At 39.3% G+C, this 72,089-nt stretch overlaps 1 pseudogene; it reads left to right on the plus strand.

Annotated features, from left to right (window-relative positions):
• Window positions 1-27,279: 27,279 nt before the first annotated feature.
• On the plus strand, window positions 27,280-27,354 carry LOC120096430 (U2 spliceosomal RNA; annotated as a pseudogene).
• Window positions 27,355-72,089: the final 44,735 nt, after the last annotated feature.

Genomic DNA, 72,089 nt, shown 5'->3' on the forward strand with positions numbered 1-72,089 from the left:
AGCAACCATGTATCACGGTGTTTAATCAAAGTTGCTAAGACATTATTGTAGCTCACAGAGTTCGCAAATGGGCAGGGCTGTTGATGCCTTTTCTCCTACATTGGCTTGCATAAACCTTCCAGAACTATGGAAGCAGCAATGCTTTCTTAGCTATAAAGAGACAATAACTCACCATTAAAATGTTTTCCAGAAGATTTTCACTAAAATACTTTCAATTATTAAGTAAACCAAGTTACCAGCAGCCTATGTTCCCGATAGCTAAGCGTAGAGTTTCTTGTGTCTCAGTGATCTAAGATCACTGCTAGCAAATGATCCCTCTTCTGACATATCATTAGGAGGTCAACAGAAGCTAACACTATGTTGCTTGCAATGTCTGAAGCATTCACCTTGTCTTTTCATACAGGCACAGTAGCATTATCTGACTTCATCAAAGGAAGGCTGGGGACAGTACTGAATGTAATTTTATTGTTTTACTGTCAGCTATCCGTCATTTTGTACTGTTTTAAATCTGTAAACTGACCTTTATCCTAAGTATGTGCTTTTATCCCAAAGGAAAGAAGATACAGGATTCATAGAATGTAAGCTACAATAACAGAGAGGACTTGTGACTAAAAATAATCCCAAATAACAGATAGCAAACTTTAAAATAATCAATTCACCCAGATGAATCCATAATAAAATACCACCATTATCATGTTCAATTGACTAAAATAAAACGAGTCTACATCACACGGTCAGGAAGCTATAGAGAGACTGGAACTTACATGATCTTCTAGTTAAAATGTAAAATAGTACAAACATTAAGAAAGCATAAATGAAAGTAAAAATCTGTCATATGACTCCACCATCTCATCTCTTCCTATATATTTACTCAAAAGAAATGAGAACACGGCTGTGTAAAGACATACATGGTTTCTTGAAATTTTCGAATGTGCTTCAGACTAGCAACTCCTGGTTGGCATCAAGTGGTGCATGTGCAGAGAAGCAGTGCATTTGCATGAAATTGACTGTCGTCTGGCCATAAAATGAATGGAGTTTTGACCCATGACATAACTTTGTTGACTCTTAAAGAGGCCAAAAATAGAAGAGGGGCTCTCTTGGGAGGAAGATCCCACTTGGATCGCACAGGAGAGAATAGAAGAGAAAATGGTTCTGAGAAAAAACAAAACCTACAGTATGTGAACATCCCGAAGCATCCCAGCGAAACCCCATCGTTTGTACAAGTATTATTCATTAATAATCATAATTAAGACTGCAGGTACATTTTCCTCAATTGACATTAGTTGAATAAATTCATAAAGAAGTTAGCAGTGTTATGGGTAAAAATGAATACAATACATTTTCATCTGCAGGGTGTGTGTGTATGTGTGTGTGTATGTGTGTGTGTGTGTGTGTGTGTGTGTGTGTGTGTGTGTGTGTGTGTAAAACCTTTTGGATATGGAAGACAAATTTCAAGACTCAATCAGGGTGTCGGGAAGGGGCAGGTGGTTGGGGAGGGGGAACACCCTCACTGAAGAAGGGAGAGGGGGATGGGATGGGAGTTTATGGATGATAAACAGGGAAAGGGAACAACACTTGAAATATAAATAAAAAATTCAATTAAAAAAAATAGAGTGCTTGCTTCATACCCATGAAGACCTGAATTCAAGTGCAGTATCCACATAAGAATCTAGGCACCATGCACATGTCTATAACCTCAGAGCTGTGGGGGTCAGACAGGAGGTTTGACAGAGCTTGTTGATCTCCAATGTAGTTCCAGTTTCACAGAAACATGTCTGGGAGGAATGAGACAGGTAATGGCAGATCAAGACATCCAATGGCTTCTGAATACAAGTGTACTTACACTGCATACCCCCCTCTCTAACACACATATATTTTTCTCCATAAATAAATAAACAAATAAACAAACTTTCTCATACATGCAAGACAATCTACACAATGACTTGAACAGAGACAAAAGTAATATGCCAGAATAGGTGCTCCTGTTATCAATCCTTACTTCCCACAGGATCTCTATACCACGGGTCCACACCCGCTTAGTTCTGGAGTAAATGTGTTGTGATTTGGCTATGAAGTATCACCCTGCGAGGCTCATATGTTTGGTAACTTGGACTCCATTGGTGGTGATAGCTCTTAGAAGGTTTTTGAGGAAATGCATTACTATAGGCTGGGTTCAAGGTTTTATAGTCCAGCCCCACTTCCTGTCCATCCTCTGCTTCCTGCTCCACAAAGGTGTGGGTTGGTAAGCATCCTACACTCAAGTCACCATGGAGGCACTCAACAACATTTCAGATAGGCCTGTATTGATGAAACATGGTCATGTGACTGAAACTGAGGGAGAGACGACATGCCTGAGAGTTTTCTTTAGGATGGCAACCTCCAGATGTGACCTCAGAGACAAGAAGATACTGAACACAAGGAGAGTCATATCAGAGCTCGAGTTTGGAAGAAGAAGGAAAGAGAGCAGAAATCCTTGGGTTGAAACAGACCTTGGTCTGCTGCATGAAATAGGAAGATTAGTTTAGGTAGTGAGGCTCTAGTGAGAGGTCCTGCTGAGTGAGTGTAGGAGAGAAAGGTGAGTCTTCAAGGCACCGGGGAGGCAAATCTTTCAAGATCTGGGTAGACTGGGGAGGCTTAAGTAGCGGAGGGAAAACTTACTCACCCTTCTCTGGGTGAGAATTGAATTGAGATACAAAGATTGGAGTAGAGAGAAAAAAGTGACTGTGGTGTAGACAAGAGATAACCGCGATTTGTCTAAGAAGGGACAGTAGGAAGAAAGTGGTATATTTTTACTGTAGGCCAAAAAAGTTTATAGAATCAGGGTTAGGGTATCATGAGGGGAAGAGCAATCAAGAATGTATCTGTGACATTTTACACTCCAAGAAAGAACATTTGCTTTAGTGTCCCAGGTGAACTATTGTCTAGTTTTAATTACACTGGTTCAGGACTAAAGTCTTCTCCACTTTGTGAGCTTTTCCCTGCGCATATTTCAAGTAGGCTCTAGAGGTCAATTCTCCTAGTCTGTCGACGAATCACATTATTGATATGTTTTTCCCCTATGAAAACATTCAAATACATAATCAATTTAATATCAACAGAGTTTTATGTTTTAGCTATTTATCTGGACAAACTGCTCTTGTAGCTAGATTCTGTTTCTTTAAATATATGTTTCAATTTCTGTGCATGAAGTTCCCTGGTGCCACATGGTCCCTCATGGCTGTGGCTGAAGCAACTCTCTTTTTCATCTTCTTCTAAATATACTTCAAGAAAGGACCTTCGCTGTTTTCAACATGATGATCTGTTTATACACTGTCCCTGAGTTCTTTCAGTCAACTGCTTCCTGTGCAAGGAGTGGAGGGGGCTGAAGAAGTTTCTCCTTTATTTACAGTAGTCAAACACCAAACAATCACCATGGGACTGTTATTTCACACCACACATATGATCAAATATAGAAGCATAATATAAAAATAACCACAAGATAATATTCATCAAACTTATAAACGGAGGGAGGAACATGATCTGGAATTGGGTGGGGACAGGACTGAAGGCCTGAGGGACAGCAGAAAGAATGGAAACAGGCAACCTCGGGAGGTAAGAGGTTGGGAGGACCCTCCAGAATATACCAGAGATCTGGGATGTGAAAGACTCACGGGGAATCTCAAAGGGAGGGACCCTAGTTGAAATGCCCTACAGTGGCAAAGGGGAACTTGTAGAGCTCACCTCCAGCAGAAAGACAGGGCATCAAGTGAGGGATGGGGTCGCTATACCACAGTCAAAACTCTGACCCATATTTGTTCCTGTCTGAAAAACTCAGGGATGGAAATGGAGAAGAGCTTGAGGAAAAGAGGTCCAGTGACAGGCCCAAAGTGGGATCTAGCTCAAGGGAAGGCCCCAAGGCCTGACACTATTACCGAGGCTATGGAGCGCTCACAAAAAGGGACCTATCATGACTGCTCTCTGAAAGACCCAACAAGCAGCTGAAAGGCTCAGATGCAGATATTTGCACCCAACCAATTAACAGAAGCTGCTAATCTGGTGGTTGAATTAGGGAAAAGTTGGAGGAAGCTGAGGAGGAGGTTGAATCTGTAAGAGGACCAGCAGCCTCGATTAACCTGGACCTCCGAGATCTCTCAGACACTGGATCACCAACCAGGCAGCATATACCAGCTGAGATGAGGCCCCCAACACATAAACAGCAGAGGACTGCCAGGTCTGGGTTCAGTCAGAGAAGATGCACCCAACTATCAAGAGACCGGAAACCCTAGGGAGTTTAGAAGTCTGGTGGGGTAGTGGGGCGGTGGGGTGGGGACATCCTCATGGGGGCTGGGGGAGTAGGGAGGAGGTATGGGATGTGAAACAGTCAGAGGGTGGACTGGGAGGGAAATAAAATCTGGAGTGTAAAAAAAGAAATTAATAATCAACAAAAAATATGATGTATGTTTATTTTCTGGGTAGAAAAGAATACCTTATATTTTAACTGCTGATTGGGAAAATACATGTTTATGATTATAGCAGCACAGCTACAGTAGTAATTCCAACTTTTTGTTATGCCTTTTACCCACATACTTTAGAGAGCTGTATGTAGTAAGCATGAAGCATATGGGACAAAGTGTACATGAAAGATGAATTATACAGCTGATGGATTACTTTATGGAGGACAAGTGCATCTGGTCTGTGTAACAGGGAGGGACCAGTGCTCACCAGCGGTCATGGTGTTCTTGGTGTTTACTCTACATTTGCGAATGGTCAAGGAGCTTGCTCTGGATACTCAGATTCTGAGGAAGAGAGGAATAGACGGAAATCCAGGCAGTGGATGATTTCCTGTGCTTTACGAAGCTAAGCTGTTAACGTGGACATTTCACAGGTGGGCATACATCTGAGGGAGGAGGAATGAAAACTTTCAGATAAACAGTTTGGCTACAGTGCAGTACCCTCACTGGCCCAGTCCTTAGGGAGTAGGGCTGAACAGCAGACTGGCTTGTGTGGTGTGTGGTTTTGATGCTTGCGTTAGTGGGGAAATAAAACTGGGGTGCCAAGAGCAGCCACAGACACTGCCAAGAAAGAATTTCTATTACTGGGATTTTGGGCTATTATTTTGAAAGAAACCAACAAAGGAAACAAAGAGTGCGTGGAAAGAGGCATCCGGCTGCTTTCAAGGGGTGCTCAGATCATGGAGAACTCCCAGGTCATTGTTTAATATGACGCCACCAAGGAATGCAAACAAGCAAGCTCATCTCAAGGAAGCCTGGTTCCACCCTCGGTGGTTACAATTCACCCTTTGAATTTAGCTCCTGTTGGCAAATTAGGTTTGGGTCCAGCTTTCTTGTCCCCTACCACGTTCACTGTTATTGTGTGGTTTTAGGAGCTGGAATCCCAAGGTGGTTCTTAGTTGAACATTTTATCTAATATTGGACCACTCTTTTTTTTTTTAATTAACTTGAGTATTTCTTATATACATTTCGAGTGTTATTCCCTTTCCTGGTTTCCAGGCAAACATCCCCCCCCTCCCCTTCCGTATGGGTGTTCCCCTCCCCACCCTCCCCCCATTGCCGCCCTCCCCCCAACAATCTAGTTCACTGGGGGTTCAGTCTTAGCAGGACCCATGGCATCCCCTTCCACTGGTGCTCTTACTAGGATATTCATTGCTACATATGAGGTCAGAGTCCAGGGTCAGTCCATGTATAGTCTTTAGGTAGTGGCTTAGTCCCTGGAAGCTCTGGTTGCTTGGCATTGTTGTACATATGGGGTCTCGAGCCCCTTCAAGCTCTTCCAGTTCTTTCTCTGATTCCTTCAACGGGGGTCCTATTCTCAGTTCAGTGGTTTGCTGCTGGCATTTGCCTCTGTGTTTGCTGTATTCTGGCTGTGTCTCTCAGGAGAGATCTACATCCGGCTCCTGTCGGCCTGCAGTTCTTTGCTTCATCCATCTTGTCTAATTGGATGGCTGTATATGTATGGGCCACATGTGGGGCAGTCTCTGAATGGATGTTCCTTCTGTGTCTGTTTTAATCTTTGCCTCTCTATTCCCTGCCAAGGGTATTCTTGTTCCCCTTTTAAAGAAGGAGTGAAGCATTCACATTTTGATCATCCGTCTTGAGTTTCATGTGTTCTAGGCATCTAAGGTAATTCAAGCATTTGGGCTAATAGCCACTCATCAATGAGTGCATACCATGTGTGTTTTTCTGTGATTGGGTTACCTCACTCAGGATGATATTTTCCAGTTCCAACCATTTGCCTACGAATTTCATAAAGTCATTGTTTTTGATAGCTGAGTAATATTCCATTGTGTAGATGTACCACATTTTCTGTATCCATTCCTCTATTGAAGGGCATCTGGGTTCTTTCCAGCTTCTGGCTATTATAAATAAGGCTGCGATGAACATAGTGGAGCACGTGTCTTTTTTATATGTTGGGGCATCTTTTGGGTATATACCCAAGAGAGGTATAGCTGGATCCTCATCCAGAAAATGTCCAATTTTCTGAGGAACCTCCAGACTGATTTCCAGAATGGTTGTACCAGTCTGCAATCCCACCAACAATGGAGGAGTGTTCCTCTTTCTCCACATCCTCGCCAGCATCTGCTGTCACCTGAGTTTTTGATCTTAGCCATTCTCACTGGTGTGAGGTGAAATCTCAGGGTTGTTTTGATTTGTATTTCCCTTATGACTAAAGATGTTGAACATTTCTTTAGGTGTTTCTCAGCCATTCGGCATTCCTCAGCTGTGAATTCTTTGTTTAGCTTTGAACGCCCTTTTTTTAATAGGGTGATTTGTCTCCCTGCGGTCTAACTTCTTGAGTTCTTTGTATATTTTGGATATAAGGCCTCTATCTGTTGTAGGATTGGTAAAGATCTTTTCCCAATCTGTTGGTTGCTGATTTGTCCTAACCACAGTGTCCTTTGCCTTACAGAAGCTTTGCAGTTTTATGAGATCCCATTGGTCGATTCTTGATCTTAGAGCATAAGCCATTGGTGTTTTGTTCAGGAAATTTTTTCCAGTGCGCATGTGTTCGAGATGCTGCCCTAGTTTTTCAGAAGAAAACTAGTTTGAGTGTATCTGGTTTGATGTGGAGGTCCTTGATCCACTTGGACTTAAGCTGTGTACAGGGTGATAAGCATGGATCGATATGCATTCTTCTACATGTTGACCTCCAGTTGAACCAGCACCATTTGCTGAAAATGCTATCCTTTTTCCATTTGATGGTTTTGGCTTCTTTGTCAAAAATCAAGTACCCATAGGTGTGTGGGTTCATTTCTGGGTCTTCAATTCTGTTCCATTGGTCTATCTGTCTGTCTCTGTACCAATACCATGCAGTTTATATCACTATTGCTCTGTAATACTGCTTGAGTTCAGGGATAGTGATTCCCCCTGAAGTCCTTTTATTGTTGAGGATAGTTTTAGCTATCCTGGGTTTTTTTGTTATTCCAGATGAATTTGCAAATTGTTCTGTCTAACTCTTTGAAGATTTGGATTGGTATTTTGATGGGGATTGCATTGAATCTGTAGATCGCTTTTGGTAAAATGGCCATTTTTACTATATTAATCCTGCCAATCCATGAGCATGGGAGATCTTTCCATCTTCTCAGGTCTTCTTCAATTTCTTTCTTCATAGTCTTGAAGTTCTTATTGTACAGATCTTTTACTTGCTTGGTTAAAGTCACACCGAGGTACTTTATATTATTTGGGTCTATTATGAAGGGTGTCGTTTACCTAATTTCTTTCTCGGCTTGTTTCTCTTTTGTGTAGAGGAAGGCTACTGATTTATTTGAGTTAATTTTATACCCAGCCACGTTGCTGAAGTTGTTTATCAGCTTTAGTAGTTCTCTGGTGGAACTTTTGGGGTCACTTAAATATACTATCATATCATCTGCAAATAGTGATATTTTGACTTCTCCTTTTCCGATCTGTATCCCCTTGACCTCCTTTTGTTCTATGATTGCTCTGGCTAGAACTTCAAGAACTATATTGAATAAGTAGGGAGAGAGTGGGCAGCCTTGTCTAGTCCCTGATTTTAGTGGGATTGCTTTAAGTTTCTCTCCATTTAGTTTAATGTTAGCAACTGGTTTGCTGTATATGGCTTTTACTATGTTTAGGTATGGGCCTTGAATTCCTATTCTTTCCAGGACTTTTATCATGAAGGGGTGTTGAATTTTGTCAAATGCTTTCTCAGCATCTAATGAAATGATCATGTGGTTTTGTTCTTTCAGTTTGTTTATATAATGGATCACGTTGATGGTTTTCCATATATTAAACCATCCCTGCATGCCTGGGATGAAGCCTACTTGATCATGGTGGATGATTGCTTTGATGTGCTCTTGGATTCGGTTTCCCAGAATTTTATTGAGTATTTTTGCGTCGATATTCATAAGGGAAATTGGTCTGAAGTTCTCTTTCTTTGTTGGGTCTTTGTGTGGTTTAGGTATAAGAGTAATTGTGGCTTCATAGAAGGAATTTGGTAGTGCTCCATCTGTTTCAATTTTGTGGAATAGTTTGGATAGTATTGGTATGAGGACTTCTATGAAGGTCTGATCTAATTCTGCACTAAACCCGTCTGGACCTGGGCTCTTTTTCGTTGGGAGACCTTTAATGACTGCTTCTATTTCCTTAGGAGTTATGGGGTTGTTTAACTGGTTTATCTGTTCCTGATTTAACTTTGATACCTGGTATCTGTCTAGGAAATTGTCCATTTCCTGCAGATTTTCAAGTTTTGTTGAATATAGGCTTTTATAGTAAGATCTGATGATTTTTTGAATTTCCTCTGAATCTGTAGTTATGTCTCCCTTTTCATTTCTGATTTTGTCAATTTGGACACACTCTCTGTGTCCTCTCGTTAGTCTGGCTAAGGGTTTATCTATCTTGTTGATTTTCTCAAAGAACCAACTTTTGGTTCTGTTGATTCTTTCTATGGTCCTTTTTGTTTCTACTTGGTTGATTTCAGCTCTGAGTTTGATTATTTCCTGCCTTCTACTCCTCCTGGGTGTATTTGCTTGTTTTTGTTCTAGAGCTTTTAGGTGTGCTGTCAAGCTGCTGACATATGCTCTTTCCTGTTTCTTTCTGCAGGCACTCAGTGCTATGAGTTTTCCTCTTAGCACAGCTTTCATTGTGTCCCATAAGTTTGGGTATGTTGTACCTTCATTTTCATTAAATTCTAAAAAGTTTTTAATTTCTTTCTTTATTTCTTCCTTGACCAGGTTACCATTGAGTAGAGCATTGTTCAATTTCCACGTATATGTGGGCATTCTTCCTTGATTGTTATTGAAGACCAGTTTTAGGCCATGGTGGTCCGATAGCACGCATGGGATTATTTCGATCTTTCTGTACCTGTTGAGGCCTGTTTTTTGACCAATTATATGGTCAATTTTGGAGAAAGTACCATGAAGAGCTGAGAAGAAGGTATATCCTTTTGCTTTAGGATAGAATGTTCTACAAATATCCGTTAAGTCCATTTGGCTCATGACTTCTCTTAGTCTGTCTACATCTCTGTTTAATTTCTGTTTCCATGATCTGTCCATTGATGAGAGTGTGGTGTTGAAATCTCCCACTATTATAGTGTGAGGTGCAATGTGTGTTTTGAGCTTTAGTAAGGTTTCTTTTACATATGTAGGTGCCCTTGTATTTGGGGCATAGATATTTAGGATTGAGAGTTCATCTTGGTGGATTTTTCCTTTGATGAATATGAAGTGTCCTTCCTTATCTTTTTTGATGACTTTTAGTTGGAAATTGATTTTATTTGATATTAGAATGGCTACTCCAGCTTGCTTCTTCTGACCATTTGCTTGGAAAATTGTTTTCCAGCCTTTCACTCTGAGGTAATGTCTGTCTTTGTCTCTGAGGTGTGTTTCCTGTAGGCAGCAGAATGCAGGGTCCTCGTTGCGTATCCAGTTTGTTAATCTATGTCTTTTTATTGGGGAGTTGAGGCCATTGATGTTGAGAGATATTAGGGCATAGTGATCATTGCTTCCTTTTATATTCATATTTGGATATGACGTTATGTTTGTGTGCTTTTCTTGTCTTTGTTTTGTTGCCAAGACGATTAGTTTCTTGCTTCTTCTAGGGTATAGCTTGCCTCCTTATGTTGGGCTTTACCATTTATTATCCTTTGTAGTGCTGGATTTGTAGAAAGATATTGTGTAAATTTGGTTTTGCCATGGAATATCTTGGTTTCTCCATCTATGTTAATTGAGAGTTTTGCTGGATACAGTAACCTGGGCTGGCATTTGTGTTCTCTTAGGGTCTGTATGACATCTGTCCAGGATCTTCTGGCTTTCATAGTTTCTGGCGAAAAGTCTGGCGTGATTCTGATAGGTCTGCCTTTATATGTTACTTGACCTTTTTCCCTTACTGCTTTTAATATTCTTTCTTTATTTTGTGCATTTGGTGTTTTGACTATTATGTGATGGGAAGTGTTTCTTTTCTCGTCCAATCTATTTGGAGTTCTGTAGGCTCCTTGTATGCCTATGGGTATCTCTTTTTTTATGTTAGGAAAGTTTTCTTCTATGATTTTGTTGAAGATATTTACTGGTCCTTTGAGCTGGGAGTCTTCACTCTCTTCTATACCTATTATCCTTAGGTTTGATCTTCTCATTGAGTCCTGGATTTCCTGTATGTTTTGGACCAGTAGCTTTTTCTGCTTTACATTATCTTTGACAGTTGAGTCAATGATTTCTATGGAATCTTCTGCTCCTGAGATTCTCTCTTCCATCTCTTGTATTCTGTTGGTGAAGCTTGTATCTACAGCTCCTTGTCTCTTCTTTTGGTTTTCTATATCCAGTGTTGTTTCCATGTGTTGTTTCTTGATTGCTTCTATTTCCATTTTTAATTCCTTCAACTGTTTGATTGTGTTTTTCTGGAATTCTTTAAGGGATTTTTGTGACTCCTCTCTGTAGGCTTCTACTTGTTTATTAATGTTTTCCTGTGTTTCTCTAAGGGATTTCTTCACGTCTTTCTTGAAGTCCTCCAGCATCATGATCAAATATGATTTTAAATCTAGGTCTTGCTTTTCTGGTGTGTTTGGATATTCAGTGTTTTGGTTTGGTGGAAGAATTGGACTCCGATGTTGCCATGTAGTCGTGGTTTCTGTTGCTTGGGTTCCTGCACTTTCCTCTCGCCATCAGATTATCTCTAGTGTTATTTTGTTCTGCTATTTCTGACAGTGGCTAGACTGTCCTATAAGCCTGTGTGTCAGGAGTGCTGTAGACCTGTTTTCCTGTTTTCTTTCACCCAGTTATGGGGACAGAGTGTTCTGCTTTCGGGCATGTAGTTTTTCCTATCTACAGGTCTCAGCTGTTCCTGTGGGCCTGTGTCTGGAGTTCACCAGGCAGGTCACTTGCAGCAGAAAAGTTGGTCTTACCTTGGTCCTGAGGCTCAAGTTTGCTTGTGGGGTGTTGCTTACGAGCTCTCCGCGGTGGCAGCAACCAGGAAGATCTGCACCACCCTTTCCGGGAGCTTCTGTGCACCAGGGTTCCAGATGGCGTTTGATGTTTTCCTCTTGCGTCAGAGATGTGTGCAGAGTGCAGTCTCTTTTGTTTTCCCAGGCATGTCTGCCTCTCTGAAGGTTTAGCTCTCCTTCCCACGGGATTTGGGTGCAGAGAACTGTTTATCTGGTAGATCCCTTCAGGTTCTGGTGGTGTCTCAGACGCAGCGGTCCTCCTGCTGCTCTTGGGCCTGGACCACTCTTTTATCAAACAATACACCCTTAAGTGTTCTCATCTTTGTTGGCCAGCGGCCAGATTGGTTCTTATCTTAATGAAATTGGAGTCATGCTGGTTGCTTTTTGTCAGCTGTGCCTGGAAAAAGCGGACAAGCATTATGTCTCATTGCCCACTACTCCACTCGCTTTGCTGATCTTGGCTATAGTTTGGGCGGATACATTCTACCCACTCAGAGAAGGCTGGTAAAATATCTCCTCTCCATTCGAATACTGTCATCTGTAATTCTCAAGTGACCAGTCATGGAATAGGCATGTAAAGGCTGGGTTATGTGAGTTTTTCAAACTAGTGGAGGATACCTCCTGCCTAAAGATGTGCTGGGTGATAGTTAACATCTGCTGCTCTTCCAAAGGTTCCGAGTTTGAGTCCCAGCACCTGTGTCAGACAAATCGCAATTATGTGTAACTCCAGCTCCGTGAAGCCAACACGATAATCGGGCTTCCACAGACACTTACACACATACGTACCACCCCCTGTATGCATAAATAAAAATGATAATAATAAAAGGAACATCTTTAAGATTGGCTATGGGGAGTCCTTTCTTTCCTTTATTGGGAGGAAGTGAGCAGTATAATGTTAAAATGTTCTTGGATTTTTCTTTTTAGAGATAAATAAGTGAAATATTCTGTAATTAAATGATGAAGAATAAATGGGACCATAAATAAATGTAAGAAATACAGAAAGGCAGAGAGCACTACAGGAAAGGGAGTTGATCTTCTTACAAATACCTGGGTCCTGGCAGAAGCAGAAGTGTTTCTGGATTAGGGACACAGTGAACTTTCATTGTGTCTAATGGGCAGGAGGCCAGTTAGTAGCCAATGACTCATACTAATACTTTCTGTTTCTTTTCTCATTTTCTGCAAAATATTGTTCCTCCAGCTAATATTGATTTGTGAACTGTTTGCTAAAATGTTGAAATTCTAGTATCTTATGTCTGAAGAGAAGACGAGACAGGTTAGTTCTGTTAGGTTTTCATTTGTTTGTTTTTGTTTTTTTAACTGGAATGAGGAATGTCAATTGAGACTGCCTATGGCCAAGCCTACAGTGGCATTTTCTTCGTTAGTGATTGGCCAGTAGGCCATGGATCATGGTCCTGGATGATATAAGAAAGCAGGATGAGCAAGACATGAAGGGCCATGCAGTAAGAGTTCATCTATGACTTCTATTTCAGTTCCTGCTTTGAGTTCCTGCCCTGACTTTCTGCGATGACGAGGTATGATGAGGAAGTAAGTATTAGATGATATAAATCCTTCCCTGTCCAAGTTGCTTTTGGTCATGGTGTTTTGTCACAGCAATAGAAACCCTAACAAAGACAATCAGAAAAGGAAATATTTACTGGGGTTTTATATACAATGTGCCATCTCATTACACGTCAAGTGTCCTAATACCGCACTGTACTCTATGTACATGACCTGCATTTCTAGTTTTAATCCTAGATGATTTTGTTCCCATGTGTGCTTGGAAGAACAAGAAAGAACTCTATATACAAACCAGTTTAATATCCAAGTCTGGTACCAATAGCAATGTCACATCTATGAAATCTCATTGCATTCAGAAACCTCGAACAATTTAGACATCTTGAGTCCTGGTCTCAACAAATGTATGGAGCAAGGAATTCCACAACCCCATAAAAGATCTTCCACAACTCTTATAAAATCCTCTGTATTTTTCAGTCATGGCTTCTTTCATTGTACTAGTGTTGTTTCTCTTTCCTTAGTCCTCACCTGAACCTTCAGTGTCACCAAAACTTCCCTTTTCCATAACTAAGCTTCACCTTCAAACACTCTGCTCTGACCCATGGCCCTCGCCTGCTGGGAAGGGCCTTTAGAAAATGTGGCATGATCTTCGCAATGACAGCTATTCTCATAAGAATCAGTATTACTGGAATTAAGATAAATAAAATTTGACTTGTGGGGAAAAATATCTCTCTTGTTCTAGGAATGGTGCCCTCCTTCCTGTTCCCCAACCCATCAGAAACCACTGGCACTCTGGTCTCCTCCCCTGGAAAACTAGGACGGAGAAATGGAATGGGAGAAGGCTATGTCTCCTTCCCAGGTTGAGTTCTCAGGAATCAGGTGCAGAAGTGGGTGGAGCTGGGATATACAAGTTCAAAGTTGAAATCTAAGGGCAAGGTTAGGGCAGACCTGGAAGAGATTCCAGAGAGAATTTTACTGCACAGTTAAAGAAGTCTGGAGACCAAAGACAAGTCAGAGATCATGTTAAAAACAAAAAGATACGGAGTTATGACAAAACTTCTCAAAATAAGGAAGCCAAAAGAAACACCTAGACTAAGAAGGCACGTTCAGAAAGAATTACCTAGAAAGGTTCTTTGAATCAATGGTTAATGCATGTGTGTGTACAACCTAGAGTCTTGGCTTACTTCTGTCTTCTAATTCTGGATGACAGCTGGCCCCTTCTCACATTGAAATGTCTAGAGTCCCATTTCTGTAAAGTCACCAAGAAGTAGTGATTACATTCATGAAAGAAGATGATGCCTCTTTAAGAAGATGCTTCTTTTTGAAAGCCTTAAGGACATTTGGGGTTTTCGTCCATCTTTAATTCATTTTAAATAAGCAATTATATATTTTAATATCTAAGTTGTTGTTGAGAAGTCCTCACCGCAGTAATTCTCCTGTGCTGAAGCAGTTGGGTAACCAACTCAGAACGTCCATCATCATTTTAAGTGGCAATACTCACCCTGCATCCTTAAGGGCAATGTAGCAGTCTCCTTTCTCATATTCTGTTATAGTGTATGTTCCTATGATGTCCCTATAGGAAAGAACTCAGAATTTTGTATCATTGGTTTGGCTACTGATCAAGACATAAAAAAAAACTATAGTGTCTGTTAAACTGACTACAACATTAACATTTTTTGTTTTTGAATTTGGAGGCACTACCGAGAATATTTTTATTGGAAATTTCATGTTGCAGGCTGAACTCTGTGGAAGCAGAAACTGAGGTAAACTTGTAATGTAGAAGCCTTACTAGGGACTGATAACTGTGAAAGGAGAGACCAGAAACAGAAAAAAGAACTATAATATCCTTGAAAAGGCCTCTGCCAACATAGCAGTGAAAGGTGAAATGACCACTGCTTTACAATGTGTCCCAGGGCTGTACTGAAAATACGTATTCCACGGCAAACTTATTCCTACTATGGCTGAGCTCAAGCTGTTGATGTCTGTAGGCAGGCAATTGAAATTACACGAGTTCATACTCAATAGACCACATGCTGTTAACTGACTGGAACACACCACCAGCCACATCATACTGACACGGTCAGACTTCATGTCCTTCCCATGCACGCACGCGAAATGTGAGATGTTCCGTGAGGCACACTGGGGTAGTTAGGACTGACTTGAGACTTGACAGAGTCTGGAATCACCTAGGAGACAAGCGTCCAGGCAGCATAGCTCTGTGGAGTTGGACAGATCAGGTCAGGTGCCGGGGATGCCTATAAGGGGCTGTATTCTTTAGGTTGATTGAGGTAGGAAGACCCAGACTAAACAGAGCCAACAGCACTCCCTAGGCTAGAGTCCTGTACTGAGTAAACAGGAGGAAGCTAGCCAAGAGGGAAGCTCCTCACTCTCAGGACTGCAGGCATAAATAAGATGACAAGATGTTTAAGGCTTTACTAGCATACCTCATCCTGCCTGAACCATGTAGAACTATACCACAGGGCTGTGAATAAATTAAGCAAAGTTTTTGGGTTGCTTTTGTCATGGTTTGTTGTTGTTGAAGTCTCTACAACACTCAAAGTAACCAAGATACAAGCCTTGGGTGGCATCATCCTCCGAGGTTGACACGGAACCTGGAGAAACTTCTGGTTTTATTTCTTTCAGTACGAGGCAGCTGCTTCCTCTTCAAGGGAACATCAGGAACATGCTTCTCTCCTGACTGCACCCTGCTCCCTGACTATTATACACATTTTTGCAGATGATCACATCTGTATAATTCAGCGAGGCTCTTTTTATATCTCCTAAAAGTCATGCTACTTGGAGGATCCAGACCTGTAATGTGCCCTGCACAGCTCAGAACCATTGGGGCACAAAACACGAAGTCAAGCACGCTACCAGATGTGCCAGTGAGCCTTGCTCTCTCTCCTGAAACTGCCTCCTATTCCTAGTGATGCACATTACTCAGTGTATCTTATTCGTCAATTTGTGGGCTACAAAATGTAGCTCTGAGATCGTAGTGCCAAATCAGACACTGACACTACACAACAGAATAAAGACCCAGTGTTCTAGTAAATCTTTTATTTATACAAACAGGTGTCTGGATGGTTGGCCAACCCCTGTCAGGACTATACCCTCTGAGCTAAAAAGCAGCTGTGTTTTAGTAGGCACTGTAGTATCTGCAAGGCCAGCTGCTCCTAGGCGCTGTGGAATGTGATAGGATCACATCCTATATTCATGTGATGACTCTTATACTATAGACAATGTGACATGGGTCCTAGATATGGCTAACCCCCAGGTAGGTGCTGGCTGAGGCTCTTTAAGCAGAAAGACAAATCCACACAGGAGATAAGAGTCTCTGTGAGAATAGACTGCTAACCCTTTGGAGATCTAAGTAATCTACCTGTTCCTGAGAGACCACACGGTATCCTAAAGAAATCATGCCATATTCAGGATTTGGTCTTAATCTCTGTGGTGGTTTGAGTATGAAACATTTCCCAAATGTTCATATGTTTGTGTAACTTGCTTTTAATGTGGTAGGACTCTTCTGAGATCATGAGATCCTTGGGTTAAGAAGGCTTAGACTTACAGCTATAACACTAGGACTGAAGGATTATTGCTTGGACACAGGCCACTCGATTCCAAATCTTCCCAATTTTCCCCACCATAACAGACTGTATGCCCTTAATCTGTAAGCCAAAAGAAATACTTCTACTAAAAGAAGTTGATTTCTGTAGCAGCAGGAAAAATAATAAATGAAAAATAGTAAACTGTCAGTTTGACCCTTCAGCTACAAGCGTAGACATGATGATAGCCTTTGTAGCTGGGAGTCAAGGTTTCTGAGTCTTTGTACTGTTCAACTCTGGAGCCACGGATACTTAGTACCTTTTTCTGTTGCCAATGCTCTTTGACAAATGGCAGTGTGACAGATTTTCATGATTAATATTTAATCCCATTTGCTTTCATGTGTTACCATCCATGATTTCTTTGTCTTCAGTATCCCATGGTGCTTCCCTTTAGGCCCTCAGCTTTTGTCCAGGTTTTTCTTCATTATGAGTTCTTCTGTATCCCAGTGTTGGAACACTTTCTATTATGCACCAGGGACACGGGCAGGTACTCTGCTAAATATTCACCTATCGAGGTGACTCCTGCCATTGTCACTTACTTCCTTTCCCAAACTGCTCTTTTCTTTCAAGCTTCCTTTCCCTTATTGACTCTACCCTTCCATAAACCAAGCGTGGGTTGTTTCTGTTTTTGTAGCTCCTCCAAAGAGCCATTGCTGTAAAGTTGGAAGGAGACAGCACGGGGATCAGGAATACTGCAAGGAGGCTCTGCGGGTTCCATACACCATTCTACCACTTGGTTCTGGTGGAGCCCAGCTCAGAGGCACTGTTTTTATTCTGTAGTACATATCACACAGACACACACATAGTTCTGTAATATATGTATATCATATATACTCTGTATCATCTATCTATCTATCTATCTATCTATCTATCTATCTATCTATCTATCTATCTATCTATCTATCAATCCACCCATTCATCCATCCATCCATCCATCCATCCATCCATCCATCCATCCATCTATCTATCTATCTATCTATCTATCTATCTATCTATCTATCTATCTCTCTCTCTATCTATCTATCTATCCATCTATCTATAATCATTATCCTATTATATATACATATATGCATATACACATATATGCATATATATCACAGCTATTCATATTACACCTGATATGTGTGATAATATTCAGGACTTATGCGAATTTATAGTTGTTTGATTATTGATATCCCAAGAGTCAGGCTTCATTCTCCTAGGGTAGATTAGCATGGTATTGCTTTTCAAAAAGGGTCCTAATTTTCTTCAGCACAATTCCATGTTCTGGTTTAGATTCCCAGAGGTTATAGTGAAATTTTTTTTTTCCTGAAAATGTTACATGGAACCCATTTTTACCTATGGTGTTCTACGATCACAGGTACATTGTTCAGGTGAAAAGACACCCCCACGGTCTGGACTTGTTACAGAGATTCCTGTATCCTGGGATTCACTCACACAGATGGTAATTCTTTGAATCATTGCCACCTTCCTAGGTGTGATATGTATAGATGCGAGCAGCTCAATGTATCTTCATTTTTCACTGTAGGCAGCACCAGACATGGTGATTTGCTTTTACACAGGAGAGCATGTCTTGATCTATATCTAGCTACTGGAGTATTACAGACTCTAAAGGATATTTAGCTTCTGAGCCTTCTTGACATCTCCTAAATTCTAGAGTGCACATGTTTCCCTAAAGTCACCCATGTGTTGGTCACTTCTTGTTCATCTGATCCAAGCAATATGACATTACCATTGTGGCGCAAAGAGAATTTTTGTGACCATCAAAACATTCCAGTTTTTGGGAAAAAATTTAAATGTGTAATGCTATATATTTCATATCAATGCAAATGATTTCAATTTCTACAGTGCTTGGGATTGAAAAGGCTCTATCAGGTTAAAGTCACACATGACGTATGTAAATATTTTGCTTTAGTGAAGATGCATCTGGTATAGTGTTTCTAGTTAAGGTGGCTTGAAGTAATGTATATGATTTTCCTTTAGGATCTAGTCAGTTTCTTCGGAGAGTATGTAGTTAATTGTTAGGCTGCATGCCTGCCTTGCTGCTGGGATTCTGGACTGCCACCAGCATGTCACTCAGGGAAGGCAGAACACAATCTGAGACAGGGGCCTCAGCCTGTGTTTTCCTGGTGAGAAGCAGCAGTGGTTCTCAATCTTCTGTGTACTACGATGCCACTGGGGACCATGAGGAGTTGAGAACGGTTGCCTCAAAGCCTGTGTTTTCCATAAGTGTCAGGCAGGAAGGGGGTGGCTGAGACTGGCAAGGAATCCCATCTGGCTCTGAGAGAGTACGTAAAGTATGGAGGGACTGGAAGAGAGGCCTTCTCTGGGAGAGTTAGGTGCATCTCTTTATGAAGAAGCCCCCTCGCCCTGCTATCTTTGATGAAGGAGACAGTCTTTGCTTGGGTAAACTATTTTACTGTTATGGCAGATGTAAGTATATATGCCTTACTCAGGGTGAACCAGGGATTAAATGCCTTTTGCAGGAAGGGATGCCAAGGAAGGGAAGCCCATTGGCTAAACACTCGAGGCCTGTCTAGATAACTCATTTGCATGGAGAACTCTAGGATTTTGTGCTCCAATTGTCATGGTCCCCTCAATGGGGTATTGTGATTATGTGTTCCAGGACAGGTAGACCCTGGGTGGGAGCTGGTCTTGATGCCTACCATTCTCAATTCTGAAAATTACTGGGTTTGTTTTTTTTTTAAACATTTTTTTTTCGGAGCTGGGGACCGAACCCAGGGCCTTGCGCTTGCTAGGCAAGCGGTCTACCACTGAGCTAAATCCTCAACCCCTTTACTGGGGTTTTTGAACCTGCTTTTACCTTACCAGGTCTTCTGTTGGGTAGCACAGTCTAACTGAGAAAAAAAATAGAGCAAAGTGACTTCAGATCCTCTACTTGTGCCCTTTAACTCCATTATTACTTCAAGGTTAACTATTGCTTTTGGAAAGTAAAATATTCTTTTTTGCCTCTAAAAGCTGACACTTACTAGTGACATGCTTAGTGTTTTAGTAGAACCAGCTGCAAGAATGCTGGTCCCATGTGTGCATGCAAAAATGATAAGCAGCTATTCAGTGAATCCAAAGACCTCGTAGAATGTTCCTCAGCCCAAATCCTGTTATTTAACCATCCCATGTCTCTACTTCTACTGGAAGTCCCGGTAATACTTGGGATCTCCATGTATTCATATTAACTTCATTTTGTGTTTAACAGTTTTTAAAATGTCTAATATTCCTTTCCTCCATTAAATATGCAATATGATCTTTTGGAAAAAGACTGATAAAATTTATCCTGTGTATATTTGCCAGGGAATAACCTAGTCTTCAATCTGGGGCCCTAAACTACTTGCTAAGTTGATTATATGTGAGTTGAATTCCAAACTTATTAAGATCTTTAAAGTCAGGAAACGTTCACACCAGCTTTTGAAATGGTGGGTCCACACCACATGATTATAAATAAACCTTCTCCTTGAAGTTGCTTCTACCAGGATTTTGGTCACAAAGACAACAAAAGTATGTAATAGAGAAATTTAGTACCAAGAGTGAGGTGTTTGCTCTGATAGTCTGACCATGTAGTTTGTAGGCATTGAAGCTATTTTTGAGGGTAATGTGGAAAAGATTGTAACTCTTGCTTCTAACATCCTTAGAGTGCTGTATTCCAAGCTTATTAGGTGACTCTTTTGGGAGTATATAGTACCAGGATACTTACAGAAATGTAGACGGAGGCTGTGTTCCTTAGGTTTCACATGGGAATGATATTCTACTAGAATTGGACTAGAGTCCATTCATAGTATATTCTAGAATAAATTTCTTGCTATAAGTAAATGACTGATAGCCATGGCTCACCCTATCTTCTTACTTTTATTGCAGGCTGATGGTCAACCAAAGTACCCTGTACGTCAATTGATCTGAACTCAGCAAAGACCCAGGATCTATGTTAGAATGGGTGTGTTGAGGGGAGTATGTCTTCATTAGACTTGCTAAGTCTTAGCAATGGCCTCTCACTGTCATCAATATTTTGGAAGACATTGTCATGGAATAAGGCTTTCAAAGGAAAGGAGAACACAAGGTTTAGATGGGGAAAGAGATACTAAGAGAGTTAGAGTTTTTAACACCTGATTATGTATCTGCCCCTAGTGTTTAGGAGCAGAAAGGACTTCTCCATGGAAATCCAACCTAAATGCACATTTGGAAGTCAAGCAGAAACTGACCAGGCCAACTATATTGGAAGGAAGGATAAGCTGAAATCTTTGCAGTTAATGATGGTTTGGGCCTATTTAGTTCATGTCAGTTCAGTTATGAGACGTTAGTAATTCTGAATCTTTAATTCCTCAGCTTGATGCTGAGGACACTGCAAATTTCAGACTTATAGAGTGGTAGGTGACCTTGTCATAAAATAGTGTCAGTGAAGTAGCAGGTGTGACAATCTCATGGTCATAAGGCTAGTTAGCCTTGTTGTCAGGTTTTGTGTGTATTGTCATTAGACTGGAGGCAGGGAATCCTTTGTTTTTAATATCCCATGACTTCATTGTGGAATAACAATGCTGTGAGCTATACTATGGAAAGCCCTAACTGAATGTCAGGTTCTATGCCGAGTGCTTCACAGCTAAATTCTCCTAATGACAGACTTGAAACTTAAGGAATTGCAAGCCAATATATCATCATTTATTTTTATGCCAGTATGAAATTATAAAGTTTGTTCTTACAAAGTGAAAGGAATCTTTTTAACTTTCCTTGACCTTCCAATATCTCCTAATTCCTTTGACCAGCACTCCAATTTTTTTCCCAATCATAGTTGTACAAAACTTGTTTTTCCCAGTCCCCCTTTGACCCTGCATTTTATAAGTTAAAGTGATTCTCTTTAATAAAGTACACAGATCTAAGATGTTCAAGTCAATGATTTTAAACATATTTACACTCAAATAGGAAGCATCTTTTAAATAAATGTCCAGAATCATCTTACCCACTCCAGAAAGCTTCCTCAATCTTGTTCCTCAACAATTAGTGTCACCCATCCCCCAAGAATTATATTCTACACAGTATAGTTTTTGGAGAATTCATATCCAAATGGAATCACACCATAACCAGTTTTTGAGTCTGACTTATGTTCTTGAACATTATGTACTTTTTAAATTTATCAACCAACAGAACATCACTAGCCTATTGAGCGGAAGCGTTCAGTTGTGTTAATGTGGTAGGATTTGAATGACCATTTGGTTAATGGCTGATTTTATTGTTCATGACTTTAGGTTACCGTGAGGAGGCTTATTTGAGGATCTGCGTGCAGGTTTTTGAATGCATAGACTTTCAGTTTCTTTAACAGTGGGTGTGTTAAATCTTTTAGGAAGCAAGTATTTCCTTTCAAGGAAACTGCCAGACAGTTCTCTAATGTGGTTGTCTGGAAGCCACCACATTCCAACTGGGGCTGCGCACGTCTTCCATGGCCCTCGCAGCCTCACCACCACCGAGGGCAGGCTGTTGTTGCATTGAGTTTTGCTATCCCACTGAGTATGAAAGCAATCTCATTTTCATATCTCATCAAATCTTCCCTGATGATTTCCCATTCTCTCTTAAATGAACTTTTAAATCAGATTCCCTTTTTGTTGCTGTTCCCAGTACATGCTAAAATAGTTCTTGTCAAGATTTGCAGTGATCATCATCTTGGAAAACCAACTGGGAAATTCTGTGCTTCCTCATTTCTTCATATGGCTTATCAGTCACTTCCTTTTGAAGGGCTTACTCCTCTTCCCACAGTGCCTGCTTTTCCTTATGGCTCTCTATTGAGTGGGTATCAACCCTAACTTCCGCAATGGGACTGCTCTAGCAAGTCATCCCTAGACCACTCCTGTTGAGTGATATCAGTGTGTCCCACTGCTTTAGCTATGAATGGATCTTCTCCAGCTCTGACCTCCCCATTAGAACCATGGGTGAGCAACAGTGGCTCACTTGACAAGCCTGCTTGGGTGTCTCATAGGCATAGTAACTTACGAGGTTCCTAAAATGGACACTACTGCACCACTTCTGATTTCCCTGTCTAAAACCATGGTTGTTATTATATTCAATTTGCTCAGGCCTAACACTCTGAAATCAGTGTTGGTTCTTTGGTTTCTTTTGTACTTTACATCAGATTCGTTGCGAATCCTATAGGTCAGATCATGAAACAGATCTAGATTTTATTAGTATCATCTCATCTAAGTCACTAGATGTCATCTAAATCCCTGTGTTCGTGTCCAGTTCAATTTCTGGTTTCTGTTTTTGTCCTCTTACAGTGTCTTCTAAAACAGCAACTGCTTGAAAGGAAGTTTGGATCCCATTACTTTCCTGCTCAAATATCTTTACTCACTTGTGAATCATTACCTACTGGGCACCAGATAAGAAGATACTAGTGTGAGAAAAAAACAAACCAACAATAAGTTTCTTGCCTTCTTGGAGCTTGTAGAAATGAGGACAAGAATTACATGATGATTTCATAATCAGTTAGGAAGTGTCCTAGGGAACAATGAGAATGTAGAATAAAAAAATCAAAGAATTTTGAAGGAAATGACATTTAATTTCAAATCTGAAGACCGGGTACCAGGGTGCTGGTGCTATGGGTATTTAGAATGCCATATCTTTAAAAAGTGGCAGAATAAAATTCAAAACTAGGTTATCATGACTCTTAACCTTGAACTTCTAGATATCATGTAATATTATCCTTGATGTTAAATATAGTGATTATTACGACTTATCAGGACCACAAGGTCCCTGTGTCTCGGAAACTGAACTTTAAAAAAATGGGATCAGAGGCTTTTAAATTTTTCTTCCTTTAATTTTTTTTAAGCCTAAGTGACCTTTAGTCTATTTGATAGAAAGCGTACACTTTGAGATATGTTGAAAGGAATTAATTAAGAACTTCAGAAAGTTGAGCTAATATTGTGTATATCATATGGATTAATCAGAATCAGCATCACTTGCCTCTAAAGGTAACTACGTACCGGACACTCGAGGTGAATTATCTTGATTCCATTTTACAAGTGCGTTATGCACTAGTACACATTATTCTCACCTAATTGACAAAGACATTGAAGGGATAAACTCTTACACTCAAGGTCATATGACCAGTGAGGGTTAAGAGTGGGTGTGGGACCAGACACTCTGGCCCTATGGTCACTTGTCCCAGCATTATCAAAGTTTCTAGTTTGACACTGCTAGGAGACAGCGTTGCTAAGCACTCCTTCAACAGGCAGTGTTTGCAAGACTGTGAGAAGAGTTGATTTACCTCACACTGTCACTGTCTGTCCATCCTTCATGCTGTTCCACATCCATGGCCTCCAGAAACCAGGGCATTTTGCTAACAGTTTCAACCCTTGCTAAGTAAATCCCGGAAAGGTTATGGATAAACTTGAGTGACAGAGATTGCAGACAAGGCACCCGGTTTGGCAGTTTCCTGTCAGGGTGTGTGAGTGGCAGGCAGGCCCACAATCTCTACCTCCCTTTTCACCCTGGTCTTCATTGCCTAGGTCACTGTAGCACCATTATTGGAACTGTGAGGTTCCTGCTTCAACCCTTGTGATTGCTAACAGAAGTTTTAATTCCAGAGTTCCTCCTTAATATCAAAAACAAACACATGTGCACACATGGACAAGACCATGTCATACACCTACGAAACAATAAACCGAAGCGGGCGAGCATCTGAGGAATTTCTCTTGCAAACAGCTAATTGAAACATTCCTTCAATTTGTGCTGCTCAGTTTTGACAGTGACTCTGCCCCTTGTCATAAAATCAATGGTCTTTTTCGTCCCTTCCCTTGTTCTGCCACCTCCGCTCTGACTATAGGCTCTTCTTTCCCCACTCCAAGTCTTCCTCAGATCATGGGGGTTAAGTGTTCTTTTCATACTGCCTGGCCAGACTGTCACAAGGCATCGAGTGGCTTTTGAAAATGAGCCATGTTAAATGGACTTGATGGGGGTTACAGTCACCATTATTGCTATCACCACTGTGATAAAATGGAGCAATAATGACGGGGGAAGGTACTTATCACTGTCTTTTTGAGATCACTTAAGATAGTTTGGGGCTGAAGCTTTTTGCCAAAGATAAATGGAACATGTACAAGATAAATGTTACTACCGCACAGTCCTTTGTGCGTGAACTTGCGTGGGCCTGGGTTGTTTACCTGGGCAGTAGCTAGAAAACAGGAAGATAAAGACAGGGCAGTGAATTTCTCGTGTGTTTAAAGTGGCCGCCCATCACAGTTACAGTTTAGGATCAGAGTGCCTTCATTAAGACAAGAAAGCCTAGAGGTAGACCGTGGAATCAAACGGATTTGTATGTTACTGAAAAATATACAAACAAAAATCAAAAAGAGGTGATGCACATGCAGGTGAGCATGGCAGGGGTCAGAATCCAAGCCACAGAATTTAACAATTTAGTCAGAGGTCTACATGGAAATTATGACTTTAACCCATTCCTGTACAGATGTCCTCAGGAAGGTCAACGTGTCCCGGTTAGCCCCAGACTTTTCTGGATTTAGTGCTAAAAGTACAGTCCTAGGGAAGCCTTCTCTCCTGGAAAATCAGCATGGCTGGTGACGGTACTGAATAAGGTGGATTGAATGAGAAAAATAAGTTTTGTCACGTGATTAAGCATATTCTTTGTATATCACCAAGTGAGTAGCTACATACTTTGGAAATAGATTTCCTTCTTCTGAAAAATTCCTATTTTTTGTTCAATAGAACAGGTATAAGAGAGAGACAAGGACAAGGACATGTCACCTTTCCTACGATCTTGTGTCGAGTCTGCAGACAGCAACTCCATTTCAAGGGAATGTGATCTAGAAGGAAAGGCCACCACCAAAGTAGAATTTAAAGACACTGGAGCTGAGAGGTAGCTCACTGGGTAAGAACACTTACTGTTTTTCCAGAGGATTTGAGTTCAGTTCTTAGAACATATTCCTAGATCAACTTCTTAAAATGCCAGCTCCAGGGGATCAGACATCCTCCTCTGGCTTCCACAGGTACCTATGTAAACATGCATTCAATTTTACATACACACAAAAACACACTCGTTTATAGTCACCACTCGAACTTTTAATAGTTTGTGTACTTGTTACTAACTTGTGAACAGTAAAATTCATATCCACACAATTGTTACAAAACAGAGTTTAGACTGACTGACTCTCTCTCTCTCTCTCTCTCTCTCTCTCTATATATATATATATATATATATATATATATATGTGTGTGTGTGTATGTGTGTGTTTGTGCACACACACATGTGCAAGTGTGTGTGTGTGTACATGGTGTGTGTGTGAGAGTGTGTGTGTGCATGTGTGCGTGTCTGTGTGTGTGCGTGTGTGTGAGTGTGTGTGAGTATGTGTGTGTATGCATGTGTGTGAGTGTGTGTGTGTGAGTGTGTGTGCGTGTCTGTGTGTGTGCGTGTGTGTGAGTGTATGCACGTGTGTGTGTGTGTGTGTGTGTGTGTGTGTGTGTGTGCGCATGAGGATAAATAGCCTGGCATTTCTGAGGAGCCTCATTCCTCGCTGGAGCAGTATGTTTCTTATAAATGATGAACCTTCATTGATAAGTTATCATCACCCCAAACACAGTTAATATTACGCTTTACTCTTGGTATTGTATGGACTGTGTGTCTGGCCAAATGTTTGATATGGATTTACCTTCATGACATCATGCAGATGGCCATTATTGAATCATTTTTGGTGACTAAACCATGGTTTACCCACTTCATGCAGGTGCTGGGCTTTCTCAGAATGAGAATCAGGTTGGAATCAGGTAAAAAGCAAGCTTTCAGATTATAGAATGTCTGTATTTCTACTCCACACTATTATTGTTTTTAATGAGGATTAGGGTTAGGGTTGATCTGTCTGTATCTTAATTGTATCACTTATAAAATTAAATACGTAGAAATTTCAAAATCCATCTCAATTCTAACATGTTGTATGTTGGAGTCAGTAATAGCCCTGAAGATTTACAGTGACAAAACTTTTGTCAAGTGGAGAGAATACTATAACAGCTCCCCCATGTACCCATTCCCAAGCTTACCATTTAATAGTTCACCGTAGCTTGGTATATAAAGAAAAGTTATGTGAATATAAAACCTATATTCATTGTGAAGTAGACAGGTATGACCTGTGGCTTGAGGTTCATGTACATTCCAGAATAGTTACAGTTATGACTACAACCAACACAAAATGGTAAACTTACTCAAAACATTAAGGTGTATGTATACACACACAGAACACACACATACACACACACACACACACACACACACACATACACACACACACACACACATTCTTTTTTGTAACTCAATTGTGCACCCCTTGAGCAGGAGTATTGTAAATCACAACATTCTGTCACAATGTCAAGAGGTTGGACAGGGAGTGCATAAAGCAAAGTGAGAATCTCTTAAATTGTTCTTCCTTATGATGACAATTGTACTATCTCCTTAAAGATAGATTTGGTCTCTGACAAGGCCGCAATAGTTTCAAAAGAGAAAGATTAATTTATAGTCGCCAATAACCTTCAGTTAAAACATGAAAAAAAAACCTAATGGCACGGAACTGAAGAGTTCTAAATCTACAGTGAGCCACCGAGCACCTGCCACCTCACCTCCTGGGGCTCATGCCACATGTGACAATGAAGAGTCACATGGAAGCCAGGTGACTTTATAAGTGATAGTGGTCTTCTTTCAATCTGAAAAGTAAATTAGTCTCAGCAATGATAGGAAATAGGGTTGAGAACAATCATAGTTTAGAAATTAAAAATAAAATTAATAATCGCTTCTCGGCCTTTTGGCTAAGATCAAGTGTAAAAATAAAATTAATGAGATATTTGGATAAAGTCATTCTTTGTAAATTTTTGACAATACTTTATATAAAAACTCAAGTGGTTAGCTTTTCCTTCCATATCACTTGTTTCACTTTTATTTACATGGATTCATACATTGAGTATCTGATAAGCTGATTACTATGTAGCTGGCCATACAGTCTGGGTACAGAATCTGCCACATCTCTGATAAAAGAACTTTTCCATGGCTTTCCTTGGGAAAGTGCAAATGGAATGGGGCATTCAATGGCTGCTCCAAGGCTCAGTGACTACGAGATTCACAGTTTATTCAGTTGTGAGAAAATTGGTCGATGGACTCAATGACATTGTGGGAGCAAAAAGACTAAGTTTGTCTTTCATTATGTATTCTTTCCGCCTCAGTCAATGTTAACCCTCATAAGGACCATTCTCGTAGAGCCTTGTCCAGCATGTTTCTCAAGGCAACCTTTACACTGAATTGGTGGAGAGACTGTCTCTTTTCTTATCATACATTCTGGGCATTTTTGGTCAAAGATCAATTGTCCATAGGTGCATGGTGTATTTCTGAGCTCTATGTTGTTTCCGGTTGTGCTTATTAACATTTTGTAATACCTTTTGGAGTCAGGAAGTATGATATCTGTAGTTTCATTAGTATGCACAGAAGCAGCAAATGGAATGAGGGCCCGTGAGAGTGAGGAAGGGGATGTGACGAGTTGTTTGGTAGATAAATAGGGAAGCAGACTTCAGAGGTCGGTGTACAACAGTGGTTAACAATTAGCTGTTGTGCATATGAAAGTTTGTTACAAGGGTTAGTTTCTTGCTAAGTGCTCCTGCTACACACAGAAATGGTACACAAGAGCATTTAGATTGTCATCACTATGTTTATTTTCTACTGTTTATCTTCTTCCTTCTCTCATCATTTCCTTTCTTCCTTCTTTCCCTCCTTTGCTTCCTCCCTCCATTCTTCCACTCCTCCATTCATCCCTTCGCCCATCCTTCCTTCCTCCTTCTTCCTATAGTTACTTTATTTCTAACTTTTCTTCCCTTTAACCTACCTTTGTTTCTTTATTGTCATAGAATATCTTCTACAAAATTTCCAATTTTATTAAATATGATGAGGAAGGTATGGAACAGAGATTATTTTTTTTGCATTGAGATTTAAACTTAAGGGTTTACACATAATAGTAAAGCACTTACCATTAAGCTTGACCCTGCCCTATCCCATTGTTTGTGTGTGTGTGTGTGTGTGTGTGTGTGTATAAGTGCATAAGTGCATATGTGTGAGCATATATATATATTTTATATGTACACGTGTGTACATACATGTATGTGCAAGCCAGAGATAGACCTCTGTATTTTTTGACTCTGAATTTGTAGATAAGGATATCATGGTGGTTACTAAGAGACAGGATTCTGTCTGTCTCCCCTTCACCAGGTTTGGGATAACCAGCATGTGTCACTTACTTCCTTCCTTCCTTCCTTCCTTCCTTCCTTCCTTCCTTCCTTCCTTCCTCCCTCCCTCCCTCCCTCCCTCCCTCCCTCCCTCCCTTCTTTCTTCCTTTCTTTCTTTCTTTCTTTCTTTCTTTCTTTCTTTCTTTCTCTTCCCTCCTCCCCCCCCCCCTCTCTCTGTTTTATCGTGAGTGTTGGGGATGGAGAATGGGCCTTCCTGGCTGAGGAACAAATACTTCTGCAACAGAGCATCTCTCAGCACTACCTTCAAAAATAACTTTGTTTTGAGACATGGTCTCACTACGTTGTTCAGATTGGTCTTAAAGTCCCTCTGTAGTCTTGGCTGGCCTTGCAGTCATTCTGTCTCGTACTCCCATGTGGTTGGAATTATGGGCTTGCGCTGCTAAGCTTGACAAGAAGGAATTTCTAAATGTTCTCCAAAGGCATTATGATACAATAGAAAAGGCAAGCACACCGACCCTTGCCATTTTTTTTTACACTTTCTGTTTTACACGTGAATTTTTCCTCTAGTGTATTTGGTTGGTATTCCCAACTATTCCATAAATAAAGGAGAATGGGGACCTGTGAGCCATGTCTTTCTATTAACTACTTATTTCTTGATTTGTGAGAAAATGAAGGTCAACTATGCTGATATTTTCTCCCCAATCCTCTAAGGCAGCAAGGACTCTTTTATTACCCCAAACTCTGTAGTCTGTTTCCTCTTTGCAGTTTTTGTTTCTACAAATGGAAAGTGTCCTGCAGCTGAGATATGAGGGTAATGCTAGAAGTTCTTAGTGCTGCTAATCTTTGCCCTGTGGCACAGCTATAATTACCCAACAAAAAAACTCAGTAGAGTTTACCAGGACAATGCCATGTAATGACACAGTATTTATAGGTGGCTGTGGATTATTGTGTAATTACACTGAAGAGATCCAAAAGTAATTACTAGCATCCTACCCGTGGGGTTTAGAGGAGAGGAATAATCATGTGTGCAGACCTCCTTCTTTCAAAGCAAATCCTTCTGGTTGTGGTTTCTCAGCAGGAAGGGAACCAAAGAGGTTTAAGAATTCTATGTGGTCAAGGGCTGTGCCTGGGAGCTCTGCTGTGAACCCCACTGCTCTGGCCTGCTTCCAACACAAGGAAAACCTTCTTTGCTGTTCTGCCTTATCCCTTCAGCTTCTATCACCAAGAAATGTCTGTTGAATGTGACCATGTGTTACGCTCTTCCCCATCTTCTCAGTGTTTCTTGTCCTCATTTCATGTCATTTTCTGTCCCTTAGCTTATCATCGACCTGGAATATCATGATAAATGAAGGATGACTAGGACTGGCCCCTCATTGCATGACTCCATTATCATGATAGGGAAGTGAGAAAGGCTCAAAATTCAAGATGGGACCGAATGTGCTGTCTTACTTAGAAAGCTAGGAAAACATGTGTGAAAGAAGTTGCTTAAGTAGAAAAAAATCGGAGTGACTTCCTAGAGAAAGATGAACACTGAAGAATGGGTAAAAATGTTTTGCCAAGGTTGGGGCAGTAGTAGAAAAAGATATGAAAAAACTAAAGAACTGTGTAAGCATATTTACTCAGACAAAAATTAGCAGAAAGAAGTTGAAAAAAAAAGATACAGAATTCATGCTTATCAGAATGTCTGTTACATGATGGGGCTGTGTCAGACTCTCAAGAGAAGAGTAAGGTCAGGTTGTGGAGGTCTTTAAATGCCCAATTAAGGTAGGTGAACATCATTGCTAATGGAATAATGAGCTACTTAATGGAGAACCATGAGTAGAGGTTATCTTTAAATGACAATATTGGGAAAACTTGGGTAGGGTTTGAGGGAACATATGTAGAAGCATTATTAAGGCAAACAGTCTATAAACAGATCATCTTAATATCAAGTGGAATAACAGATTGAAACATTTTTTGTGTGTGTCAGAGAGAAGAGAGAGACAGAAACAGACATACACACTCAAAGAGAAAGAGAGAGAGAGAGACAGAGACAGAGAGAGAGAGACAGAGAGATAGAGACAGAGAAATAGAGATAGACAAGACAGAAACCAAGAAAAGTGACTATGATTCCAGATATGTACATGTACAGGGTGTATGTAGAGGCTAGAAGACAACCTTGTAGGGGCTTGTTCTCACCTCCTGGCTGGTTTTGAGGCAGAGTCTCTCTTGTTACACATGTATGTGTGATCCTCATCTTCACCTGATATCTGGACATGGGAACCTCGGGAGTTGAGGTGTGTACTACTGCACCCAGCTTTTTTACAAAGGTCCTGGTAATCTGAACTCGGGTCATTAGGCTTCCATGTGAAATGCTTTGGCCCAAGCCTTCTTTCTGGTTCTAAACATTATATCATTTGACCATTATTTTTCCATTTTTTCTTTCCCCATAACTCCATGAAATCTCCTTTTTTCATTTTTTTTTTCGTGAATGTTGTTATTTTAGTGCCCACATGTTAGTGAAATTCCACAGTATTTTTCTTTTCAGGTCTCTCCTACTCTTCTGAGCACAATGCTATTGAGTTTCTTATGTGATATTGTAAATTGCAGCAGGGATTTTTAAAAAGGCTAATCAATATTTCATTAAGACATATCATCACCACAGTTCCTTTATCTACTGGTCAATGAACTCTCATATTGTCCCTAAAACTTAGCTATTGGGAGGTATCCTGCAGTGAATATAGGAACACAGTTTTCTCTTTGCATTTCAGATTTTCCCTTCTGTAGATAAATACTCAAATCTGAAATTCTACTCTGAAGTGTAGTATCTATAATTAACAGTACTGTGTTGGAAACCTCAAAATTTACAAGTAGGATAGAACATGTAGTTAGTGTTCTCACCATCCCCCAAACTATTAGTAATAATGAAATGAGTGAGATAAATAAAGCTGAGAAAGATGTAGGATGTGTCTAAGACCTTGATGGCAGTGATGACTTCGAGTGCGTTTACCTGTTGCTAGATTTTTAGAATTGTGTACATCACACACGTGCAGCTTTTTAATGTCAACCATACCTCAACAAAGTGGATGAAACTGGAAAGAAAGGGGATGGGGACCATTAGGTGAGCAGTTCTGGAATATGAAAGGAAGCACCGCACAGGTTGAGTGAACATATTAAAGTCAATATTAGACATGAGGGATGAGGAGGAAGATTTGAAGGGGGGAGGTGACTATATGTCACGAGGCTGGTGCCAATCTGACAGCATACTCTTTGTAACATTACTCCCATACACCTAGGAGGAGCTACAGCAGGAGCATGAGTTCAGTTCTGGTAGATGGTGCTTTGGAAAAGGTCTGTAATTCCTTCCAACAGAAAGCAAAAATTATTATTGTGTTTCAGTTTTCTATAGTTATTAACTTCGTGTGCTAATGTGTGGGAGCACGTATGTGCCATGGTGCACATGTAGAATGAACTATCTCCTCCCACCATGTGAGCTCTGGGGATCAAAGTCAGGTCAGCAAGCACCTTTCCCTGCTGAACCATCTCTTCAGTCTTCAGTCCAAAGAAGAATCATTTGGCATAAGTCAGCAATTTAGTTTCGGTAGCAGGAAAGCAATACCTTTCCTTTTCTTCTTCTGAAGCACAAAGGGATTTGAGGTGGGGGCAGATCTCAGAGCCAGAGCACGTAACCAGGAGGCATGTGCATGTGGGTGAAAACAAAAACAAAAACAAAAATAAAAAGAAAAGCAGAAAACAACACACCAGACAGTGTAAATGCATCAGCCAGAAAGGAAGCAGAGAGCAAGGTTTGCAGCTTGTGTGCTGGTCTTACTGACTCATGCCAGGAAAAATGGGTTTCCATCACCTCAAACAGGTTCCTCAACATCCACCATACAAACCATCGACAATCAAAAGCAACTCATCACAGGGCCTCCGAAGGATCTGACAGCTCATACAGTAACAGTGGATTCTTTATCCCAAATTAACTTACTGCAGTGTGTTGACTATAATTACTGTTATTCTGCTGACTGCTCTACATAATGGTAAGGCTGGGAACATGGAACCATGCACCATGAATTATCTTTCCAACCCTCACTTGGATCCCATCTCAGTATTATATAGTATATTTCAAAGGGAAAAAAAACAAGTTTATATTTATAAATCGGAGTACACATAAATGTGTACACTCCAATGATACATTTTAAATGATCAATGGAAGAGGGTTAGATGTGCAATATGTGCAGAAGTATAAACTAATAAGGTCTTTGGGAATGTGTTGGGATGGTTCTCTCTCTCTCTGTCTCTCTCTGTGTCTCTCTGTCTCTCTGTCTCTCTCTCGGTGTGTGTGTGTTGCAGGGGCTCACAATGCAATGGTATTTTCAGAGATTCTAAAATTGTGATGACACTGGACTATTAGATGGATTAATTTTCTGATGGATTCATAATATGACGTAGTGAAATGTTGAAAGGGTAGCTTGGTTGGAGAAAGTGGGTCACTGGATGTTTTAGTATCTCTTTTGTTGATGTGATAAAATATCCTGAGAAAAGCAACTTATAATACCCTGGCTCACAGCTCAACAGTACAGTCTGCCATAAGCAGGAAGTCAGGATGGGAAGAACTTGAAGCAAATGGCTACACATCTCGCTCACAATGAGGAGACAGCAAATGGTCGATGCACACTGATGCACTTCTCTTCACTCACACAGTGATAGATCCCACCCAGGGAATTCAGCCACCCACAGTGGCGAGTCCTCCCACATCAATCACTATAATCAGTATTAGTATCAGTATAATTAGTATTCTAATACTTCTGTCAAGTGGACATTGAACACTTATCTCCATACTGAAGAAGTCTGTTGGTTGGGAGGGGCATATCATGTCCTGGCATTTTCCTTTAAGCCTTGCTGCTTCCTGTTCACCCTGATGTGAACTGCTCTATCCTGCCATGGTTTCTCTGCCATGACAGACTGAGCCTCTGAAATTGTAAGTCAAAACAAATCCTCCCCCCTCCTTTTATGATTTCTTTCCCTCAGGTATGTGGTCATGGTGATATAAAAGTAACTAGCATAACAGGGATGTGTTGCTTGAAAACATGCTAGCCACATTTTTATTGAACAAACGGAGACACACTTTTGTATTAACAATGAAAACATACAGAAGCTTCTAAGCATGGTTTCCCAGATAGATATCACCTTCTCTTTAGACTGTTCAAGGAAGCAATTTGCTTATGACAACTATGTTCCATACAGTCCAGGAGAGCACTGTCCAACAGGGGCCATAGGAGAAAATTACAAGCTTCAAGATGTTTATATGAGAAAAGTTCATTTGGACATGCTCTTATGTATAACACAATATGACCCAAACAGCATTTCAGTCAGGGTGTGAGCTCCCAGGAACAGCTGTACCAAATTACCCCAAGCTTGGTGAATTTAGAAAACAGTTTATTTTCTCTGAGCACAAAAGGGTTCTGGAGGCCAGAGCTTGAAATCTGTTCCATTGGCCACGAACTGAAGGTTGGCAGGGTCATGTTTTCTGTGAAGTTTCTGTGGCAGAATCCATTCTCACCTCTTCCAACTTCGGGTGGCTGCTGGCAGTTCCTGCTTGATGGCTGCAGTGTTCCAGTTTCTGCCTCCAGGCCCAGATCATCCCTCTTTTTATTCCGGGTGTGTCCAGGTCTTTCTGTCTCTCACTTGTAAAAAAACATCTGACTGTATTTAGGTTCCAGGGAGTGGTTCTCAAACTTCCTAATGCTATGACCCTTTAATGCAGTTCCCCATGTTGTAGAGGTCACCAACCATAAAATTATTCCATTGCTACTTCATGACTATAATTTTGATACTGTTAAGAATAGACATGTAAATGTCTGATATTTGGCCCATCTGATATGCAAGCCATAGGAGTTTGACTCATAGGTTGAGAGCCCTTGGTCTAATGATTAATCCTGAATAATTCTCTTCATCTTACTACCATTAATTTAGGTACACAGGTAAATGAATTTCTACCTGGAAGTAAAGTTATATTTAATAGAAAAATTATTATATTTATCCAGAAATTTTTTATATCCAAATTTTAAAATGAAATTAAAGAAAATTAGGGACTAGCTTGATGACTCAATGGATAAGGGTGCTTGCTGGGCCAGCCGGAATACTTGAGTTCAAATGCCCAGTTCCCATATAAGAATGTGAGTGTGGATGTACCTATAATCCAAGCCCTGGGAAAGTGGGAACAGGATGACACACAGGCTTTCTGTACGCTAGCTTAGTTTCAGGCTCAGTAAGAGATAATGTCTCAAGGGAGTAATGTAGAAAGCGGTAGAGTAGAATGCCCAACATCATTGGCTGGACTCCATGCATGAGCCAGCATGCACATTTGCACACACACAATGCACAAACACACGAACACTTACAACACACATAATACACCGAGACACACACCTCACATTAAAGAAAATTGAAAGCTTCTTGTCTTGGTGTAGTTCCCGCTTCTCAGGTGCTTACTGCTCACGCATAGACTATCCACAGGTGAGCATTTTCAACACCAGAGAGCAAGTGTGAGCTCCGTTCTTCCTTCTCTCTCTTTAAGTCAGTGAAAAATCTCTATGCATAGTACCTGCAGATAATTGCTTACTGACATAGCATTGTTTCCTACAAATAACTTGTTTCCCAGATTTCCATTCACTTTACTGCCCACTGTTACTTTCTATATTTTACAAATGAGCAAGAGAGGAAACAAAAGTTGACAGAGATGCATAGGTTTTACACAGAAGAGATAAACTTGCCCAGGAAGTATTTCCTTGACGCGATACCATATTGTTTTCTAATAGCTTGTTCTACTGCAACCACAAGAAATCCCCTGATTCAGAAATTTATGCTCGGCATAACAATAACTTTGTCAAAGGTTGAATCCTGTCTGAAAGCATTGCTGAGTAAAATGAGGCCACGGGAAACAGTGGTGTGTAACCCTCCTGGTTAAGAATCATGCTTTCTGTAAATGAAAGAAAGCTGTATACCAAGAATCTACTGTTTTTGGTTTTGTGTCCTTGGTTTCTCTGACTTTTTTAAGAAAAATAGGGCTGGAAAAAGGTGTACTAGAACATGTACTGCATTATTTTGCCATTTTGGTTAAGAAACACATTTGTTTTCTTTTCTACTTTTGTAATATTTTGATACGTTATTTTATTTATCTCTTGAACAGTCAAATGAGATAAAGATAAGAAAAATAACGTTATAAAATATATAGGCACATGTTTTTCAGGACACAAACAGATGCATGTTTATTGAATGGAATTATTAAAAAGAAAATAAATAAGAGAAGTTGTTTAGATAGATACATTGATAAAATAATTAGGGAAGTAAGTATGCAAACTTACTAGGATAAAGACAGAAGCAAAAAATGTCCTGACCCATGAATCTAACAGAGGTTTTAGAAGTCGCACTCATTGTGTGTAGAAGAGCCTTGTCAATGTCACAATTCTGATGACTCAGATCTTTTTCAGTAGCTGATTTTGACATTTCGGCTTTGCAGAGGTCTGAGGACCCTCTTCTGTGTCAAATAGATATTCCATCTTCTCAGCTGAGCCTCCCCCATCACCTCCCTCCCTCCCCCCCTCGGTTCTTCATATGGTGCCTTTGCTGGTGATATTGACAGACTAAAGGATTGCTCATTCCCCATAGCCCCACAAGGTAAATTAAAAAAAGGAAAAGTCAAAGCTATTTCTGGACCCTCTCGCACTCAGGGACTCCCAACTCAATACATCCTAGTTGCTTGGAAATGATGCTTATTAATAAGTGAGGAAGGCACAGTTAGTTCATGAGGCTTCAGGGTCACCTATTTAGGGGATAATTTACTTCCCTAACACATTTATGCCTTGAATTCTTATAAGTGTTGAGCATAAGCTATTTGCAATTAGGCAATTACTTTTATGGATCTTTGGATGTAATCAATGACCAGAGAACTTGAGGACAATCCCCCAAATCTCATCTTTTAATAGGTAATATTTCTCAGCCATTAGGTCAAAACAATGAGGTTAAGATGATGCTTATTTATATGACTATTTCATATATACATACATTATCAGAATATCATTCCTTTTTAACAGAATATAAGATGAAAATATATGTATGGAAACATAAATGGGTGTATGCACACAAAACAGCAACATGCGTGTGTAATACCCACAATTTCCAAAACAGGTTTTAGAAAGGTGTGTCTAGTAATGTGACACCTTGATCATAAGGCTGAATCTCTTGATTTTAATGTTGAAATTATTAATACACTAGAGCATCAGTGAAAATCCTGCCTCACAGTCAAAAAGAAGGCACCTCTAAGGTGTAGACATGATGAGATATTTCTGACACCTGTGACACACATCTGGAAAAGACAGAGTCAAAACACTGCTATTGGCCTTTCTGAAACCATTTGAAAACAAACAGAATAATAAAGCAGAAGGACTCTCATCAACTAAGCCAGAAAGCAATCTTCGTGTCAAGGCTGTAGAGCAGATTCCCTAGAGCCTATTTTAATCAGCCATACCTGAAATCTGCAAACAGGGGCCTCCTCTACAGACTGCAAACTTTGTGTGAAATCTTCCAAAGAACTTCAGACACACAAAAATGGAGATGTGTGCAGTCCCCAAGCTTTAAACTGCTGCTAACAGAATTCTGTGCAATGGGTGTCATTATCACACAATAGGAAGTGCAGTGCTTAAGGCTCAGACAGTGGTAGGAATTGTCCAAAGCCAAGAGGTGAAGAGTAGCTGCCATCCCCCATGTAACTTCCCCCACATCCTCCTAGTCAAGGACAAGCACACACTTGCAGATAGAGAAATGAGCAAGGGACAGGATATTTATAAATATAGGCAGAAATCTCCATTCCTGCCCATGTAATGCTGCTGCATTCCAATATCTAGATTTTAAAGTCCTTAGTGTGGCACTTTCAAGAATGGGATTTGTGTCTATATTAAAAAGCCTTCTGGTTTTCTTCTATCCTATTTTATATTTTATCTTATTTCATTGAGAAAGAGTCCCTTTTCACAGTCTGCAAGGCCTTGGAAGTCATAATCTTCCTGACTCAGCCTCCGAAATGCCAAGATGATAAGCATGTGCTACCTTACTCAAACCAAGAGCTTTCTTGGCATCTTTTTGACAAATGACAATACAAGGTATCCGCTCCAGAAAAGAACTCTTACCATAACCTGCTTGTTCTGGGCCCTTATAAAGGTCAAGCATCACCTCTAGAACTGTGGGGAATTAATAATTCCTTTTGTTTTGTTACAGAAACACAAACTGGATTCATACACATAGAGAGAAAGAGATAGAAGATCTGCTTTTCAAATCTATTCAGATCTTTTGTTTTCCTCACGAACAGCTGGCCATATGAATGGATGGTCCTTGCTCAGAAAACAGTAAGAAAACGATCCTGATACCATGCCTGCTAGGCACCACTGGGGAAGTAAAAAGATAAATGAAAAACAAAAGTAAAATATAAAGCACACAGTGGGGATGTCACATTATGAAGCAGATGACAATTATGGGTCAATATGACCCTAGGATGTCAAGAAAATTAAAGAGAAAATGATCTTTTGAGGCCAAAAGAGCTCATCAATGCATACAAAACATGAAGTGGAAACAGTAACACAGAACATGATGGAAATTGAGCTGACACAGTTCAAGACACAGATACAGATGGAAAGTTTTTCTTGAATAAATATCACAGGAGCAATGGGGAAAAAAGAGAATAGATAGGACTGAAGCCTCAGGGGAGACACAGTGGGGGACATTGAGAAAAGTCAATGTGACAAATGCAAATGAGGAAGAGAAAACAACAAATATGTACATCCCCCCGAAATGTAAATATTTACACCATTTAAATTTCACTTAGGAAGATGGTGGGGTAAGTTGAAAGTTAAAATGCTTAAGGTATTAAAAAAATTGAACAAATGACATAGTGGATTTATATTAGGTTTTGGGATATAGTTACACCCATGAAGACATTGTCTGCTAAACCCATGCTCTGTGGTGAAGAAAAAGGATTGACTCTTCTCGTTTCCCTAGGAAAGCATCTGTTGAGAGCCAGCCTAAGGGGTGGGGAGAAGGCTTCAGATTGAGAGCATTTGTAAATGTATTTACACTACGAGCAGATGTATTAATGTACAGGTCCAAATAGTTGTCTTGGATAAGGACAGTTGAAGAATGCACTTAGCTTACATCAACAACTAACAGAACTTGGATTGAGGGTTGAAGGGAAGGAAACTGAGTGGGTCTATCAGTATCACCCTTCATTCCCACTGTTTAAAAATTCTAACTCAAGAAATATAAGTCTGCTGACCTTAATGAAACTCATAGACTAGAATGAAAGATAGGAAACGCCCAAGTTAAACAACACAAAACCATAACCATTCAAACCATAACAGATCCAAGTAGATTATAGCAAGAAGATGAAAGCATGGCTTTTTGACCTTAAAACACATAACAGAATCATGACTAAACACATCTGTCATGTAAATAAATGGTAATGGGACACATTTGAAAAGATTACTCCAAAGACATATAGCAAAAAGAAGTCTGACATGTTGTCACAGGACAGGAACATACCTAGGGTATTGATCTTGCACAAGTTACGTCAACCTAGGAACATATGGATGTTCAATGGAAGAAAAAGTAGTAAAACATGTGACACAATAAAACCATATGCTCATCTCTAACATGGCTAAAAGCAGTCTGGGAAATACACTGTTGAATTTTATGAAAAGTTAGTTTTGGAAAAATCTGATCTCTTGATTTTTCTCTCTGACCCTCATAAATGTATATATTTCATTAAGAATAAGTGTGTGATTTGGTAGGAAACACCAATCTGAGGCCTACATTAGGAAAGCTGAGACAAACATCTGAAATCTATGTATGTAAACCTTTCTTTTTTCAAAGGTAAACTCTTTTTGAAATAGAAATAGTCATGGCAAATAGAACATTTATTTCCTCAACAACATGATGTTTTATTACAATTTCAAAGGAAATGTCTTTAAGATGGTCATTTATGGGTAGGAAAAATACAAACGCATTCTAAGCCTTGTCTGAAAAACAACTTAAACTGGGTAGAATTGATGCATGAACATTGACTTAAGAGAACAAGACAAGAACATAAGTAGGTCTCCCACAAATGGCCAGCTAAGGTATAATGAGTGTGGTATTCCTAGTGATTAATGGTGGAATACAGTTTTTATAGATGGGGTTGGCATATGGAAATATTCATACTATATTATTAGGTGGAATAGGAAACCCTATATAATTTGTGTGTGTGTGTGTGTGTGTGTGTGTGTGTGTGTGTGTGTGTGTGTGTCGTGTGTATGTGATATATGAACATATACCAACTTGTGCCTCCTCAGGGGTATCTGGCTTTTGTATAATATATACTTTCTGTTTACTCTTCCAAGTGTATGGTAATGTTTTTAAACATTTTGCTTTTGTAATTGGATATAATATATGTTGTTTTGTATTTTTACATTTGTATTAACTTAGAAAGAATTAGGGTTCATCCTTGCATCTTTTTTCAAGCAACTTTTTCTTTGTTTCTTCCTCCTTTCATTCTCCTCCCCTGCCCTCCTTGTATCCTCCTACCCTGTTGCTTCCTTCCCACTTCTATGTATTGATTAGCAATTAGAGAAGATACTAGAACAGAAAATTGTAAAGTAGGTATCACTTCATTGTCTTTTATTTATTTATCTGTCACTTACTTGTTATGCACATGCTAAATGACAGATAACATTTTAGACTCTGACTCAATACCCCTCACCCATAGTACTTATACTGAGAGTGATTGAGAGACTATCAGAACTGTTCAGTGGATAGCTTCTTTACTGAGGGCTTGCAACTTTGTAAGATTTAATCAGGAAATCCAAATAATGAGAAGCAAAACTGAGACAAGTTCAGAAGACAGAAGTACACACAACTCCTACTTAGTTGTTTTCCAAAGTACATTTCCCTTTCCTTCTCAGGAAGGCACACATCGTCTCCACCTATGAGTCAGGACACAGGTCCTCACCAGACATCAAACCTGCTTATAACTTAATATCAACCCTCCCAACGTCCTGATCTATAAGCCATACATTTATTTTCAATAACATTCCTCTGTGTCTATAGAATTTTGTTATAACATCCCAAGCAAACTTAGATGCACATTGTTCTATCTAAGAACTGTCATTCTTGATCCTTTCAGAAAGCATACATTTCCATTTCCTGCCTTTTTCTTGTGCTATGATTCCACATTCCCTGTAACCGATTTTTAATGGAAATTGTTCAAGTTTCACCAATGTGTACAGTTCTGTTTGCATGTTTCCTTCTAAGGCTTACATATTGCTTATGTACAGTTCTAATTATTTTCAGAATTTATACCATGATTTGTGTGTCATTGTGCTTTATTTTGCCCCTTAGTATTATGCATTTGTGGTTGTGTTTACATGAGTGATTTAAAAAAGAAATATTCATTTTTCAACTACGTCTACACTTCATCTTAGCCAAAAATAAGTGGTGATGGCCACAAGTCCTTAGGAAAGTTTCATAGTGTTCCATTGTTTTAATCCACTGTGTCTTACTCATCATCAACACTGTGCCTGAATCCACCAAATATTCAACGATAACATTCTTGTGAATGACTCTTTTGTGATGAATATACAGATTTTTAAAATTTTTTTCTGCAAGATACAAAAGCAAGGTTGTTGGGATTTCAGAAACTGGTGAGAATTGCGTCTCATGTCTCAAAGGCAGATTCTTCTCAGTCAGACTTGTTCAAAGGAACAAAGCAAAGAAAGAAATAAAACTCTTGTTCCCAGAGAATCTCAGGAATCTCAAAGGCTGAATTCTGGGCAGTTGTGGATAGACAAACTCACAGAGTTTATCATCTTCGTCTTACATGGGTTGGACATTCATAGAATTTCCTGAGCACAGAGCAGCCATCAGAAAACACAGAGAACAGGTGCACACCACGCTATTAAAACACAGCTTCCTGAGAGTTCCCTGTATGGTCACAAGGAATCGAGCTCTTTAGTGCTCGCATGAAAGGAGAGACTAACTTTAGACCTAAGCTGTAACAGTAGCTCGCATGTTTTCTGTACATCACAGAAGGCTAACTTTGTAGTACTAATGCAATCATCTGTGTTTCACCATTGCTTGTTATAAAGTCTTGAATTCAAAAGCTCCCTACTTTTATCTTGCTGTGGAAACATGAACAAATGACTAACTTATTAAACATTTATGTTCTACTTTGTTCTATGAAAACTTCGAGTCATCTAAGAGCAATGAAAATTTTATTAGCAGGGGCAATTAGATGATAGATTGTCCTTGGATTGATGGAACTGCTTTATCCAGAGGTTCCTTGAAGTTACTAGTGTCCCCAACACTGTATCCTGTGTGTGTACCCTGCAATGGCCAGGTACACATAGACAAGCTCTCTCTGCCTTGTCTTAAACGGAGGCACTTCAGACCCCTCTGAGGTATAAATTAAGAATCTACTTCTCCCTAAGCTACATCTTGATGTAGGTGCTTCATTTCTAACGTTTTGTTAATCTCTTAAAACCCCCAAACTACTAAGAATCATGAAAGTCAAAAAGGCATTTAACATTAGCAGACTCTCAGAAAGACACAGAATCGTGAGGGATACAACAGAGGTTTGGATGATTTTGGAAACCCAGACTACAACAAAAGCTAGAAATCTGTGGAGGCAGCATTATGGAAATCAAAAGGAGTACTGTGTGGCAAGCAGAAAAATAAACATCAGAGTAGGACACCATGTGTCTATGTCCCTGTTCCCCATCACAGGATGGGTGCTGGGGGAGTTACTTCCCCTTTGGGAAACTTTCTTATTTCTAAAGTAGTGTTGGTCATTCCTTCTGTATAGAATTTTTGAAATTAATGTTAATTTAGAAAAGCATTTAGGGTTGAGTCAGGTCCACCTTAGCTCATCTCCGAAGAGTTATTTTTGAAAATTTTAAATTATTGTTTTATGTGTCTGGGTGTTTTGGCTTCAGGCACATCTGAACATTACAGTGCCTAAGGAAGCTAGAAGACAGTGTTGAATGCCCTGGAAATGGATTTACAGAGGGTTGTCAGATGCCATGAAGGTGCTAGAAACTGATCCTGAGTCCTCTGGAAGAGCAAGCTGGTGTCCTTAACCATTGAGCTATCTCTCCAGCCTTCTTGCTAAGGTTCAATAGAATAACATGTAGAGAATGTATTGACCTCTGAAAATTTAAGTGACCTGATGACACCTGTGCTCTGTATCTGGCACGCAGTAATATAGGATGGATTTTTGTAGGCTTTCCTGGTGTTATAATTATACCACATTTTCTTTTAATGATGAGATTAGGGTGCCTGAGGATAGTGAAACTTAGCAGCTAGTCAAAAAAAAATCCTTGTCTTGTGTTGGAAGGAATGGCTTCATTTTGAAATTAGTAATATAATTCAGAAATGTAGACGTGGTTGAGTAAATGAAAATCATGCATGAAAAGATAAGTAAAATTATCATGATTCAATGTATCTGCAAAAGCATACACAATGAGAGCTAGGAAATGATAAATTCTAGAAACACATGGTGGTCAATATCACCAAGACCAAGGAAGAGTCAAGTAGGATGAAGAATTAAAGGTGTATTAGATTCAACAGCTTAGTAGTTATAGGTAAACTTGATCGCCGTGAGAACAATGCAGAAATGACAATATCAGTGTAATAGGAAACAGAGGAATAATCAAAAAGATTGATAAAACAGTAGTGAAGAGGGTGGTTTTGGACTTCTCATCGTCACCACAAATAACCAAGACGAACAGCTGATGGGGAGAAAAGGATCATTTCTGCTTCTTGTCTGAGGTTTCAGTCCATGGTTGGCTGCACTGATGGTGTTGAACCTGGGATGAGACAGAGTATACAGTGATGAAATCCAGAGGCAGAGACTGCATGCCTCATGGGGGCCCAGAAGCATAGAGATGTTACAGGAAGGGCATAATACAAGACAAGACACACTCTTCAAAGACATCCCCACAGTGATACAGTTCCTTCAATGATGTTCACTTTCCACCCGCATCCCCTAGTGCTCCATTGATATCTTGGCTTACCCAATGGACTAAATCCTTGAATGGGTGAAACCTTTAGGATCTATCCCTGGAAAACCTCTTTTCAGATGCATCTAGACATTGCTTTACCAATCTCCCAGGTGGCTTTTAACCAAAGCACAATTGACAATCAATGTGAACTCCAATAGGCAGAGAGAACAAAGAATCCAACGGAAAGATATTTTATTCTGGACTGTGGGAACAAATGGAAGCAACACATGAAAACTTGACCTAAAGTGAAATTTTGTCACGTAGAATGTAATAACTGTATGGAGTTATATGAAGACTATAAAAACATCAAGAAAGGCCTAGCTAAGAGCAGAGGCGGGATTTAATGTAAAACTCCAGCCTGTGATGGAATTATAGAAACTCATTCATTTGCACTTATTAGCAGAAATACCAGGTTAAAGCCAGAGGCGCAGGATGGAAGGATTCATCACACTCTAAGAAAGTCAAGCTCCCTGACAGCCTTGGTCTAGTTCGGGATGCTCGTTTTATAGAGGGAAAGGTAGATAACTATAAACATCAAAATCTGTCCTGTAAGGGAATTTGGAAAACTTAATTTGAAAAATTTATTTGAGACTACTGAAATCTGATTTTAATACTGAAGGTCTATATTTGTTTGATGTGTCCTATTTTCCTCACCTATTGGGATCAAGAAAGCATTTTAAAGTATATTGATAATATGCATTTATTGAATAAAGGAATGCACCTGTGATCTTAATATATTGAACTCTTGTCTACTCCAACACGTCTAATTCTCTTGTCATTTTAAAATTTCTTTTCATTTATTTTCATCTTAGAGATGTTTTTTGCTGAATGTAAGTGTATGTACCATATGCATACCTGGTACTCTTGGAGGCTGAAAGAAGGCATTAATTCGAGCTTTTGAAACTCAGGTTACAGAAGATTGTAAGCTGCCATGTGGATGCTGGAAACTTAACCCCAGTGTTCTGTAATAGCAATGAGTTCCCTTAACTAACTACAGAGCAGCCCCTCCAGCCAAGTTATCTTGTTCTCTTGTGTGTTGTTGTTGTTGTATTGGGGTTTTTTGTTTTTGTTTTTGTTTTTTAGACAAACTAAGATCTATTGTGTGGAAGTACACAGAGAAAATGACTCATCTTAGGGTGCTTCTCAGCACCTTCTAGTTAAAGCATTTGTTCATATACTGGTAACATTGCTATGGAGTCCAACAATGAATGAAATGAAGTCCTCCACAGAGAAACTTTAACTCTAGAGAAGTTCTCATTTGTGGGAATATTCTGAAAACATGCAAATATATCACTGTGTAAATGTATACATTTGGATCATATCTGCACAGAAATCAGATTTCATGAATTATTAGACTCACTATTATGGTAAAGAGTTGATATGAAGATTCTGGGCACTAGAAAGAAGACATTGCTAGTATGCAGAACTTTTCCTAGGTAGCGAAATTCATTCGCTTCCTGATAATCTATATTTAAACATGGGACACTTAGAGAGTTTTGAGATCTGTTCTCATTGTATAGCTCAGACTTGCCTCAAACCTTTGGTCACCTTAACTCAGCCACCGTAGTGCTGAGATTGCAGTACAGCAGTACTACTCTAGGAGGTCCGCTCTGATGTACTTGAAGTAAGATGTGGGAAGGACTAATGGTCAGTTTCTAAGAACAACAGGAGATCAGCTCCTAAGTTCTGCCTCAGGAAAGGAAGAGGTCAGGACTAAGTACCATCTTGGACCAGTCATAGTTCAGTCTATGGCAGCAAGGTCATTTGGAGTTCAAAACTGGCTTCCAGACTCTAGGACTCAGGAGGAATTCACTTGGGCCTGGATGTAAATGGAGAAAACCACTTCCACTTCTGTTTCAAAGCTACAGGAGAACTCACAGTAGCATGAGAAGTGCTATCCCTCAATTCCATCAGTGGAAATCATGGGCTTTCATACCACATTTCTGCAAAGAATCAAGATTCATGCTCCCCACTACTCTGAGAACATGACCATTATTATACTTGCCGTGATGTCTTGTTTAATATGTTCATGAGACACATATGGGCCTGTTTCACAATTTTTCATAATTTGATAACTATTTCAATATAGTTACCTTTACATGTGCTTTACATTTCAAATAAGTAGCCCACAAAGAAGCATATGACGTGGGAAGTCATGGTTTAGGGACTATAGAAATGACCTGAAACAGCTGGAATTCAGATGTTCTAAACACTGGCCAGCTATAATGTTAGCTATTGATTTTTTAAAACTTCAAGGTAAGGGTTGCCCAAGCAGTACATGGCCCATGGCCCGTATAAAACCAACTCAATGCTCAGTGATGTCTTTGGACATTCTTTGCCTCAGGGCATTTAAAAATAATTCTTCTTCTTCTTCTTCTTCTTCTTCTTCTTCTTCTTCTTCTTCTTCTTCTTCTTCTTCTTCTTCTTCTTCTTCTTCTTCTTCTCCTTCTCCTTCTCCTTCTCCTTCTCCTTCTCCTTCTCCTTCTCCTTCTCCTTCTCCTTCTCCTTCTCCTCCTCCTCCTTCTTCTTCTTCTTTTTCTTCTTCTTCTTCTTCTTCTTCTTCTTCTTCTTCTTCTTCTTCTTCTTCTTCTTCTTCTTCTTCTTCTTCTTCTTCTTCTTCTTCTTCTTCTTCTTCTCCTCCCCCCTCCTCCTCCTTCTCCTCCTCCTTTCCCCCTCCTCCTTCCTTTCCCTCTCTGTCTCCCCTCCCCCTTTTCCTCCTCCCCTTTCCTCTTCCTCCTCCTCCTTCCCCCTCCTCCTCCCTCTCCCTCTCTGTCTCCCCCTCCCCCTTCCCGTCCTCCCCCTCTCTCCCCCCTCCTCATTATTATTAATTTTAAAGATCCTTTGTATCTATAATCTGGTTTCTGGCCTTGGGTTTTATGTGATGCCTGTATGAGTGAACTAAGTGTCTTTGTGTTTTTATGTCTTTCTTGTGCTTGTTCTTTGCTATTTTTTCCTTATGTTTTTTTGTACCATTCCAATGTTTTGTTATATCTTATATTATTTTATCATTATTCTTTAGATTCCTGTTTGTTTTCCGTGAGAGATAGACAGGGTGTGGATTAGAGTGGGAAGGGAGGTGGAGCTGATCTTGGGATAAGTGGGGGAAGGGAAACCATAATCAAAATATGTTGTATGAAAAAATCCATTTCCATCAGGCATGGTGCCACACTCCTCTTCTCCTGGCACTTGAGAGAAAGAGTCAGGCAGATCTCTGAGTTCAAAACTAGCCTGGTCTACAAAGTGAATTCCAGAGCAGCCATGGTTATAAAGAGAAACCCTTTTTTAGAAAGCAAAAGGAGAAAACAAAACAAAATCCACAAACAAAACAAAGATACCTTTTTTTAATCTCAATTTAAAAAAATCAAGCTAACCTAGGCACGGCTGGTGGTAGACGTATAAAGAAGAGGTATTTTCTCTCTGATACAATTCAGCTGAGGAGAAGTTGGTTTTCCTTAGGTTTGGGATCAACTTTTACAATGAGAACAGGCCAGTTTGTCTCCTTTAAAACTGAACAGGTGAGATGGCTTCTGTGAAAAGGTGTCATGGAAGAGGATGCAGACATCTCCTTTAAGCACACAAGTTTGAGAAAGATCAAGTGGGACAATACTGAATGGGGGGGTTGGACTCTATTAAACTCTGCACACAAAGGTAAAGTTTGCTTGAACATTATTTGTGAAGGAGTAATACCAGGTCACTAAGATATCAGGTGAGGTTATATGGTAGCCATGGATTTAAAGGCAGTGCATTATGAAAAGGCCATAGGACCCCAAAACAATTTTACAGTAACATTTCAAAAATGGGAGGAAGAAAACAGAAAAGACGGGTGTATAACAAAATCATCTCCAAGCCAAATTAATGTGTCAGGTGCGTTTGATTCATTTTGAAGCTCACAGCATATCATTCAGGACCTCGGGGCCATATTGGCATGCTTTCATAAGGCTTCCTGGTCTGAAGGAAGTAGAATAGATGGATTCTAAGATCACTTTTAGTTCTACCCTTTCTGTGTTTAGGGTTTGTAAATTCTCTAAGAGGTAGATATGAGGCTCTATGACTCCCTTCCTCCAACTGCTCCTGGACACCGGCTTCAAGCCCTGTGTATGGATCCATTTCCTATCCGTGCTGAGTGAGAGGAGTGAAGCAGCTCAGGATAAGGTTCTGTGTGTTGACCTACTATGTGAATGAATGGCTTTCACCCTGCTGTATGCAATCATCCTCACATTCCAAGGGCAGATAAATGTTCACCTGAAAATGGAGAACAGAGTCTGTCCAATGGCCCAGTCTGTAAAATGCTTGCCATACATGCAAGGAGACGTGAATTTGAGTGTCAGAACTCACATAAAATAATCCTTGTGGTAGAGATGGGTGGATTCCTGGGGTTCACTGATGAGTAAACATAACCAGTGGGGCAGGCTCCAAGCAAAGGTGAAACCGTATCTTATAACAAGATAAAACAAAAGCAAAAGCAAACCAACAAAACCAAAACAGAGTGTGTGGCTGTCCAGGAATAACGCCCAAGGTTTTGACCTCTCCAGTCCCTATGCAGGCACATACCTTTGCATAAACATGAACAAACATTGTACACTACACACATGCACATGCACATGCACATGGACAGGGACACGTACACACACACACACACACACACACACACACACACACACACACACACGGATGAGTAAGAACCAAATTCAAAGCCATAGCTCTTGAAAGGAAAAATTTCAACTCTGGGTACAGAACTCTTTCCTTGGGCCTCTCGTGCTGGAGGCGATATGAAAGGTGGTCAGTGTTGAAATGAGGAGGAAGGAGGAGGTGCTGTGTGCTCAGAGCCAGACACCAGTGACTCCAGCTAGAGCCAGCTGGAAGCAGCTGTCGCAGAGCCATCTACATAACCACAGACCTCTCTGTGTGGACTTCCTCTGGCATAAGGTGAATTCTTGATGGCTGTTCTGCACAGAGGAATATACCTGTTGTCTGGGGGTAGAAAATAATCTCGCCCAATAGATTATGGAGGCCCCGAGGATGAGACACCCCATACTAAGAATAATCAGTTTCCCTGAAAAACTGCTGGCATAAAGTAGGTCTCTATTTATATGACAGTATGAATAAAATAGACTATTTTGCATTTATATAGCGCTTTCCCTCATATAAGAGCCCAGGGGCTTCACTAATACAGTCTTGGAATGAAGCACAGACACCTTTGGGAGTCCACCAGGCAGAAACTGCAGTCGTTGTGGGGGAAGGCAGCATGCAGTGCTGCATGCTGTGCTAACTAGGTGTGCTTTCAGGACCTCCAAGCAGACACACCCTCAGCAATTTTCTTTTAACTCGCCAATGAGCAGCAGAAAAGTAGGGACAAGTGTTCCACTTTGTAGACTGTGGATTAAAGCAATTATGTGTAAAAAAAAAGTGCATTTTTCACTTATGGTAAAATGGTATAATTAACTGACTAAAATTATAGTGGCTATCTTGTATTAGTTCTATAGTTTACCTTAACTCTTTCTCTCTCTCTCTCTTTTTTCTTTGTCTTTAAAGACATGTTTGTGTGCTTATATGATGTTTTGCATAAATATATTGTTTATTTGGTGATTGTATATCCACACATTAAGAAATATGATTACAAAATCCTATGACTTTGGGGCGCATAACACATTTCATTTTTTAAATCACTACCCTATGTAATTTAACCACTCCCTTTATAGTGTTTTTTCTCTCTCCTCCTTCAAAAAACCATTTGATATCATTGTGTCTAACCTTCGGGTTATTTTCCTGAAATCACAAAGTGTAGTATTAAGGCTGTTAATGTCCTTTACTGAACAAATAAACTAATTTCCTGAAACTTTATAAATTTGTGTTTGACCATCTTAAGTCACTGATGCTGCATATTGTAATTTAGAAATTCCAACGTAATTTTATTTAAAAAGTACAGACCCATTGAAAAATGGCATTCTTTTGAATTTCAGTTCATCACTGATTTTCGCTTTAGTAATTTGTCCATTTTGCAGAGAGATTTGCTGGGGTGTGTTTACTCAGCACAACCTTTCCACATGCTACGCGTGTTTGGGTATTTGACCTCTTATTATACATATAAATTAACATTTTCAGTCACTTCTCTTGAATCCTTCAAACTTGGCTTCCCCAGCTTAGCTTTTGAGTCCACAAACTCTGTGACCAGGGGCCGTTAGTTCATCCTCCCTGTTCCAGTCCATCAACTACAAGCGAGGACAATCAAATACAGCTTCTATTAAGCAAATTTAACAGGCTACACTTGTTTTCATGTGGAGAGACTTTTTTTAAAAGCATTTATTTATGGGCATGCGGACATGCCTGATTTTCTGTATGTTTAACACATGTATGCAGGTGCCTGCAGAAGCCAGAAGGGGCTGCCAGATCCCCTGTAACTAGAGTGACAGGTAGTTATGAAACTACCTTACATAGGTGCTGGGAACCAAACATAGAGGTGTTGAGGACAGGGCAGGAACAAAGGACAGACACATGTACCCTTGTCACTTAAGATTGATAATAAGAAGTGAAATTGTTGAGAATTATGCTATTACTTGAAGAAGTAATTTTACATGACTCTTGAATTCCATGACTGACCAATGGGTGACTACAGTCAGAGGAAATATGAATTTCATCTATTGTACCACAGTGAGGCTGTTGATGGTTCTGTGGATGACAGATGCTCCATACTTGCCTAAGTTGACATAATGGAATATATATATATATATATATATATATATATTAATATTAAAGTGGGCAGATATCAACAGTGAATATGCAGAGATTGATATCAGTGGGTTATGGTAACCAAGAATAGCATATCAATTGACTTTCCATCATAATTATTCCTGCATTTCATGGTATTTAATAGCTCAATCAATAACCTCAATGACCATGTTCATTAGATGTACAAGTAATATCATACTAGCTAGTGAAATGAATATTAAAACTCAGTGTGACTAAGGCAACCAGGATTTGTGGTCAGGGAAAGCAAATCTGAGAAAGCATCTTAAGTAGCCCTGTGTATAATCACAATAAGAAACGTATGTAGTATCCAACAATAAATAGGATCAGATAAGAATAAAGTTAATTAATAAATTATCTGAAAGATGTTTCAACAAAATCCTATGGACAGTAATTACTAGTTTCTAGGTGCTATTATGTGTTTGATGTGAATTATTTTTAGTTATTATTGGCGGAAACCACTGCAAAAGGTGTTATTAGTCACATTTTCAATTAAGAATACTGAAGCTGGAAAGAAATGTTAAGTTACATAAGCATCAGTGAAGAATTAGGTTAGGAGGATTCTGTCCACGTTGGGCCATCCTTCAAGGGAGCTAACCCTTCTGAAAAGTATTAGGAAACTTGATTAATTCTTAGTAAAATACAGATTGTGTGCATATTTGTGAGTATTCTCATTATTGAAATGCGTGCGTGGATTGATTACTAATTAGGCCAGTGCTTCCTTTGTGTTCTGTCACTTTGGCATGTCTCTGTTTCCTTTGTCAAATTTTTAGTTTTCCTGGGTAAAAAAATTGAGTCAAGGAGCTCAAGAGATGACTTAGCAATTAAGAGCATGCTTAGCTCCTGCAGAGGGCCTTAGTGATTATTGTTCCCAGCACCCACATCTAGTGCCTCACAACTGCTTACCCTCCATGGGAAACTGCACACATGTGCACATACATATGCATGTCTGCAGATAATGAAAATAATACAAAACTAAGTTGAGAAGCTCTATTTTCCACACCATGACACAAGTGTTACTTTGTCAACCAATCTACTTATCTATCATCTATCTATTGATTATAAGTCAATTTATATAACCATAAAGATTATAAACAATTAAGAAAATAGGGCCATAAAAAGACAAAATAAAATAAAAGCAACCAATCTCAAATAAATGGATATATAAAGCAATAAAACTATCCCAAAGTTTTAAATAATCTTCCTGAAGAATTTCAGTGGCATTGAAGAGAAACACAAGTAAGCAATAAGGTAATATTGGGAAAGCAGTGTACAAAAACAAAAGTTCAAAAGGTAAACCTAATTAAACCATGAGAAAAGTCCATTTGAAAATCATGGAGCTGTTGGAAAGTTCCATGGAGAGCATTATGGATCAATATGAAATGCTTCCCATGAGTTCATACTTTGAGTCCTTGGTGTCATGATTTTGAAATGTGGGAACTTTAAGAGACTGGAATGGATAAAAAAAATAGGTCACTGGAGTTGAGTCTTCATGGGCACATTATCCATGGCCACTGCCTGCTTTGACATGTTCCCACTGTCATCATATTCTACCTACGTCTGGAAGCTTGAAGTGTTGAGTTCTTGATTACACCTAAATATAGTTCACAATAACAACAGGAAATGTTATATTTGCCCAATGGAAACTGAACACATACAATAAACAAAGTGCCAACCAACCAACCAATCGTCCAACCAACCAAACAAACAAACAACCAAACAAACAAACAACCAAAAAGCCAGACATCAAAGCATATCACTTAAAAACAAAACCAAATTAATACCAGTAGTAGTAGAAAAGAATATAGAACTACAAAAGAGTTGGCAAAGTAAAGAAATGGTTATAGTAAATCCTAACTTTTAAATAAAACTTAAATTGCAAATACTTAAATTGATTAATCTCTCCAATAAACCGAAATAAAACTGCTGAATGGGATTTTCAAAGAAAGATACAACCATAAGCTGGCTATAAGAGGGTCGTGTAAATTTAGGGACAAATACTTAAAGACTGCATTTAATTAACAAAATAGTTTCAAGATTTAAGAAACAAATAATGGTTTTAACTAGAAGAATATATTCTATACAAATAGTTCCCTAAAATAGTAGAATTGACTATACTTAGACAAAATAAAATAAAAAATTGGAAAAGCAGATGGAGGAGGTGGCTTACCAAGATGGTGTAATGACTATGAAGCTATAGCCACCTACCTCCCTAGTAATTAATTCTCTATAGATAGTCAAGGAATGGGACACATGTTAAAAAGTACAAGTTGCTTACAGATGATTCCAGAATTTTAAAAAAGGGGTTATGATTACAGTAGAAAGACCAGGAAGATCAGGGGGATCAGGGATGAGTATATATTCTTGTTTCTAATGCATGGATTTTGTGAAATAAACACAGCTTCTAAAAAATCTCCACCTATTTTAGAAAGGAGGTTCTAGGCCATCCTATTCAAGGAGTTAACTGAGACACCTGTGGGAGAGAGATTAGTGGACCTAATAGCACTTGAGAATACTTTCAGGTCAGAGGTAGCAGCACTAGCCAGAGTCAAGGCCAGCACCTAAGAAGCCTGGAGTCAGAGATAGATGACATAGGGAGGGGCTTCAATCATCTGCCAGTGGGTGCAGTGTATTTGAGCAGAGCACTATCATCTCTCTGCTTGGGCCAGTGGAAAATACATAGGGCATGAAGGCCCTCCATGGTCTTGGAGTCCAGAGAGCTAACCAATCTTACAGATTACCTCAGTCTTCGTCTTATTTCTTCATAGCTCTAGAGAAACCCCAGGGGCAAAAGATATTACTGACTTTTTCTCTCATGGCAAGCCCTACCATTTCCATATTTCTTTTCATCAATTTTCCTTAAGTTTCCCTTTATTTTAATTTCTCACTTTTCTCTAACTTTGCTTCATAGGGCCTTCTTATGGTTTGCTTATACCCCAAAAATGCTCATGTCTTTTGACAACCAACTTACAAGCCACTCTCCTGGGGACTAGGAGTGTCCAATACTCTAGGTCATTTGGATAATGTTCAGTTGAGTTCATAAATGTCCTGTCACACTCAAAATTCTCAGATTACTATCACTTAAACACACAAAGTAAACATTTATACAAGTGAATAATAATAGCAATAGTAAAATATGATTGGCAAAATTTAGTACATCACTCTAAAAATGGATAAATAAGACAAAATTAAGGACTTATAAAACTGAAACACACTCTAAGAACAAATGGGCTAAAACATATCAGTACATTCTATTAAATAGCAATAGAATATACAATCTTCCATGTATGAGGATTATTGTCTATGAGGATCATATGTTGGGGATTAGACAATAGCCTGAAACTTCTATACAGTAAAAGAAACAATCAAAAGAAGAAGCAACCAACAGAATAGAGGAAAACAATCTTTTTAGAGGGATTTTATTCTAAGGTATTTTCTTTTTTCCTTTCCATTCCAAACACTGCCTCCTCCTGGTCTCCCACTCACAGTGTCCCTCGTCATCCTCCCTCTTAAACTAGGCATCAGAAAGAGCTAATTTTTGAAATATATACAGCACACAAGTCAATGAATCAATAAACGATGGGCAAAAGTTTGTCTTAGGGTTACTATTGCTGTGATGAAACAAGATGACAAAAAGGAACTTGGAGAGGGAAGGATTTATTTCCCTCACCAGTTTCATATAACATTTCAGTATCAAAAGTACTGAGGGCAGGAATTCACGTCGGGTTGAAACCTGGAAGCAGGAGTTGATACAGAGGTCATGGAGGAGTGCTGCTTACTGGCTTACTCAACCTACTTTCTTATAAAATTCAGGACCCCTAGCCCAGGAATAGCACTAACCATGACGGATTTGGCCCTTTCCCATCAATCACTCATTAAGAAAATACACTACAGTCATTACTGTAGCCCCTTGTAGAGGCATTTTTAAGATGAGATTCCTTCCTCTCTAATGATTTTATTTAGCAGACCTGAAAAAAATATTTCTTTTAAAAGTCAGACAAATGTCCAGGAAATATGTTTAAAATAGTCAACATCAGAAAAACTCAAATCCAAACCACAACTCAGTATAGCCTTCTGTTAGAATGAAGTTGATCAAACAAACAGTAGATATCAGTTGTTGTTGATTATGTAAACAAATAAAAATCCCAGTGTATTTATAGTCATTGTGGAAAACAGTATTGATAGTCCTTTAAACAATTAGCAATACATCTATTCTATAACAATCTACTCATGATGTTATATCCAAGAGAATTAAAATAATATTTGTCCAACTTAGATGACACTAGCTATATGTAGAGTCTGTGTATAAAGAGTGTTGGCTTTGTTTTATAACATCCTCCCTATAGTTTGATGTTTGCTTTCTTAATGATATCCATTTTGACTGGGGTGAAATGAGTGGATTCTTAATGTAGTTTTGATTTGCATCTCCTTGATGGCTTAGAAGGCTGAGCAGTTTTTCAAACTTATTGACAATTTGTACTTTATCTCTTGATAACTGCCTGCTCATTTCATTAGCCCTTTTTTGATTATTTGGATTTTGGTATTTAGTTATCTAAGATGTCTGTGTTTACAGATAGTAATCCACTGTCCGATAGCTAGCAAAAGTATTCTCACATTTGATAGTATGTCTGCTTATTCAATTAACTGTTTCCCTCTTGTCCTAAAGGTTTTTTGCTTTAGTACAATCTACTCATCAATAAATAGCAAGTATCACACATTATCTCTTGTTTGTGAATCTAGGAATTTACACAGGTATGTAAAACCTTTTATACACCTATATGTGACACAAAATCACAAAGAACTCTGGGTGAAGAAGACAACAGAAAGGTAGATATTGGAAATAAAAGAAAGAGGAGGTTATGGAGTTGACTATGGTCAGAATACATGAAATACTTGAAAAAAGTGGTATGTGTGAAATCTTTTGGCATACACAATGACTATGAGCCATAAAAATGAATAACAGATATCTACATTCCATGATCACTGTGGCACTATCTGTAATAGTCAAGATATGCAGTCATCCTAACAGCCCATTCAAGGATAAATTGATCAAAAAGAATAGTGTTTGTGTATAGGCAATAATATATCAAAATGATCAAGTTGAGAAATTCAAGACTGAATACATAGTTTGGAAGTTACACCGAGTAAAACTGCTTTTGTACTTGAAACTGGCCAAAAGAATAAAATTTAAATGTTATTGCTACATGCACATGCACAAAAAAATGTCAAGAGGATGATGGATATGTCAATTAACTTGACAGTGGTAATCATTTCTCAGGGTACACATGTATAAAATATCACATTGGACACATTAGATAAACATGCAGTATTTACTTCCCAATTACATTTTAATCAACCTGGAAAGAAAGCAAAATACAAGAAGCAAAGGTGATCATGATTGCCCTCCTCCTCCGGAAGTGGTTTGTTTGTCCTTGCTTCTTCATGATACCATCAGGGAGTCTCTGGAGGAATTCAGAGACCTATAAACCTGTTACTCATGGAAACATCACAACACCTCAGACTACTGCCAAGGCTATTGGTTGCTCTTTCCAAATTGATGGTGGGGCCTTCTTCCTTCCACCATAGCATTTATTTACCCTAGTAAAATTGGGAATATTGCTTCTCAGGCTAACAGGACAAATTGGCGTGAACATAAATTAACTTCCATGCATCCTGCATCTGCACCACAATGCAGTAGCATGAAGATACTCAGTTAAAAGTTTTGCTTGGATTTAAGCCCCGTTCTGATGAAACCTATACCTGGTACTGTTGCGGCCAACTAAGTATGACTAGAGAAGTCATAGGCCTCAGGGGAGAACTTACTATGATTATTTTGCTAAATGCATGTAATATTAAGTCATTGACTTATAACTTATATCATCATACACATAGATTAGCATATCTTTCAACTCTCATCAGAGAAGTTTCCCTTGGCAGTAGCTAGAGATTAGTATACAGTCCCAATTAATCAACATGTTTCTTCCTGGGCGGGCTTTAGAAGTTGTAGTGAATATATTTTTTATTCATATTTATATTTATAAATGTTCTCTGAGATCTTCCAGATAGTGGTGATGGGACTTCTACATATGTGTTCACCACTCATTTTGGTTCATTTTAAAATCCATATAGATTAATTGGTGGAAAAACAAAACCTTAAGAATACTGAGTTTTCATTGATAAGTGGCTATTAGCCCAAATGCTTGAATTACCCTAGATGCCTAGAACAAATGAAACTCAAGACGGATGATCAAAATGTGAATGCTTCACTCCTTCTTTAAAAGGGGAACAAGAATACCCTTGGCAGGGAATAGAGAGGCAAAGATTAAAACAGACACAGAAGGAACACCCATTCAGAGCCTGCCCCACATGTGGCCCATACATATACAGCCATCCAATTAGACAAGATGGATGAAGCAAAGAAGTGCAGGCCGACAGGAGCCGGATCGCTCCTGAGAGACACAGCCAGAATACAGCAAACACAGAGGCATATGCCAGCAGCAAACCACTGAATTGAGAATAGGACCCCCATTGAAGGAATCAGAGAAAGAACTGGAAGAGCTTGAAGGGGCTCGAGTCCCCATATGTACAACAATGCCAAGCAACCAGAGCTTCCAGGGACTAAGCCACTACCTAAAGACTATACATGGACTGACCCTGGACTCTGACCTCATAGGTAGCAATGAATATCCTAGTAAGAGCACCAGTGGAAGGGGAAGCCCTGGGTCCTGCTAAGACTGAACCCCCAGTGAACTAGATTGTTGGGGGGAGGGCGACAAGGGGGGGAGGATGGGAAGGGGAACACCCATAAAGAAGGGGAGGGGAGAGGGGGATGTTTGCCCGGAAACCGGGAAAGGGAATAACACTCGAAATGTATATAAGAAATACTCAAGTTAATAAAATAAATAAATAAATAAATAAATAAATAAATAAATAAATAAATAAATAAAGCATGTTGTCAACAGAAAAAAAAGAGTACTGAGTTTTTCAGCAAAATCTTAACATTTAGTTTTTCAGTTTATGAACTTATCTTTCAATTTACCCAAGTTCTCCTGAATTTTTCTCCTTAGTATCTTTTAGCATATTTCTTTGCATTTTCTCAGATATACCTATATAAGTCTTGATTCATTTGAAATTAATATTTTATGATTTAATTTCTTTCTCTTCCTGGTATTTAGAAATACAATTGATTTTTTTCCATATTGACCTGAAAAACTACAGCCTTCCTCTGTTTCATTAATTAATTATAGTGGGTTTTTTTTATAGATTGCATTAGATTTTATGCTACTAACTTACTTCTATATGGGAATAAAGAGAATTACCTGATATGGTATGATTTGACATTTATTTATTTATTTACTTATTTATTTAGCATTATTTCATTGGCTAGTATCTGAAAATACAGTGTTGAATAGACATGTGAAATCAAATATCATTATCTTTCACCAGACTTGAAGAGACATGCATTTAATCCTTGACCATTAAGTCTGTAAATAGTGGGTTTTTATAGAAGCCTTTGTGTGATTGAGTGAGTTTACTTCTGCTGAATTTTGTCAACTATATTTTCTTTCACTTATCAGAACAAAACTTTCGGTATTCTTTTCTTTATTAACAAGGAGAGTTATAGCACCTTAGTTTGGAATGCATCATTAGATTCTTGCATTAAACCCACCTTGGTAATAATGGACTATCTTCACAACGTTTATTTATACATGCTAAAAATGTGCTTGAAGACTTTATAGCTGTGTTTATAATGGACATTAATCATCTATTGTTCCTATACTATTACTTTTTAGTATTAGAAGAATTCGGATATTATAAAATGAGTTGTGTTTGTTCCCCCTTCTTTAACTTTATGGAAAATTAAATTAAATTGGTTATCCTCTGAATTTTACCTCTGTAAATAGAAAAATACATGGACAATATTAATAACAATATTTGTTACTATTATCCCCACTTTATAGATGAAGTATATATCATATAGAAATTACATAACTTTCCTGAAGGAAATAATGTATCCAGGATGTGAAACAGGATGGACTCTAGCATTCATGCTCTTACCCACTGCATTGAACTCTTTCTTTTTCTTAATTGTCTATAAAATACTAATATAGAAATGAAACCAATATCACCACATCCTCATAATTTCAGGCTTAAAATTTTGTTTTGAGATTCCTCAAGATTTGTTGCTCTCTTATAAAAAAATGTTTCTCCAGAGTAGTGAAAATATGCACACAACATGCACATTCCTGTATATCTATATATTTATACATATGTTATTTTTTCTCTCTTTTTTATTGTGTATTTCTTATTTACATTTCAAATGTTATTCCCTTTCCCAGTTTCCTGTCCATGAGCCCCCTAACCCCTTCCCTTCCCCTTCTATAAGAGTGTTCCCCTTCCCATACCCCCCCTTACCACCACCCCACAACCCCCTATACTGTGGGTCCAACCTTGGCAGGACCAAGGGCTTCTCCTTCCATTGGTGCCCAGCAAGTCCATCCTCTGCTACCTATGTGGTTAGAGCCCTGGGTCTGTCCATGTATAGTCTTTGGGTAGTGGCTTAGTCCCTGAGAGCTCTGGTTGGTTGGCATTGTTGTTCATATGGGGTCTCAAGCCCCTTCAGCTCTTTCAATCCTTTCTCTGATTCCTTCAACGGGGTTCCCATTCTCAGTCAGTGATTTGCTGCTAGCATTCGCCTCTGTATGCTACTAGCATTCGCCGGACTCTTTCTTTCAGTTATGATCACACTTCAGTTATGATCTAAATCCTTCTGAGTCTCAAGGTTTTTGTGTTTGTTTTTCAAGGCAGAGTCTGATGCAACTGACATTAACCTTAAACTTACTTTGCCAAGGCTGGCCTTGAACTCCTGCTCTTTCTGCATCAGCCTCCCGAGTCCCTAGATTACAAGTGTGTACCACCACTCCAACTTCCACATTGTAAAGAAAAAATATACCCTCCCAGAAGAAGGCAATATTGTAATATGGGCCACAGAAACATTCCCTTATTTCTTTCAGCTGCTATTCTCCTTCCCCATAGCATTCATTTGCAAAAGTTAACAAAAATCTAACAATTTAACAAAATTAGGAGTATTGCTTCTCAGCCTAACATGATACACTGGTGTGAACATAAATTAACAACTTCTACACTTCCTGTGTCTGCATCGCGCTCCATTGGCAGGAAGATAGATACTCAGTTAAAAGCTTTGCTTCTGTTATCTTTTCTCTATGTGGTGGTGTGGATTTGGAGGAAGGAAATAGCTGATAGGTGGATGGGAGAGGTTTCTGCATGTTTCCTCCTCTCCGTGAGCTGGGCACCTGCCTTCTTCCTACTTGTTCCCTGTTGTCCTCCTCATCAGTACCACTTTCTGAAAGGATGATAGAAACAGTATTACTCTTACTGACATTTGAATGTAGTTTCAGGATTCAGATGTGTCCAAGGAACTCAAGATGTGTCCTCACCTCAGTCATGAGTTTGACGAAGATTCTATGTTCTTTCCTTTAATGTGTATCTCATTGTTCCCAGCAAATCCCACTGCACAAAGACCTTTAACTTGCCTCTATGCATAAGGAAATATAAGAAACAAGTAGAATAAAAAAAATTTCCAAATTTCTAATTATAGTTTTTAATTCTCATTGCTTTCCAATTAAGGAAACCCCTTTGAATTGTCCAGAAAAGACCTGCTTCTTAAGGGTTAAGTGCTCTGTGTATGTTTCTCAGGGTTCTCTTAGAAACCAAAAATATAGGGTGAGTGTGTATGTATTCACATACATATTTATATATTTATGTTTATAACCATATGCATATCCTATGTGCACATGAACCAATACTTTATAAAATAAATATCATTAGATGGCATGAACAATAGAAGATATTTGTTACAAAGAACTGATTTTGTGATAAGAAGGTGAGAAGTGCAGTAATTCTCTCTATATAGTTCGATCCCTGGGAGAGTCCATGTAAGTTGTAGCTTCCAGTCTAGCCCTGACTTCCTGTGAATTAGAAATACCCAGGGCTGAAAATGGTCTATGTCCAGACAGCTTGACAAACATTATTTCTAGGTGTGTCTGTGAGGGTAGTTCCAGGAGCAATTAGCATTTAAATTGGTAGATAAACGGGATGGGAATCATCCAATCCTTTGTGAGCCTAAATAGAAAAAATAAATAAATAAATAAATAAAGGCAGAAATTGGTTGAATTGACTGCCTGACTGTAAAGCTGGGGTCATCCATCTTTTTCTGTGTGATTCTGTGATGGAAACCTCGTTGCCTCCGAAAAGAAACTTAAAAAAAGTCTTGGAAGTTCAAATTAAGTCATGTAAGATTATGCAAAATCTATCATATACAGTAAAATTTATTCCTCAAAATTAAGACATCGAGTGCTTAATACATTTTCTAAAATATATCTTTTAAATCGGAGGGTAAAGCCTACTATTTTTAGGATGCCGTCCTACCCTGACATCTTTGCATTCAGATTGCTCTGAGAGATGTGCATTGAGCTGTTAAGGACTCAGTTGACATTTGGGGATTCATGGGTAGCCAACTTCATCCTGTCCCCTCCATAGACCCTACAAGGGTAAGAAAAAAAATCCTCTTTTCATAATGCCTAGGACTGGGCTCAGCACATGAGAGGCCTTCATGTGTGCATGTACCCTTTCATGATCTGTATGTTTTTTCATTTCATTAGCAGACAGATGCGTCTTCTCTTCTGAGCAATTTCTTTCCCAAGACTATTTAGTGTCACGATTTTTAGGAAGCCGACACGTACAATTACTTAAATATTTCCTGTCAATTCTGAGTTGTTCGAAAGACGAGATGAACTTTAAGAGATATCATTTTCTGGAGACAACTTTAGTCTCCTTTAATACCATAGTGCAGGAAAATACACCATGCCACTTCAGGCAGACTTCAAACTTCCTGTTTATCTCTCCCCCGGTGTCCCAGCTCCTTTGCAGGATGAAGTGTTTCCAAATCACTGAGACTGTAATTTCCACGACAGTGTCGTCCATCTCATTTCTTGCCTGTCCTTTCAGTTTTATGAAGGTTACAGATATTCTTCCTGGGTGTTTGTCAAATTGTGTATCTACTCTGGAACCAGCTACCCACCCTCTGCTGGGAATATTTTATGCAGAATTTTCTTTCCCTTCTTGCCTGGCACCTCAAAAACGACTGCAGCCACTATGTCAGGAAGAGAAACATCTTTGATGGCGGTTTCATTTGCTTTGAACCATATTCATTCATGTCAGTCTCTTGTTTACTGGTTGGACACAGAATATATGCTGTGTCAACAAACTGGACCATCTCTGTTTGGTCATGAGGCTGTTATGCATTTCTCTCAGTTCAGTGCACACAGAGGATGGGAGGTTCCACTTCATCAATATTTAAACCTGTTGTCTCCACGAGGAGGAGGGTACACATGAATTCACAGTCTCTCTCTCTCTCTCTCTCTCTCTCTCTCTCTCTCTCTCTCTCTCTCTCTCTCCCCCCTCTCTTCCCTCTCTCCCCTCTCTCCTCTCTCCTCCCTTTCTCTCTCCTCTCTCCCTCCCTCTCTCAGTCTCTCTTTCTCTCCTCTCTCCTTTACTTCTTCTCTTTCTCTGCTTAGCCCTCTCAAAGATATTTTTAGGAGTTAAGTATCACTTTCCGGGAACTTACACCTTGAGTCTAGTATTCATGCATTCAAAAAGGGCTATAGAATATTTCCACATAGTCCACATTTTGTTTGGTAACAGAAACAGAAGGGAAAGACAACATAACAGTTATCTTAACCTTGAAGAAACAGAAGCCTTTTGTTTGAGGAAAGCAACAGGGAAACTGAGCTGGTTAGTTTTAACAACCTAGATACAACCTAGCATCACCATGAAGAGAATTTTAATGAGGAACTGCCAAGATCAAGCCAACCTGGAGTCATGTCCGTGGGACACTGTCTTGACTTTTGATTGATAGAGGAAGACTCAGCCCATTGTGGGTAGCACTGTTACCACAGCATGAAGTCTCTGGACCGTATAAGAGAGCAGGAGGCTGACTGAAAACAAGCAAACAAAGATGTTCCTTATCTCTTCTTTCTTGGTTGTGGATGTGATGCTACTAGGCCTTGATTTCCCAGAAATGATACCATATACTTGGAGTGGAACTGAAAATCAAAAGCAAACCAAAACCCTAAAAACCCAAACAAAAAACCTTTCCTCACCTATGTTCTTTTCTGCAAAGATATTTTGTCAGAACAACTATAAATGTAACTAGAAGAGAGATATGGAGGGAATTTTTGGTCTAGTCCTTGAATGTGATGCTTTTGGAAATTTTTATGTCTTAAAGTATGATGTCATATTCCAGAATTGGAGGTCCATCTTCATTTTAAAGGGAGAGCAATTTAGCTTCTTCTCTGAGAATAATTCTTCTCTTGAGTTTGAATAGATGTCATTCTACACTCTGGCTATGCAGAAAGGTGCATTCCTGTCTGCATTCCTGAGCAACAAAAATAGAAGTTCAAACATTTCCATAAAATAATGGCAGTTAGCTTCAGGTGGGTGAAGCTGCCTTTCTACAAAGTATCCCGATGAGGAACTTGATGTTTGACTCAGAGTAAGAATGAGATTAGGATTTTTCTCTTCTCTTGGGTACCAGAAATAGATTCTTTTCTCTTCTTTTTTTCCCATTGCCCCCACAAAGTAGTGGGTTTTTTCCTCCTCCTTCTTCCTCAATTCTCCTCCTCCTCCTCCTCTTCCTCCTCCTCCTCTTCCTCCTCCTCCTCTTCTGCCTCTTAATGTTAACTTTATCTCTGCCCCCCTCAGCCATTGGTCAGATTTATGTTTCTGCCAATTGCTATAGGCACTGAGATGTTCAGATAAGCAGGCTTTATGTCAATCTGTTGTTCTAGAAGGCCATGAATCAAAACCCATCTAGGTCTGCCCCCATCTTGCCCCCAACACTGCTCCTTCTCAGAGTTGTTCTGGGACTTCAGAGGTGGCAGCTCTGTGAAGACCTGCACTTCACCAAGTCAGGAGATGTTAGTGTTTAGATTAGTGTTGTTTGAGAAATGAAAGGAACATGTCAGAAGAGGGTCTTGAAAAGTGGCATGTGCTGGTAACAGTGGTGCCAGATGTATCACGTCTAGAACCAGTTACAACAAAAATGTTTTTTGATGCATTTCTTGACTCCAATGTATATAAAAGCACTACACTGAGTAGTTTTGGAACACAGTGGCTCAAAACTTTAGAGCAGCTAGGAGCAGTGAGGAACACTGAGAGTTAGAGTAATTCTCAGGTCTCAAAACAAGAACAGTAAACCTTGGGTCCACCTCAGAATGCAGAAGTCCAATATGATACTCAAGCTGTTTACCCTTGAATAATCTTTGGCTCCAGGGAGAAATAATTTTTTTCTTAAGGGAAGGACCTGTAATGTAGGCTCTCAGAATGTTCCTGGGCTGTAGTTGGTGACATCTGGAATATAGTGAAAGCATTTTAAATATAAAGAAAAAGGATCCAAGGTTACTGGGACAAAACCAGTAATCTATGTACAGCCCCTAAAACTAAAGATATTGCCATCCCCAGACATCTCCTATTAAATAATAAATATGCAGTGTTTAAAAGTAATTTATAAAATGGTGAACTTAGAAAAAAATTAGAAATGGGAGACTACAAACCTTTAAAATGTATCTTTTTTGAAGTAAAAATATAATTTTAAATTTTCATTAGAAGACTATCTAAATAGTAGCCTAGAACCAGCCAAGTGAAATGGATTTTTCCATGATAAGAAATGAAACAGAGATTATAGAAAAGATTTGAAAGCTATAAAGGTTCGAAGTCATAGTTTTAGTCTACCTACAACTGAAACAAAAAAGACAGCAAATGTTAGAGGGAATGAGGAAGAGGGAATGTGAAAATGCCATGTCAAAGTTTTATATCTGATAACAGGATTTATAATGTGATCATACTACATACTATGTAATATAGTATCTATACTATATTTTCTTTAATTTATAAAGGAAGGATATAAGATTATTTCAAAGAAGAGAGGATTTAAGAACTGTGTGAAGTAAATGTTCCTAATCTGATCAAGGATGCTCACAAAAATAACTAATTGTTATAATGCAAATGTGAAACTATTCTCAAAAGAAGCCAGGAACAGAATTTGGGTCAGTATTTTACTAGCAGTCTTTAATAGCAAAACAAAACAATAAAAAATTACACATGTTTAAATTAAGAGAAGAATCATCAGCATTGGCAGCTGATTTCACACAGAAAATACGAAATAATCTATAAATTATGAGATTCAGTGAGAGACTTTGTCAATTTGGCTACATATTAGTATACACAACATGATTGAATTCCTGTATTTTCAAATGAGCAAGGATAAAAAATTCTCATTATATAATATTAATAGAGATTTTGACAAATTGGCCAATGTTGCTTCGAAATATAAAGGCAGAAATGCACACAGGATTTACAGCGAGTCAGTGGTTTGTAACAGGGAGGAAGAGACAGAGCCTTTAAATGACACAAGTACAGGGTGAGGCTGTGGATTAGGAGACCCTCTGCACAGTTGTCGAGAGTACAATCCGATATGCATATGTCAGAAAAGAATCTCTTCTGTCTTTAGTGTTAACTTCAAAATAACTGAGAGGGCTGAAGAGTTATCTCAGTCTACATAGTGCTTGCCACTCAAGCAGGAGGATCTGCGTTCCGTTTCTACAACCCATGGAAATGCAGCTCTCGGGATGGCACATGCTTATAATTCAAGCACTGGGTAAATGGAGAGAGGTGCAACCATTGGCTCATGGGCCGGCCAGCCCAGTCAGCCCAGCAGCTCAGCCAGCCCAGCAAGCCCAGACAGCCCAGACAGGACAGACAGGACAGACAGAATGGACAGAACAGACAGCACAGACAGAATAGTTAGCCCAGACAGCCCAGGCAGCCCAGACAGGACAGACAGCACAGACAGCACAGACAGCCCAGTCTAACCTTCCTACTCCATTAGATTCTGTCTCAGATGGTACAAGGTGGATGGTACATGAGAAGGGAACACACCTGATGTGCCTCCACGTGCATGCACACACATGCCCCTGACATACATGAACATGTACACACAGACATCCACATATACTAAATAAACAATTGCGTAAACTATGTTAGGACCTAGCCTAGGCTCACCTAAACATGACTGAGGAAGGAGAGAAATCCTGCTTTCATGTAGGTCAGACTTTTGTGAACAATCCCATATTCTATACCCTAGAATTACATTCCCATTAATGATTTTTATATGCATTTCGAGTATGGCTGTTATGTAGCACTCTTGAGAAAACTGGGAACACAAAACCCCCTTCATCTCCTGTTCTCTGGGTACACATGAGGAATCTCAATAGAGAAGGTAAGAATCATTTCTCATATGGTAAAATGAAGGTGCAAGAACGTGTGTAGGCGATTTAAGAAATAAGAAGGCAGGGTGTCTAATGAAATGTATTATAGACAAATGCTAACCATTGAGAATAAGTAAATTACCATGAAATATTTATATTTTGCCTGTAACTCTATACATCTGAGCATTCTTTATTTGTTGAATACGTGTGTGTTGGTATGAATACAGGTATACATTTGCGGCCAGGTGAACACACATACGTTAGCATGTGGTTAGAGGTCAAAAGGCCAGCCTGTGTATTGATCCTCAACCATGACTCATAGTTTTGTCTGTTCATTAGTTTGTCTGAAGCAGAGCTTCTCAGTGACCCAGAATTGGTCATTTGTGATATGCCAATTAGCCAGTAAGTCTCAGGAGTTTATCTTTCTGTGTCTCTACTGGTGGTGAATGTGCACCATCATTTCAGGAATTTTAAACTTGGGTTCTGGAGATAAAATTTGGGTTTTTGTGCTTGCAAGGCAAGCTTGTTACCTACTGAGCCATCTCTGCAGCCCCTGGAACATTATTTGTTAAACACACCAGCAATATCTGTCATCAATAAGATCATGGATGCCAACAATGGCAGGAACTACATTTCACTGTAGTGACAGAGGAAGTGTCACTGAACTCAGAGCTTCCTGTATAAAAATTCACCAGAAAAATCAGTAAAAAGCATACATTTATATAGAATTGCACATTGTATATCCCTCTTTTAAAATTCTAAAATGGATGCCTTCAAATTTGAAATTTGGAGTACTAATACGACATCAGGAGGGAAAATTCTACTAAGGTGAATCACACCAAAACACAGGCATAGCAAAACTATCGTATAAAATCACCTTCAGCATATGAGTTTCATGGAGATATAAAAGACAAGTGAATTCTGTGTTCAGACCTGGGTTTGATACCCAAGGCAACTCATTATGTGTTTGCAAATATTCTAAGATCTGAGAAAACAGTTAAAACTTTGAAACATTTCTGGTCTCCAGGATTATAGATAAATTATATTCTTCTGGCACAGTTCAAGCACAGTTAGCTATGTCTGATGAATCAGATGGCCCCACTATGAGGTCGGCTTGCCAGATCTCCTGAAAAGTCTATTCCTCTTCTGGACCTCAACTAAGATAAGAAGTCTTCAAGTCTCTTGGTTAATGGGTCACAGTGCAAGCAAATGCAGTACACTAAAAATCCAAAGAAATACTCTGCAGGACAGCCAGATCTGGCCATTAATCCATTACCTTGCAAGGAATATTTTTTTATATATCTCAGATCATCAGCTGCCAAGAAATTCTACTGGCATGACATATACCTGAGTTCTTGTGGCAATGGCTATTCAGAGGATGAGGTTGGAATAATTTATTAAACAATGACATAAAATGAATATATCCAGAACTGGAACTTCAAAAACTATGAAAACTTTACCCAGGAGGAAGGGTAATGTAGGATGTGAATTGAACAAAATAAAAAACTAAATGAGGGAATATAGATCTAAAAATCCTCTTAGTGGGAAGGGGTGATGAGTAGAGAAATGAGATAGCTGGTTGTTAAGAGCACCAGTTGTTTTTCCATGGGATCAGGGTTCCAGTCTCAGAACTGACATGGTGGAGTACAACATCTGTAACATCAGGATAGCCTCTGCACTCTTCATTCTCAAGAGAAAAAGAAAAATGTAAACACGCACACATGCACACACACACACACACACACACACACACACATACACACACACACACATTTCTTACTTCAATAAGGCCTGGGTAGGAGAAATAATACAATCAAAGATAATTATTTATAATTAACAATTTTCCTCCATCAAAAACGAACTTTCTTGAGGTAAGATACAATCATAGCAAACTTTTTTTGAGACATTCTTGGGGTGTGCAGCCTTGACTAGTGTGACACTCACTCTATATCCCAGGCTGATCTCAAATGCCTGACCCTGTTCCTGCTTTAGCTTCCTAAGCACCAGGATTATAGGTATATACAACCTCATTTGGCTATAATGTATCTTTTTATTAATGTAACAGGAAGTTTTATTTTTTATTAGATAGTTTATGTATTTACATTTCAAATGTTATTCCCTTTCCCGATTCCCCCCTCTGATTCCTTCTCCCCCTGCTTCTGTGAAGATGCTCCTTCTCCCACCCACCCACTCCCACCTCAACACCCTGGCATTCCCCTATACTGGAGCATTGAGCCTTCACAGGACCCAGGGCTTTACCTCCTATTGGTACCAGACAATGCCATCTTTTGGTAGATATGTGGCTGGAGCCATGGTTACCCCCCTTGCCACCTCCTCCCTCCCCATGTTTGCCCTTTGGTTGGTGGTTTAATCCCTGGGATCTCTGGGGGTTCTGGTTGGTTGATTGATATGGTTGTTCTTCCTAAGGGGTTCCAAACCTATTCAGCTGCTCCATTCTTTTCTCTAACTCCTCCATTGGGGCCCCTGTTCTCAGTCTGATGGTTAGCTGAAAGCATATTAATCTGTATCAGTAAGGCTCTGGCAGAGCCTCTCAGGAAACATCCATATCAGGTTCCTGTCAGTAAGCACTTTTGGCATCAGTGTTTGTGGTTGTGACTGTGTTTGGTGGTTGCATTTGGGATTGATTCCCTGGTGGGGCTGTCTCTAGGAGGCCTTTGCTTTGGTCTCTGCTTTACTCATTGTTCCTGTATTTCCTCCTGTGAGTATTTTGTTCTCCCTTCTTGGAAGAACTGATGCATCTATGTTTTGGTCTTCCTTCTTTTTGAGCTTCATATGGTCTGTGAATTGTATATTGGGTATTTGAGGCTTTGGGGCTAATATCCAATTATCAGTGAGTGCATACCATGTGTGGTTTTTTTTTTTTTTGTGATTGGGTTGCCTCACTAAGGATGATATTTTCTAGTTCTATCCATTTGCCTAAGAATTTCATGAAGTCATTGTTTTAAATAGCTGAGTAGTAGTCCATTGTGTAAATATACCACATTTTCTGTATCCATTCCTTTGTTGAAGGATATCTGGGTTCTTTCCAGCTTCTGGCTATTATAAATAAGGCTGCTATGAACATAGTGGAACATGTGTCCTTTTATAGTTTGAAGCATCTTTTGGGTATATACCTGGGTCCTCAGGTAGCTCTACATTCAATTTTCTGAGTGGTTGTACCAGCTCACAATCCCACCAAAAATGAAGGAGTGTTCCTCTTTCTCCACATCCTCAACACCGTCTGTTGTCACCTGAGTTTTTGATTTTAGCCATTCTGACTGGTGTGAGGTAGAATCTCAGGGTTGTTTTGATTTCCACTTCCCTGATGACTAAGAATGTTAAACATTTCTTTAGGTGTTTCTCAGCCATTTGATATTCCTCAGTTGAGAATTCTTTGTTTAGCTCTGTACCCCATTTTTTATTAGGATTATTTGGTTCTCTGAAGTCTAACTTCTTGAGTTCTTCATATATATTAGATATTAGTCCTCTATCCAATGTAGGATTGATAAAAATCTTTCCCAGTTTATTGGTTGCCATTTTGTCCTATCTGCAATTTTATGAGATCCCACTTGTCTATTGTTGATCTTAGAGAATAAGCCATTGGTGTTCTATTCAGGAAATTTTCCTGTGTGCCAATGTGTTCAAGGCTCTTCCCCACTTTCTCTTCTATTAGTTTGAGTGTTTCTGGTTTTATGTGGAGGTCTTTGATTTACTTGGACTTGAGCTTTGTACAATGAGATAGGAATGGTTCAATTTGCATTCTTCTACATGCTGAACTCCAGTTGAACCAGGACGAGTTGTTGAAAATGGTCTTTTTGCCATTGAACAGTTTTAGCTCCTTTGTCAAAGATCAAGTGACCATAGGTGTGTGAGTTCATTTCAGGGTTTTCAATTGTATTCCATTGATCTACCTGCCTGTCTCTATATCATGCAGTTGTTTTGTTGTTGTTGTTTTTTTTTTTTTTTAATCACTATTGCTCTGTGATACTGCTTGAGGTCAGATTTTCCCAGAAGTTCTTTTATTGTTGAGAATAGTTTTTACTATCCTGGGTTTTTTGTTATTCCAAATGAATTTGCAAATTGCTCTTTCTAACTTTGTGAAGACGTGACTTGGAATTTTGATGAGGATTGCATTGAATCTGTAGATTGCTTTCGGCAAGTTGGCCATTTTTACTATATTAATGGGACAATCCATGAGCATACAAGCTCTTTCCATCTTCTGAGATCTTTGATTTCTTTCTTCAGAGACTTGAAGTTTTTGTCATACAGATCTTTCACTTGCTAAGTTAGAGTCACACCAAGGTATTTTATATTATTTGGGACTATTGTGAAGGGTGTCATTTCCCTTAATTCTTTCTCAGTCTGTTTATCCTTTGAGTAAAGAAAGGTTACTGATTTGTTTGTGTTAATTTTACATCCAGCCACTTTGCTGAAGTTGCTTATCAGGTTTAAGAGTTCTCTAGTGGAATTTTTGGGGTCACTTAAGTACATTATGATATCATCTGCAAATAGTTATTTTGATTTCTTACTTTCCAATTTGTATCCCTTTGTCCTCCTTTTGTTGTCTAATTGCTCTGGCTAGGACTTTGAGTACTATATTGAATAGGTAGGAAGACAGTTGGCATCCTTGTCCAGTCACTGATTTTAGTGGGATTGCTTCAAGTTTCTATATATTTAGTTTGATGTTGGCTACTGGTTTGCTGTATATTGCTTTTACTATGTGTGGGTATGGGCCTTGAATTCCTGATCTTTCCAAGACTTTTATCATGAAGGGTTGATAAATTTTGTCAAATGCTTTCTTAGCATCTAATGAGATGATCATGTGTTTTTTTTTTTGAGTTTGTTTATATAGTGGATTACATTGATGGATTTCCATATATTGAATCATCCTTGCATCTCTAGGATGAAGCCTCTTTGATCGTGATGAATGATTGTTTTGATGTGTTCTTGGATTTGCAAAAATTTTGAGTTATTTTGTATCGATATTCATGAGGGAAATTGGTCTTAAGTTCTCTTTCTTTGTAGGGTCTTTGTGTAGTTTAGGTATAAGTTTAATTGTGGCTTCAAAGAATGATTGGGTTGAGTTCTTTCTGTTTCTATTTTGTGGAATAGTTTGAAGAGTATTGGTATTAGGCCTTCTTTGAAGGTCTGAAAGAATTCTGCACTAAACCCATCTGGTCCTGGGCTTTTGTTGTTTGGGACATGGCTGGTGAGTTACTGAGAAAATGTACAGAGATTGGCTATCTGCTACATAACTGAAGAAACTATGCTAGAACATTCCTAATTTTAAACATAGGAAACAGAAAGATGACTATTAGTTTGCAGTTCATTTAATTCAGAGATAACCATCAGGAGAGTATGAGAAGCGCATCACATACAATTGGAGAAACAAATAGAGCGTGTTTAAGAGAGCTGGCTCAACAGCTAAGAGCACTAACTGGTCTTCCAGCTGTCTGGATTTCAAATTCCAGGAACCATATGGTGGTGCACAGCCATATGAAATGGGATCTGATGCCCTCTTCTGGTGTGTCTGAAGACAGCTACAGTGTACTCGTCTAAATAAAGTAAATAAGTCTTTTTAAAGTTGGCCACCTTTCTGTTACATTGATAAACACCACTACAAAAAGGCAACTTGTAAGAGGGGAGAACTTCTTTGGCTTTCACTTCCAGGTCAGAATCCATCAGCAGTGGAAATGAGGACAGGAAGTGAAACATAAACCATAGAAGAATATTGTTTCCTGACTTGCTCCCTTGTCTCCTCCCTGCCTCATGATTAGGTAGCTTTATCACACAATCAAGACTCATCTGCCTATGGTTATGCGACCTAGAACCTGCTGTGCCCTCCCACATCATTTAGCAATTAAGAAAATAGGTCAGTAGGTCAGTCTGATGGAGACAATTCCCCCATTGAGACTCCTTCAGATAACACAGGGCTGTGTCAGGTTGACAGCTGAAGATAACTAGGAGAAGGGATGAATGCCATAACATTTTTTGCATGTATGGAAATGTCAGTGAAGCCCTTACTCTGAGCTCCTAATGCATGCTAATGAAAATATCTTAAGAAAACACTAAAATAGCAGGCAAATGTGAAGTGCAGACAGTGTAGAGGGAATTCTGTCTTCTGTAAAGTTAAAAGGTGAGAACCCAAGAATCCTCTCTAACCCAGGTGTTAGGAAACAGATGGCTGAAAGATTAGAGACCAGAATAGCATC

The sequence above is a fragment of the Rattus norvegicus genome, chromosome 13, assembly GCF_036323735.1.
Source record: "Rattus norvegicus strain BN/NHsdMcwi chromosome 13, GRCr8, whole genome shotgun sequence".
Taxonomy (NCBI): domain Eukaryota; kingdom Metazoa; phylum Chordata; class Mammalia; order Rodentia; family Muridae; genus Rattus; species Rattus norvegicus.